The sequence below is a fragment of the Callospermophilus lateralis genome, chromosome 3 (assembly GCF_048772815.1).
Source record: "Callospermophilus lateralis isolate mCalLat2 chromosome 3, mCalLat2.hap1, whole genome shotgun sequence".
NCBI lineage: Eukaryota > Metazoa > Chordata > Mammalia > Rodentia > Sciuridae > Callospermophilus > Callospermophilus lateralis.
The window spans coordinates 36,410,487-36,480,562 of NC_135307.1; the positions used below are offsets into that span (position 1 = coordinate 36,410,487).

The 70,076-nt window shown below is 39.5% G+C and overlaps 2 protein-coding genes across 2 annotated transcripts; both read left to right on the top strand.

The window, feature by feature from the left end:
• The first annotated feature begins 17,799 nt into the window (after positions 1–17,799).
• On the top strand, positions 17,800–18,240 carry LOC143393748 (small ribosomal subunit protein eS26). Its single transcript, XM_077109020.1, has one exon. It carries the CDS (start codon positions 17,818–17,820, stop codon positions 18,163–18,165), a length of 348 nt encoding a protein of 115 aa, XP_076965135.1. The 5' UTR covers positions 17,800–17,817; the 3' UTR covers positions 18,166–18,240.
• Positions 18,241–40,668: 22,428 nt separating this feature from the next.
• Positions 40,669–48,441, top strand: LOC143395135 (dehydrogenase/reductase SDR family member 2, mitochondrial-like). The gene is made up of 7 exons (XM_076850022.1): positions 40,669–40,808; positions 41,504–41,681; positions 42,196–42,297; positions 42,979–43,049; positions 47,223–47,274; positions 47,609–47,765; positions 48,275–48,441. The coding sequence occupies exons 1-7, from the start codon at positions 40,669–40,671 to the stop codon at positions 48,439–48,441; spliced, it is 867 nt and encodes a 288-aa protein (XP_076706137.1).
• The last annotated feature ends 21,635 nt before the right edge of the window (positions 48,442–70,076 follow it).

Genomic DNA, 70,076 nt, shown 5'->3' on the forward strand with positions numbered 1-70,076 from the left:
TTGGTACCCCTGGAGTCAGGTCTCTGGCCTAGCAGTCTGGAGAAAAGACAGTGAGAGATGATCTTGCAATCCCTTCTATTTACCACTATGACAGAAGAGCAAGAGACTCTCTTTTATTTTCTTTGAAACTAAGTCTCTGTATCTTCCTCTAAGACACTATCCTAGAAAAACTAGTACTTCTTTTCTTCTCAGAATGGTAGTGTGTCAGTCAGATGTGTTTTGTAGACCCAAAGTGTTGTTTTAAAATATGAATTAGCCAGGTGTGTAGCACACACCTGGAGTCCCAGCTCAAGAAGCTGAGGCAAGAGGAGGGCTGGAGTCCAGGAGTTCAAAGTTCAGAGCAACACAGTGAGACCCTATCTCTTTAAAAACAATTTTTTTTTTTTTATTTTTTTAAATCCAGGCTGGGCAACAGCAAGACTCTGTCACAAAATAAGAAATCAAAAGGACTGGGGATGTAGCTCATTGGTGGAGAGTCCTTGGGTTCAATGCCCAGTGTTACCTGAATTGTGGATTCTATCATTCACTACTCAATTAAATTTCAGGAGACAGAGATCAGTGAAGGAAAATAGGTTTATTCAAAGCTGGCCCTGGGGAAGATAGAGAATCTCCATCTTGGGTAGGGGAAGGCAATGGGGTGCTAGGGACACAAACAGCTTTTATGAGGGGGAAAAAGAGGGTATAGTGAGACAAAAGGCAGGAAATGCACACACTGGGTGGGAGCCCTCTTCTTCCAGAGCACCTTCATCTCAGAACCTCTGAATCAGTTACTTCCTCATCACATCAAAGGGCACCTCAACCTCCTAGGGCCAGCCCCTGCGTTTTCTTTTGAGCTGAGGAGAGGCATTGCGGAGGGCTTTCTTTAGAATTTAGACTCCAGTGTAAGGGAAATGAGTCGTTAAAGATTGGGGGAAAATATCAGGAAAAAGTTTTCAAAGGAGAGAAGTAAATAACTTAAAAAATAAAATAAAAACTTACCAAGGGAATTGGAAGAAATAACTTTGTTTAAAAAAAAATTTATATATATATATATATATATATATATATATATATATATATATGCTTTTGTTCTGTTACATCAGCACCAAAGGAAAAAAGAAAAAAGGAAGAAACCAAAAAGAAAACCAAATAAAATATGAGTTAGTTGTTGTCTTACTGTATTTTCTATTGCTTTAACATAATATAACGACTGAAACTAGATGATATATAAAGAAATGAGGTTTTACGGTTCTGGAGGTGGGAAAATCAAGATCAGATGTTCCCATCTGACGAGGGTCACATTCTGCTTCACCTCATGGCAGAAAGTGAGAACCCACTATGTGAGAAAGGTATTAATCCACTCCTGAGGTCTCTGTCCCCATGAAGCAAATACCTCCCTCTGGGTCCCACCTCCCTACACTGCTACACCAGGAACCAAACCTCAACCATGAATTTTAGAGGTAATAAACCATATTCAAACCACAATAGTTATCAACATTTTAGAAATCATGTAAATTCATGTAAGATCTAAATTGCCTGTTTTATTCACTTAGATTATTACCTGGAGATATAAGACAGTGAAGGTTGAGATGTCAGCCCTGGAGTTTCCCCAGGGCCAAGTTGACCTCCCCCAGGAGACAAAGACTGCCTTGTTTTTTTTCCACCTAGAAGCATCAAAGACTGTGCCATGCCATGAAAGTCAAGTGTCCACCATCACTCTTCACTCTACAGACAACTGGCAGATAGGGGCTCCCAGACTTTGATCAAAGTTGTGCATTGGTTGGTAGCAACACCAGGAAAGAGTGGATCTTTAGCAATTTTCCAGTGTCGCCATCATATTTTGGAGATGAAGAGGATAGGAAGCATTTCTTACTTTTGCCTCCATCAATTGTATTGATTTGACATCTGCTATCACCTCAAGGATTGCTTTCCTGCTACATTTGGGAATCTATAAGTCTACCTAGAAGTACAATCTTTGCTCCTTGTTGATGAAGTCTAAGCTTCACCTTTAACAAAACAAAAACAGTTTCTGACATTTAAAAAAATTTTTTCATACTTCTAGCCACTGAATTTAAATATATATAAAGAACCAAGAAAAACTTTACAGAGTTTCCTGGGAAGTGAAGATTGTATTTTTAATATTTCAAGGTTGACTTGATTTGTGGGGAATGATGAAAGACTTAAAAAAAGAAAAAGAAAAAGAAAGAATGGTCTCTCTGAAATGGGAAGGAAAGAGAGGCCCATGTGAGGAAAAGCAGACCACCCAATATAAAAGCTTACCATTTTACCTTACTTGTTACTTATTATTTCAAAACTACAACCCTAGCAAAAGGTGACTTAGCCCAAAGGTGATATCTAATTAGTGGCAGGGACAAGTGAATGAATCAGACCTCTTGATTCACCTTTCTTTCTCCCCACAGGCTTTCTGCAGAGGACAAGTGGACAAAAGAGTAACAGACTTCCTCAACAGCAATTTTAATGCTTCCCTAAAAACCCAGTGAAATCTGTTCCACCTTGCAACTGTGGAGCTGGTGGGGACACTCTAGAGAATGGGAACGAATAAGGGGAGGGTAGATGGAGCTGCCATTTCAATACCCGGCACTTCTACAGGATGACTGCCAACAAAGTTTTCGCCCATTAATCTCATAATGGGAAACATTTCTATTTAACTTCTGGTAAATGTTTGGTCATAGGACCAGATTACGAAACTTTATAAAATGATTTTAAAAAGAAATGAGATGCTCCTCAAGGAGCATCAGCAGTACAACCCTTGACAGGAAGTTACTGTGATCATGGGTACCACAGCAGGTGATTGCCATTGCTGGAGATCCACATATGACAATGACCTGGGGCTCAGTTATGATTTAGGTATGAGATTTCCCCTAAGAATTCATGTGTGAGACAGGCAAGAATTTTGAGAGGTGAAATGATTAGATTACAAGAGATGAAACCTAATCAGTGGATTAATCCACTGATACAGATTAAGTGGGCAGTAACTGTAGGCAGGTAGGATGTGGCCAGAGAAAGTAGATCACTAGAAGTGTGTCTTTGGGGTTTATATTTTGTCCCTGGTGAGCTAAGCCCTCTCTTTACCTGTACCCCCACCCACCCCTCCCACTCTGGTTGCCATGTTCTGAGTGTTTTTCTTCACCATGCCCTTCCACCATGGTGTTCAGCCTTACACCAGGCCCAGGGTGAAGGGGTTGGCCAACCATGGACTGAACCTCTGATATTGCAAGCCAAAATAAACTTTCCCGCTAAGTTGTTTGGTTGGGTCTTTTGGTCACTGTAATGCAAAGCTGACTGAAACAGGCTATTTGCTTCATCCCTTGACTTACCCCAGTACTCCTACTCTTCTGACTATCCATATGTGGAGAAAGGGCTTAGATGTTGTGCACTATGGAGAGAATCTAAATGGCAGGGAGTGGGGGAAAGGAAAACAGAAGGGAATGGCCGAGCCCAAGACTGAATTATTATGCCACAGATTCAGATTCACCATCACCTGGTGTCTAGCCCAGGATGGGGCCTATGTAGTAAGCCGCAGCTGGAGGTAGCAGAAAGTTGACCATGTTGTGGCCATGCTGCAGGGCACGGCACTGGGCATCTTGTCAGATGCTGTGTACCTCATGGGGAAGGTTGAGGACCAGGAGGGGTTGGTAGCCATGGGTGGGAGGGGAGATTGAAGGAGGAACAAAGGTTATTTTAAACCCACAACCTGATAGAGTGCACTAGCACATGACTGAATGACTGAGATAAGTGCGTTCCACACTGATCACTCCAGAGGCCATAATTCACCTGAACAAAGTCACCAACCTAGGTAGAGAAATGTTTGACTTTGATCCAAAAGATGGTTCTGCATCTTCACTTGTCTTTCTCCTCCTCTCCTCTGAATTTGACCCGATGTGACCCCAAGGACACCAAACAGAAATCGCTTCCCACTTCACCCTGACCCTGGCCCTCAATGTCCCTGAAACACTGTGGGGGATGGACTTCTGTCCTCTTCGGGGTACTTCTGTCTTTAATAGAGGGTTTCTCTGACCTGACCCAAGACATTTTGGGTATTTCAGCTTTCATGGATGTTTTGTATCATCAGTCATAGGGGTAGTCTCCATTAGTGCACAATAAAATGTTACTTTCATCATATCTTAAATCATATATCTGGGGCTGGGCACATAGCTCAGTTGGTAGAGTGCTTGCCTAGGATTCACAAGGCCCTGGATTCAATCCCCAGCATGAGCAATAAAAAAAATCTTCTATATCTTATCACAGTATCCAGGAATGTTCTGGTATAAAATATCAGTGGTCACCTTTGGATGGTACTCACAGGCTTTCACAATAACATCCAGTTTATATAAATGAATGCTATACTTCCAAAATCATGCATGAGTGTGAATTATAATGGACAGAAAGTTTCAGGAGAGACATTACTTTTTGTAATTCTAACATAACCTGATTTAATTCAGGGCCTCCATTGAAATATGGTGTTCTTTTGGGTAGTTTAATGTATGACACACTCAGTATTCCCAGATGTGAGATATGTATCTTCCAAAACCCAAATAGAACAACAAAATATTGGGCTTTTTTTGTTTAGTTTAAGGGATGGGTTATGAGATCAGTTTATATTTATTCACCTCTGGGATGTCATGAATGGCACCTGCCCTAATTATTCCTAGGACTTTTACTACTTGGACCAGCTCTTGGACATTTTCTGGATTTATCAACCAGTTTTCTGTTGGTCATTTGTGTCACCTCTGCATTTAGGTCAGTTATCACATGGCCTTTGTTGTCAGATATTATCATATCATCAGCATAGTTTGCCTTACACTAAGAATTTGAATCAGTCCAACTTTCTTCTACCAAATTATGACAGTAGCTGATGAATTCAAATGATCATACAGCAATTCAGTAAATGTAAATTGGATTCCTTCCCAGATGAAGGCAAACTGCAATTGACTATTTTCCAAGATCAAAACAGAAAAAGAATAAAGCATTGGCAACATCAATCACTGAGTACAGCTCTCATTTAGCCTGCTGTACTTCATGTACTGTTGAACTGTATCAGGGACTGCTGATGCCATGGGCATTTCTTTATTCGAGCCTCAATTCTCCACTGCTCCTCTCTATGAGCTCTCTCCATTTCTTGCAGGTCATACAGGACTACTGTACAACGAATTCATTACCATCCCTTCAGCTTCTAACATGCCATCAGTTTCTTCTTGTGCACCAGATATCCTGGACTGTTTCAGATTAACAATTGTGTGGGCTTGAGCAGCTAGCTCTAAGAAGGTCTGTTTAGTGTATCCAACAAGACTGGCCTGAGGGCAGACTTAGATGCTTTCTGGTTTACAATATAAGGAGGGGAAGTGTTCCCCAGTTAGACTAGTACCTACCCTAATAATCCATTCAGGTGGAGGAGACAAATAAAGTCCCTTCAGACATTCTAATTCTTGTCCCACTTCCACCTGAATCCCATGAGCCACTGTATGTCCTTATCCTCCCCCATCTCACTGTGGCCCCATTAGGACTTCACCAATAGATCACAGGGCATGGGATCCTTTGTCAAGGACTTCCAGAAAATTCTACATTCCTAGCCACTTCATCCACACATTTGCATAATGCCTTGAGTCTTCATCTGGGACATACACAAGAAGACCCAGGTCTTTACTCAGTCAACATCTAGATTAATCTGGCAGAACATTGCCACAGGTGATTTGAGTTCAGGTTTGTCATCTTCTTTGTCATCCGGGTCCTTCCAAACATGGATAAATAAAGCAGAGTTGTATTAGACCCTTTAATAATGAGGGTTGGCAGCATTTTCCATGGGTTCACCCATCTCCCGATATTGTTTCGTTAAGATTTTTATTTCAATCCTTGAAGGTCTCCTTTATTAATCAACTCCAGTGACTTTATTCATCATATGGCTATTACAGCATGGCCGTCATAGAATACACACAAGCAGCTTTATCTGGGGAGTTAATTCTGTTTGGCATTTGTCTAGTTCATTCGGTTTTGCTATAGCATACCTGAAGCTGGGTATTGTGAAGAGAGAGAGAGAGAGAGAGAGAGAGAGAGAGAGAGAGAGAGAGAGAGAGAAGGAGAGAAGTTTATTCAGTTTATAATCTGGTGACTAGAAAGCATGGCACCTGGTGAGGACCTCCTTGGCTGCAACAAAACATGGAGAAATAGAAAAGGAAAGTGCCACATGCAGAGGGAGCATGTTTGAGAGGAATCCAGAGAGAGTGAGTGCAGAAAGGCAAATTTGTTTTATAACTCTATTCTGGAGGAAACTAATCCGGTCCCAGGAGACCTGACACACTCCCAAGAGGCAGCATTAATACTTTCATAAAGGAAGAGTCTTCATAACCTAATTTCCTCCTACTGAGCCCCACACCTTAAAGCTTCCACCACATCAGCAATGTTTTAGCACATGAAATTTGGGGGATAAACCATACACAAACCAGAGCAGCATTTATGGAGGATACCAAGAGGTTTGAGAATCACAAACCCCCTTCTGGACGTAAACAGACTTCACAGCACTTTTTTCCATGTTCTAAGCTAGCAGTCCCTGGGTAGCAAAGGCTGTGTGCCTGGACCCTCTGCAACAACCTACAGTTGTTCAGTTATGAGCTGTGAATGCTACAGTACCCAAAAGTGTGCATTGATTCTGCAGTTTCAAGACCAAAGATGCTGCTCCATAGTTTCTCAGGCACAATCATTTCATAAGGGTTTTCCAGGAAGCTGATGATCATGATCCACAAAACAAGACAGCTCTCACACTATACCCTTGGTTTCAGTTCTTTCTTGGGTTCATCTTCCCCCAGCATAGACAAACTTCCTGGTGACCACAGGAGTTTGCAGACAGGCTGTTTCTTGTCCCACCATAATTATTCTGTTTATCAGTGGCCCTGATGCTGGCAGCCACAGTCCAGACTGGCTGAAATCAGAGTTGGACCTGGCATCAGGATCCACCTCAACCCTCTCTTTCCCTTCACTTTAGCTATATCACAGATAACAAAAACCAAGGGATCATATATTTGACTTATTATTTTGCTTTTCCTGTACATTCAGTCAGCCAGCTCTGCAGAAGTTGAGTCCCACACTTCTAAATTCCATAGTAAATTTTACCTTTAGTGACCAATCTTCTAAGGAAGCCCATAGGAATTAAAGACCCCAAGTTGTGTGTGTGTGTGTGTGTGTGTGTGTGTGTGTGTTTCCTTTCATGTCCTGGTAACCTGTATCTCCCCATCTTAGCTTCCTCAAACTAATAGTGGAAGCTGAGAAGCTGCCCTGGTCCAATGGTCCAGGTGTGCTAAGAGCCACAGCCAAGTAATATGATACATGGCATTTTTGGTTGAAAGGTGACGCCAACAAGCCATTGAGATGATATGATTATGTTAAGATTTGCATTCATATGGATATTGAACTCCTGCTGTCCACCTCTGCTTGCTACGGGACTCCTGGAGAGTTCCCAATGGTTGGGGAAGTGCGGTAGGAGGGAATTCCAGAGGAGGAACCACCTCTTGGGTTCCGGGAGAACGCGGCGTGGGTGGATCGGAATCTTCCCGGACGCGTAAGGAGCATTGGTGGCAGTTTCAAAAAATAAAGTTTGTTCCTGCTTGAGTGGCTCGTGATTTTGTGCCCAGCCAGACTGCGGCACAGGTGAGTGCCAATGAAAGTAGAATTATAATATATCTCTGGCTAGCACAGTCTGGCTAAATCCACATACGTATACATTCTGGGCTTTGTTCCTATAAATTGTAACATTCCTGTAGAATAGGTGGAGATAGATTATCTATCTACCTTTCCTGTTTCAGTCAAACTACAGTCAAATTCATTTTTCCTTTTTATTAAATATTTATTTTTTAGTTGTAGTTGGACTCGGTACCTTTATTTCATTTATTTATTTTTATGTGGTGCTCAGAATCAAACCCAGGGTCTCGCACATGCAAGGTGAGCGCTCTACCGCTGAGCCACAACCCCAGCCCCATTTTTCCTTTTTTTTTTTAACAAAAACATCTGTCTTTTAATCAAGAAATTGAACTTGAGCATTTTTTCCCAGAGTTCTTGCAATATTTTATCGTTGTCATCAGTCTTTTCTCCAATGACTTAGAACCCAACATACAAACTTAGCAAAGATTCTAACATCCAGCATCTAATCCCATTTTTCCTTTTTATATCATTTTTTTTTCTTATATCTGATGGGAGTGGGCAACCAAATCCAGTCTACTGAAATCCCCGCAGGGCCTCTGGCCTGAGGTGCCAGTGACAATCACAGTGCAAATACAGTCCCATAGTGTAAGTGGCCAGGCAGCCATCCAGGAGTTGAAGGTTCACCAATCCCTGCCCTCTCCTCCTTTCTCTTCCCAAACCACATGCTTCTGTGGGTTAGGGTTGATCAGGTGAATCCCACTCACAATGCCAACTGCATAAGTTATCTAATTGTGAAGTTGGGGGAGCAGTTCATAAAACCACCGTCATCTCTGACACCAACTGCAAGCTCAGAGATCCCCAAATCACCCTCACTTGCCATCATTCACTAGGAAGGACTCCAGGACTCAGTGAAAGCTATTGTCCTCACAGCTATTGTTTTTTACAGTCACAGATTGAGATCAGTCATGGGAAGAGAAACCCAGTGCAGAGCCCAGGAAAAGAACTAAACACAGAGCTTCCCCTTGTCCTCACCCCATGAAGTCAGGACAGCATTATTTTCCTGAAATGGATTCATGACAATAACAGAGTATTTCCACCCAAGGAAGCTCACCCAATCTTTGGTGTCTAGAGTTTACACTGGGACCCCATCACGTGGCATGGTTAAGATCCACAAGGCAGATCTCAGTTTCTAGCTCCTGGGGAGGTTGAGCTGACACCAGGTGAGGCAGAGGCAAAACCCCACCCTAAACCACATTGTTGTTGTGGCTCACACCCACTCTCCCCCACCATAAAGTACAGTGTTACCATCCGGCTGGCACCAGACATAAGGCACACAAAGTCATTCCTATCAGGCAGGACCTCCCAGACTCAGGGCAAAGCTAGGTGTCCTTGGGCACAGGTTAATTTCCTTATTATACAGAAGCTTCCAGTTTTGCTGAAAACCATCAGGAAATCTCAGAACAAAATTTAACAGTATTTTCCTTCCTTTCCACACAGCATATGGCTGGGTGAAGCATCCTACCTCTGAATCTGATGGTTCTACTCATTCCAAAAACTTGACTTTAAAAGAAGAATTTTGTGAGTTGAAGTAAATCACATGAGATTCATCATTCATCATCTGCCTTAGAAAAGTTCTGGATTTCTGTGAAAAAAAGAGCATCCTGCCACTCACAGGAAAACTTGAGCTCTCTGCTCACATTTTCTACTTCTCATATGTGTAAACAAGAATTCTCTTATTTAACAACCATCCAGAACTGGTCAGATAATGTCTCATTTCAGGTGAAAATGAAATTCATTGTGTGTTTATCATAAATTTGACCCAGAATTCAGTATTTGTGTATTAAAATCAGCACTAGTTTTAGATGATAGACATGAATTTCAATCTAAGTTTTTGCTTCAAAAAGAACACTTTGTATGCCTATGTAGGCCAATAAAGTTGATCAAGAAAGTAATAGATATGCACAATAAATTTGTACCTGCTAGTTCTTTACTTGCTGGCCTTTTAAATAAAATGTACAGGAAGCCATTGTTTTGGATTAAGTTCCTAAAATGGGCTATGACAGAGCAGACTAAAAATGTAACTAGAGGCACTTGAACCATAGTTCCACATCACTGAATTGAAATTAAATTGTTGTTCAATCTTCTAATAAATTACAAGGGATAACAGCCAAAATTACCTAACTGGCCAGTTTCGGGGAGATGACAATGAAGTTCCCTCTGTTTTGATTTTACAGAAAAGTAACCTGCTGGGAAAGGTGGCACACGCCTGTTATCCCAGTGGCTTGGGATGCTAAGGCAGGAGGATTTTTGAGTTCAAAGCCAGCCTCAGCAACTTAGTGAGGCCCTAAGCAACTCAGTGAGATTCTATCTTAAAATAAAATATGAAAAAGGGCTGAGATGTGGCTTGGTGGTTAAGTGCCCCTGGGTTCAATCCCTTGTACTAAAAAGAAAAGAAAAATAACTTGCAGTAATGGGTGATGTTATCCAATCAATTATTCTTCTAGTGTCTCCTTGTTCTCACCTTATAAGGAAGTAACTCTGGATGATCAATCTGCCCATTGTTGTTTGCTTTGGCTTTCTTCAGTCCTTTTCTGTCTAAAACAAAACTCTTCTGCTCAACTCATTGAAACTTTTACTGTATTTTATGAAATTAAATATTGTCCAATGCTTAAAGCATAAATAAAACCAAGTAAGATCTTTAAATTGTAATTTTTTTCTTTTTTCTTTTTGTCAGGACTGGGGTTTGGACCCAGGTATGCTTTACCACTGAACTACATCCCCAGCCCTTTTTGGTTTTTGAGATGTGGTTTTGTTAAGTTGCAAAAATTGGCCTTGAATTTGTAATCCTCCTGCAGCAGCCTCACCAAATCACTAGGATTACAGGTGTGTGTCACTCTGTCTGGCTATAATTTTATCTTTTAATAAGCCTGATCATACCACTCAATGAATAATTTTTTTCAAAGTCACTTTAATAAAATAGTATCTTAGATTGTTTATTCATACTGCTTTCACTTGTGATTAATTGCTTTACTTTCAATACTGTCAAAAATTTTCATATAGTAAATGACATTAATTAAAATAAATTTATAACCCTATTTAAATAAATCTACGAAGCTGACCTTTCAAAACTTCAATCCGTTTTTGGCTTAGCCAGGCATTTAAGGGAAATGTGTTATGCTTGACTTAAGAGTTTTTAAAATTTATGAAAAGGAAAGAAAGATTAATTTCAAGAAAGGTTACCTAATCTTTAGCTACCTGATTCTATTCAAGATAGAGTGGCTGGAACAATCCTGGCAGCTCTCAGCAGAAGAAACCGCTCTTGCATGTAGCATGGACCCCGTGCCACGCCTCATTAGCATTTCTTATAGAATGAACGTATGATAAAACTTTTGGGCCTACTTGGATAAGATGCTTTGAGAATCAAGTAGGATATTTTTAAAGGAAAACTGAAATCTCCTCCTCCACACTGCTGACTTGAAGAAGAGGAGATTTCCCTTGTGGGGAGGGGAAGCCACACAAAAAGAGTAGAATAACAAATCAGCCATAGATCCACAGAAATATAGCAATCTCTAGCCCAAAATGTCCCCACGTACTGTCACAAGCTTGAACCATGGCTTTAGGTGTGGTAGTGTTTGTGTGGGGATTCCTTGAGAACTACACATTTACTTCAGGTCTTCCTTCAAGATAGAGAGATTGCCAATGGCCTCCCTAGAACCTACTGCCACTGTGTCGGTGTGCCGTGGCTGTCTGTGCCCTCTTGTCTGCTCACTTTCTAATCCCTGAGGACTCTGAAGGGCAAAGTTCCACTGACCACCAATTCCAGGCCACTCAAATGACAGAACCCATTATGAAATCATTTTGTACAACCTGAGCACCACAGTCTCCCTGGGCATCAGCTTGACTGCAGGGTTAAAGGATTTTGTGAATTTTCCTATGTCTCCTGAGGACCTTTAGTCAAAATAGTATAGAATTGCTATAAGTGAGGTGAATGTACCATATGCTCTTACAGAAAGTTCTGAGACACAACTTGAAAGAAGTTATTATACCTGTATGGAAACATACTAAGCTATATAGTTGTATGACGTCCTAGCTGATTGTCAGAGAGAAATGAAGATAAGGTTGTGGTGTTGTGATATTGTGATATAACAAGAACATTTGGTCTTCCCAGGTTCTGGACAGAGCTCCTAAAATTTTTGTGATTTCCTAAGCAATGAAGTTACAAGAAACATTTTTTTTTTCTAATGAGGCCAGTTTTGTTGGGATTCTTGATGGAGCTACTCACCAGGAAGACCCACCCACACTTGTCAGGGAGGAGAAGGTGCCAGAGATTGAGTTGATGATTGATGACCTACATAATTGAAGCCTCCATTAAAATCCCTAAAAGCATGGTTCGCAGTTGGTAAACACATCCATGTGCTACAAATATGCCCAATTCCATGGAGTCAGAGCTCCTGCACTCAGGATCCTCCTGGATCTCACTATATATAACCTCTCTATCCTGCTGTTTATCCGTGTCCTTGGTCTATCCTCACCAGTAACATGGTAAAAGTGTCTCTCTAAGTTCTTCATGCCATGACAGCAAAATTGTCAATCATGAGGAAGGATTCATGGAATCTCTCCATCTTTAGCCAATGCAAACAGAAGCATTGGTAACTTTGGTACTAACTACTGGCAACTGGCATCTAGAGTTGGATGTAGTCTGTGAGATTGAACTTTTAATCTTCAGGGTCTACACTGAATCCAAGTAGTTAGTGTCTGAGTTCAAGTATGAAATATCCAGCTATTGTCCAGAGAGCAGGAAAATTTATTGATGTGGGGAAAATCCCCACACACAGGAATTTTGGAAGCATTGTGTGTAGTAGAGAAAAACCATTTGTTTTTCTCTTAAGGTAATTAAGGGGCAGGGAGAGAATAGAAAGAAAAAAAAATGTCTCATTAAAAGCCATTGAAAGGGAAGGAATTTTAAAAAAAACTTAAGCTGCTAAATATAGCAACTGATATGAAAGCAGCTATATATAAAATGACAAAATTAAAAAAGTAATATACCCAGCATCTCTATAGCAATTTAAAGTTATCAAAACATTTTCAAATATATGCATATGTATATGTGTGTATGTATAGATGATGAAGATGGATATGTGTTTGTAAGTTTTCTGCAGATAAAAGAAGTTGGTTCTTTTCTAGGGCAAGACAAATGAGTTTTACCTTTAAGAACTGAGTCACAGTACTATTTGTTCTGAACATAATAATCAAAAAGACAAATACTTGCACTACTAGGTTCTAGTGCCAGGTACTTTGGCAGGGATGCAAACCACTCTTCCAAAGGCTAAAGATGAAACACTAAGTTCCATCTGTGGACTTATAGCTGTGAATGTTAGATAAGAGTAGGCACACTTTGGAAAGGAACTGACTAGTATAGAAAAATCAATTGTTTTCATACATTGAAGTCTGACTCCAAAATGGGCAAAGAAACCTGGATCTTGCTAACAAGTCTTGGAAATGTAATATTTGAAAAGGAGTCAATTTATCCTTGTGCTGATGGATAATGATCTTATCGGTGGGGCAGGTTATCTAACTTCTCTGAGACTCAGTTTCCTTGTGTGTAAAATAGGGATAGAACCACCATCTACATGGGTTTTAATAATGGTGGAAATACCCAGTTGGCCTGATTTTGGTATGTAATAAGCATTTAAAAATAGCAATGATAGAAACAACTGCTCTAGAATACTCTCTAAGAAGAAAGAGGCTTTAAAAAAAAAAAAAAAAAACAGAGAACAAACAGCTGTGCATCATCCTCCATCGCTCCAGCCAAATCTCGGCTTGGACTCCCTGGTTCTCACTCCTGGGTCACAATGCTCATGAACCCAGAAGATGCTCAAGGCATCGAAGGAGGACAGATATTAAGATAGACATGTGATTTTGAAAGAGAGAACCAAGAAACTCTAAAGAAATGACTGTCGACGTGTGTAAACTTGACTGTGGAAAAGTACAAAATATTAGCTCTGTGTTTAAGCTCCTCTCAGCCCAGCTGGGAGTGGGAAGAGGGCAAGGGAGAGACTTAGACAGGTAAACCAAGTAGGTACATCTAATGAGACTTCCTGGAGAAGTAATTATTTTCAGAGGAGGTGATGCCTTCCCTGAGTCTTTAGGGAAGAGAAGAAACAATCCAGAGAATGAGGAGATGCAACATGAAATGCAAGACTATTCTTGTGTTTATGGTAAAAGAAGTCTGTGAGGACAGAGGGAGATAAGGCGAGAGATGGCCAGGGACAAATCACTGAAATCCTTGGTGTGAAGTACCAAGGAATCAATACTTCATCATAAAAGCCAATGAGGTGGACTTGATCAGCGTTTCACCTTGCAAAGAGCACTGTAGATGGCTCAGTTCAGAAGGAAGAGCAGAAAAGAAGCTACAGTTACACTGCAAGCAAGACACATGCCCACTCAACAAACACAGCAACAGTCAGATGAGGGGTAAGATCAATGAAAAGACAGCAGATACACTGTTGGCAGGAATCGTGATGACTGGCTATGGAACAAGTGAGACAGATCATGGCTGACTGAGGTTTCTGGTTTGAAGAGATAGCAGTCCCATGTGTGAACATAAAAAATACAAGAAAGGGAACAGGAGTCCTGGAAACTGATCAGCACAGTGTGTTGGAAAAAGCCACTTCACACACCCAGTCTTTCCACTCCCGCTTGGCCACGTAAGAATGGGTCCTGGATTGAAACAAACACTCTCTTACCTAGAGATACAAAGCCCCCTTTAGCATGTGAATAACATGGCACCAGACCAACCCTCACTGCCATATTTTCCCTCTCCCTCCATGAGGAGGTAACAAGGTCCATCTACTGCAGCAGGAGAGGGGTGCAGTAGTCAGTTGCCTTGCGCTAGCTGCCAAGTGGACCAACTGCTTATGGGGGACCCATGCACACTATTGAAGCTGATCTTGCTCTGTCTCTTCTCTATGTAAGCAAAGTCTTGTTCTATCTATTCACAGGATTGTTTTCCCTAGCTACTATGGTGAAAGGGGTAGAAGAATTTGGAGTTCTCCCCAAGAATTGGTAACAGGTGCCCATATTCGACTTCCCTGGGAGTAACAACATGGGGTTCTCATCAACCGTCCTACTTCACATGGTCTATAGAAATTCAGAGAAGTCACTGTGCACTGTGGAAATAAGCACAGTAAGATAATAAGGTGTTTTTAAAAAGATGTAAAAAAAGGTCCTGTGTAATGGATAGAATGTGTTTTGGATTTTAGAGGTTTTCTTTCAGTTTTGGCACATAAGAGTTGTACAAACTTATGGGGAACAGTATGATGTTTCAATACATGAATACATCGTATAATAATCAAATTAGGGTAATCATATATCCATCACCTTAAACATTTATCATTTCCTTCTATTAGGCACATTCAAAATCCTCTCTTCTAGTTATTTAGAAATATATGATACTTTATTGTTAACTATTGTCTTCCTACTGTGCAATAAAACCCCAGAACTTCATTCTTCCTAACTGTAATATTATACCCACTGACAAATCTCTCCTCTCCCCCTACTTCCCTCCCCAGGTTCTGATAATCACTACTCTGCTCTCAGCTTCTATGATATAAACATTTTTAGATTTTATATGTGAGTGAGATCCTGCAGGATTTGCGTGCCTGGCTTATTTCACTTAGCATAATATCATTTTGGTTCATTCATTCTTTTTGTCACAAATGACAAAATTTCATCCTTTTCATGGTTGAATATTATTCCTCTGTGTGTGTGTGTGTGTATGTGCGCGCGCACAAGCGCACGGGTGCGTGCATGCATACATGCAGGCATGTTTGATTAAATACTTTCTTTATCCATTCATCTGTTGATGGACACCTAGGTTGACTCCATTCTTTGGTTATTGTGAATAGTTCTGCAATAAACATGGGAGTGCTGATGTTATCTTCAACATACCGATTTCATTTCCTTTTGATATATAACCAGTAATACCCAGTTGTGGGTTTGTTGAATCACATGGTGGTTCTATTTTGAATTCTTTGAGGAACCTTTATACTGTTTTCCATAATAGCTATACTAATTTGCATTCCCACCAACAGTGCACAAAAAAGCACTCCCTCTTCTCTACATCCTCACCAGCACTTGTTATGCTTTTATATATATATTAGCCATTCTAATTGGAATGAGGTGGTATCTCATGCAGAAGAAATTTGACCCCTATCTACTATCATATATCAAATATCAATGTATTGAAGACTTAAATGGAAGCCTGAAACTATGCAACTACTAGAGGAAAACTAGGGGAATAGCTTCATGACTTTACTATCTAGGAAAACATTTTTTTTAAGATAAGACCTCAAAAGCACAAGCAACAAAAGCAAAAAAGTAGACAAAAAAGGTTACATCAAATCGAAGACTTCTTCATAGCAAAGGAAACAATCAACATGGCAAAAAGCCAACCTCCAGAATGAAAGAAGATATTTGTAAAGAATATCTGGTAAGGTGTTAATATACCTTTTAATTTTATGTATATATTCTCATAATGTAAGATTTGCCCTTTCTATAATAGCTTGACCCTGACTATTATATGGTATACCAAATGTATGTGTAATGTCATATTTCTGTGAAAATGAAAGTAATTTTTGTGACATATATGCAGGTGCATTGTCAATTTTAAGTTCTTTAGGAATTCCCATGATAGCAAAACAAGATAATAAATGAGAAATGACTGCATAGGCTTTTTCTGAAGAAAATGTTGTGGCCCATTGAAAATGAGTATGAGTATCAATGGTATGATGTACATATCTTAGTCGTCCAAATGACTGAATTATAACAACATCCATTTGCCAAAGGGCATTAGGATAGAGTCCCCTTGGATTAACACCAGGAGGACAGTAAGGGATATTAAAAGGAGTACATGATGAACAGTTATCTACAATGTCACATGCTTGTTTTGGGGTTATTTTGTATTTTTGTAAAGTCCTTTAGTGTTTGTATGATGTAAAGCATGTTCTTGATGTGCCTTTTGTAAAGGGAACAATAGTTGATCAATATTTTGATTTCCTTTAGTTAATGGTCCTGGCAGTGTAGAATGTGCCCTAATATGAGTAAAATATACTGAAATAGTTCTCTGTAATAATAATCTTTGTGTAAATGCAAATAGTTTCTTAATTACAGTTTTTGGATTGATAGGAAGACTAACTGAAGGTAGATGTGTGCACATCAAACCTGCATACTGAGAGTTGGAAACAATACTAAGAGGAACATTGGAAAAATCTAATAAAGCTAAAGTAATAGCCCATAATTCAGCAGGTTGAACAGAGGAAAACTCATGAGGATACATTTTAGAAGCTATGGGAGTCCAATATCCTGCTGAAGTTCTGTTTGTGTCAGTAAAAACAGTAATACCGGAAAAAGGAATCGAAGAAATCGGGTTTACTAATATCATAGAATATTTTCTAAAATTCAAAGATTTTAGATTTAGGATATTGAGTAGATAAAGCTCCAGAATAACTGGCTAAAGCAATTTGCTAATTTTCATCTAATTGTAGATTATAAGAAATTTGTTGATGAGTTATTTGAGTAATAATTTGATTTGGCTCTCTACCACTCAATTGTAACAGTTTAGATCTACCTTTAATTATTAAAAAGGCTAGTTTATCTATATATGTAGTTAATCATTTATTATACTTATTAGGTTAAAAAAAGTCCATTCTATTATATGATCATTTTGAGTTAGCACTCCAGACAGGGAATGAGGAGTATGAAAGAGAATTAGTTGTATGGATTTTTCTAAATCTATATAAGATAAACATCCTTCATTTAAACATTGTTCAACTAAGGTAAATTCTTGTAATGCTTGTTTAGTTAAAGTTCTAGAACTATGTAATTCAGTATCACCTTCTAGAATAGCAAATAAATGTTGTAACTGATAAGTAGAGATCCCTATAGATGAACGAATCCAATTGATATCCCCTAGCGATTTTTGAAAATCATTGAGTTTTTAAATTATCCTCTCTTATTTGAACCTTTTGAGGCTTAATTTTTTGTTTATCTAATATAAATCCTAAATATGAATAAGGAAAATTAATTTGTACCTTTTCTGGAGCTATTTGTAATCCAAAATTTGATGAAGCCTTTAGAACTGCTTCATAAAAACAATCACGCTTGCTCTCTCTGGTCCTCGCTTCCAAGATGACCAAAAAAAGAAGGAATAATGGTCGTGCGAAAAAGGGCCGAGGGCATGTGCAACCTATTCGTTGCACGAACTGTGCCAGGTGCGTGCCCAAGGACAAGGCCATTAAGAAGTTCGTCATTCGAAACATCGTGGAGGCCGCAGCCGTCAGGGACATTTCCAAAGCAAGTGTTTTCGACGCTTATGTGCTTCCCAAGCTGTATGTGAAGCTGCATTACTGTGTGAGTTGTGCCATTCACAGCAAGGTAGTCAGGAATCGATCTCGTGAAGCCCGGAAGGACCGGACACCCCCACCTCGTTTTAGACCTGCTGGTGCTGCCCCACGACCTCCACCAAAGCCCATGTAAGGAACTGCATCCTTAATGAGTGAAGAAAATCTATCTTCTGGAAAAAAAATAAAATGGAAATTATAATTCAAAAAACAACAACAACAACAACAAAAAACCAATCACGCTCATTGTTTATAGGGGCTGCTAATAAAAGATCATCCATATAATGATATAAAAGGTAATGGGGGAATTGTTGTTGAACTGGTTCTAAGGCTGGGGCAACAAATTCCTGACATAATGTAGGACTATTTATCATACCTTGAGGCAACACAGGCACTGATAACGTTTAACAGGTTGATGATGATTAAATTCAGGTACTGTAAAAGCAAATTTTTCCTTATCCTGAGATTGGAGAGGGATAGTAAAAAACCAATCTTTTAAATCAATAGCATAAATTGACAATTTATTTGGAATCATTGCAGGAGAGGGAAGTCTTAATTGTAATCCCCCCATAGGTTTAATACATTTATTAATTTTCCTTAAATCTGCCAATAGTCACCATTTTCCAGACTTTTTTTTTTAACAACAAATACAGGGGAGTTTTAAGGTGATGTGGAATATTTAATATGTCTAGCCTATAAATGTTTAGTAACTAATTGTTCTAATGCCTTAAGCTTTTTTTAATTTAAAGGCCATTGTTTAATCCATTTATGAGTACTGGTTAACCATGTTAATGGCATTGCTAGAGGGGACTGAACAGTGGCTACAAGTTTTTTGAAGGAATGTGAATATGTGTTCCAAGTTGAGACAAAATATCTCAACCCCAAACATTAATTGGAACATTAATTATGTAAAAAAATTGTTAGAAACCTAATATTTTTTAAGGTATGACATGATAGAGGGCCAGAACTGACCCACACATCTGTCATTGCCCTTAATCCATTTAATGTTATTTGGAATTTTTGTTCAGGCCATTTTTGTGGCCTTTGTTTTATGGAAATAACTGAGACATCAGCCCCAGTGTCTAATAATCCTTCAAAATATTTTCCTTGAATATTTAGAGTTAACGAGGGTCTCTGATCAATAATTAAAGTTTCCCAAAATATATACTTTCCTGTGCTACCAAATCCTCCTGTTCTTGATTGATTTTTACAGGGAAAATGAAAAAAAAATGGTAACAAAATCTGGGTGATTAGTTCTCCACTAATCAATGTAAGGGTTTGGGTAGAATATGCCATGATTAAAATTTCACCTTTAAAATCAGGATCAACAATTCCAGGAATTAGATGGATGCCTCGTAAGGCAGAGCTATTATGTCCCACAATTAATCCAAAACTCCTAGAGGGAGGAGGTCCATAAACACCAGTCTTTATTTTGTAAATATCACCTCCAGGAGACATTAAAACATTTTCACTAATAGGTAAGTCAGCAGCAGCACTTTGTTGGGTAGCTGCATAAAGATTATCAATAGTTAACTTAGTATTATCCTGGGATTGTTTGGTGGGTGACCTGAGTCTGAGGTCACTGTTTCGGGAAACAAATGAGAGGTGGTCCCCGTATTGTTTATGGGCCCCAGGAATGACGGCCCATTGAGTAGTTTCCCAACTGAGGTTAAGGGTTTCAATCTTTATCTGTCTTTGAATGACATTCATTTGTCCAATGTTTGCCTCGTTTACATCGTCAGCAAACTTCAGTAGGTATCCTTTTTGTCTTGAAAGATATATTATTATTACTATTGTAATACCTTTTTTGAGACAATCTTAAAAAATGACCTGCTTTTCCACAGTTAAAACAAGCTCCTGATTTATTGGGTTTAAGGGCTCCAGCCATTGCTGCAGCAAATATGGAAGCTTGATGTTCAATTCCTCCCACTCCAGCATAAGCTCTCACATATTCACCCAATGAGGTGTTTTTGTCCTTTTAATGACCCCAAAATACGTTTACATTTAGGGTCTGTATTTTTAAATGTTAATGTTTCCAATAAGACCTTTGTTATTTGATCTTGACTTACCGCCCTCATTTCAGCAGTACACAGTCTCGGAAGAAAATCAGTATAAGGTTCAGTAGCCCCTTGTATGGTTTTAGTAAAGGAAGGTTGTGCTTGACCATGGGGTATAACGCATCTCCAAGCTCTCAAGAAAACCTGTGGAACTTGTTGAATATCTTAACCTGTATATTGAGACTGTTCTCTTAAGGCACGGCAATTACCTTCCCCCATTATCTTATCCTCCATAGGTCCAGGGGGATTTTGAGTCTCATTCTCTTGAGTTTGTTTCCGTGCCTTATCTTCCCACCAACTTCTCAATTGCAACCATTGAGATCCTTCCAAAACTGTTTTTGCTAATGCCTCCCAGTCCAAGAGAATAAGTAATTTAGAAGTTCCTAAATTTTCTAACATACCTAGTATAAAGGGAGACTGAGGGCCATACTGAGAGACCACAGCTTGTAAATCCTTTATAAACTTGTATTCCACTGCAGTATACTGAACATCAATCATTTGGGGATTATGAGGGTTTTGTTGTCTAGTAATAGGAAACAAATGTGGTGGATTAATAAAACCCCAGGGGGGAGCTGGAAGATCATCATCATCATCATCATATATCATAGTAAGAGGAAATGAAAAGCGCTGTAGTTCTCTACCCACATCAACTTTAGATTTTGTAATTGGAAAAAGGAAGCATAAGAAGGAGCAGTAGGTTTAAAGAGGGCCTTCACTTTTTTAATTTCATTTGTTCCACAAAGGCCTCTATTATTTCTTTTATATTAGAGTCGCTATCTAAGCTTTCTAAATCCCTTTCATCATCCAAATCTGATTTAGGAGAATCACCTACAGTATCACAGATATCTTTCTTGGGCTCCGTTTCATTAATTTTAGTATCAGATTTTGATGTATCAACTTTGCCTTCATGATGAGAACACTCTTCATTATTATTCTCTAATAATTGTAATGCTTGAGTAATAGCGCTACACAGTGTCCAAATCTTTTCTGCCTGATGCTGATTATGGAGCTCTTTTTGAATGAGTTTCTGTGGGAGGTCATCCTCACAAGTGATTTGAGTTATTTCCCTGGCTGGGCGAGAGGCACTTAGGCACATCTGTGTCCAGAGCTTTCCCCACCCTTCTCAGGTCCAAGGGCTTGTCTGTGTGGAGGCGTGTCTGGCCACTACCCCGAAGACCCAATCATCGCCCCTGACCTTGGGACGCTGCCCCCCCTTAATCTTCATTGGATGGGATTTTCCCCAGAATTTTTGTTCCCCAATAAAAGTCCACTCCCTGGCGTGTTGTCTCTCTCACTAGGCTCTTCAGGAAACCTTGCTACCATAATAGGTGGCTGGAGGCTGGACCTAGGAGAGGCTGGAGCTAGGAGAAGCCTCCTGGAGCTGGTTCAAAGGTAATTAGGGTCTGTCTCTTTAATTCAAAACTCCCTAGAGATTTCTCACATTCTGGACCTTCATTTATGAAGCCTGTGCTGGCCGCAGGCTAAATTTGGCGCCCTGAAGTGAGGCATGTGAGTTTAAATTGTCTAGGTCAATAGAGAAGTGCGCTATAGAAATTTAGACATTGTGACAATTTTTAGGGTCACGGAGATACCAGGCAGTTTTTGTAGCTAAGGAACGTTAAAAAAATTAATGATGGGAAATTCAACTTCTACCAATAATGACATGTATTTGACCATTTTAGAGACAATAATTAATCAGAAGGGAAGCAGGTCAAAAGGACCCAGCTATTACAATTTTTAAGGACTGTTGGTGAATTTTATCCTTGATTTTGTGACCAAGATTCACTGAATTTACATACATGGGACAAATTAGGAAGGAAATCACATAAAGTTTGTCTTTCTAATGAATTACCTGGCAGTACTGAAAATATTCAAAAGGTTTGGACTGCATTAAAGATTTGCCTTTTTGATTACATGGACCAAAGTCCTTGGCCCCCTGAAGATCTATTAAAAGATATTCAGAGAGCCATTAAGTCTATTCAAATGGAAAAATTGCCTGAGGCTAAAGGAATCTCTCTTCCTTTAACCAGGCTAAAAACAAAATCAAATTCTATTCAGGCGGAAAACCTTGGCGCAAAGCCAAAGACAAAACACTTAGATTTACCTGAACCAAACCAGAGTAGTCCGGAGACAAACCATAGAGAGGAAACCTCCAGAGGGATAGAAAATCCCTCTGGGGAGAGGAAAACCAAGAGGAAATTCATAGAGAGACAGAAAGTCCTCCTCGAGGCTTTGAAGGTCAGAATCAAGATGGTGATGAAGAAGGGTTCACGGAGGGGTCTCAGTCTGAGGGAGAGGAGTAGGACAATGAAGTCGAGGAATTTCCATGGAATTTTAACAGATTATGCCTAATGAGGCCTGCTCCGGCCATTCAAATTCGGCTGCTTCCTGTTAGAAGGACAAATGTTAACAGGTATTCTGAACTGGCGATGACCTTACTTTCCCCCTTCTAGCAGGGAGTTAGAAAGGCTCAGGAAGCTGGGGAAGACATTAGTAGGTTTCAACTTTTCCCAGTTTTTGAACAGGTTAACGATCAAGACTAGCGTGTTCACATCCATGCGGTAATTCCATTTAAAACTAATAAGGAATTAAAAAATGCTTGTGATATTTACAGTCCTAATTCGCCATTTGTACAGAGCTTGCTGGAAACAATTTGCAGTCAGCCATTCCCGCGGAGTGATTGGGTCTCTATCGCTAGAACTTGCTTGAATGGTGGAGATTTTTTGCTTTGGCGATCGTACAGGACTGATTTTTGCTCAGAACAGGCAGAAAGAAATCGAAGGCAGGACATTCAAACACCCATGGACATGTTTTTAGGAATGGGTGAATTTATCGATTTGGAAAGGCAGCTAAATTATGAATTTGCAGTATACAGTCAGATTACCGTGTGCGCTAAAAGTACCTGGCGCCAAATTGCCTCCGGAGACCAATCTAGCTTAGTTCTGACTAAAGTTAAGCACGGTGCTAATGAACTCTATTCTGACTTTGTCGCGGGGCTTTATCAGACGGCGAACCAATCAACTGGAGACCCAGGTGCTTGTGAATTTATTGTTAAACAGCTAGCATTTGAAAATGCAAACCAATTTTATCAAGATATTCTCAGACCCCATAGAAAGAAGGGAACAGTTTCAGAGTTTATTAGCCTGTGTTCTGATATCGACCCAGCTCATTTACAAACTTTTACTCTCACGGCAGCTTTAAAACAAACTTTCCAGCCACAAAAAATCTGTACACTGGTCCCACAGGCGATGTTTCAATTATGGAAGAAATGGCCACTTTGCATGAAATTGTAATATCCTCCATTACAAACCCAGAGCTCCTCCTGTTGCAAGTAATAGATATTACAGAGTTAGAGACCATGTGGCAGGGGAAGAAAGCAACCAAGATGGCGTCAACCCGCTTGCATTTTGGCCTTCACTTCCACCTAGTAGGGAGTCAAAAAACTTTTGGTCGGCCCATCCCCGGGCTGGAAAAACAAGGGAACCGGAAGAGAAGTCACACAGCCTAACGTCATCACAACCGACCATGGAGCGTGAGCCTCACAAGCAGGTCCTTTACAATCATCAATGGTAGCTGAATTGATTCCTGAGACAGGACCACAGCAAATCCCTACTGGGGTTTTTGGACAACTCCCTAGAAAAAATATAGGGTTAATTTTGGGACGTAACAATTTAAAAGAGGTCATCGAGGTGATACCTGGAGTGGTGGATTCTTGTTTTAAGGGAGAATTAAATGTTACTATAAAATCAAATTATGCCATCCGGCTTACTCCTAAAAATACCATAGCTCAATTAATCCTTTTACTCTGTAAATCCGATGGTTGCCCAAAAGTAAATTTAGCTTCCAAACTGCTGGACAGAGTGTACTGGTCTCAATTAATGTGGCAGGAGCACCCCCTACTGGAACTTAAATTTAATCATAAAAAGTTCAAAGGCGTGATGGACACAGGAGCAGACAAATCAGTTCTGTCTAGTCACTTCCAGCCTGAGAATTGGCCCTTACATATAGGACCATCTAACTTAGAAGGAATAGGGCAAATCTTACAGCCTGCTCAGAGTGCTCAGTATCGCCATTGGGAAGATCAAGATGGAAATAGTGGAGTTTTTAAACCTTATATGTTAGAATCTTTACCAGTAAGTCTATGGAGAAGAGATATATTAAGCAAAATAGGATTATTATTAATAACTCCAAATTCTATGAGATCATTTGAGGAAATTAATCAAGGGTTTCTTCCTGGAGATAATGAAAGAAATTATCAGGACAAGTATCTGCTTACAAACCAGTCTCCTCAACAGAGATTGGTAAATGCTCCAGACCAAAATTTTTACTAGAGGCCCTGAGTGTCTCCCCGATTCAAAAGACAGCAGAAAAAAATCATCTGGCTCACAGAAGAGCCTATATGGATTTCTCAGTGGCCCATCTCAGGGGAAAAACTTAAAATAATTAATATGTTAGTTGAGGAACAACTTCAGGCTGGTCATATAGAATCAAAGCTTAGTCCTTGGAACACCCCCATTTTTGTTATTAAGAAAACAAAATTAATTAATTATTAATTGGAGGTTACTACGAGATTTAAGGGCAATAAACCATGCAATTCAGCCTATGGGATCATTGCAGCCTGGACTTCCTTCTCCTACAGCAATTCCTTTAAATTATAGCTTAATGGTGATAGATCTAAAATATTGTTTTTTTCTCAATAAAGTTGCATCCTGAGGATTGTAAAATATTTGCTTGTTAAGAGATATTGCTGGAAGGTTTTGCCTCAAGGAATGAGTAATAATCCAATTTTATGTCAAACATTTGTGGGTCAAGCGATAACTCCTATAAGAAATAACTTTCCTGATGCATATATTATTCATTTCATGGATGATATGTTATTGGCTCATGCTAATCCAAAAGTACTTTCAGAAATTTTTACTCAGAGACTTCACTTACAGCAATGGGTTTGTGCATTGCTCCTCAAAATATACAAAAAATGCCTCCCTTTCAATATTTAGGTCAGATAATTCAAGGACATACAATCTGTCCTCAAAATCTACAGATAAAAGTTAAGGAGTTATGTACCCTTAATTATTTTCAAAAACTATAAGGAGATATCAATTGGCTGAAGCCATCCTTAAAACTAACTACTTCTGATTTAAGTCCTTTATTCCAGATATTACAAGGAGATCCTTCTCCATCTTCTCCTCATCAACTGACAATAGAGGCTAGAGCAACTTTTAAAAAGGTTGAAATTGCCATTAAAAATGCACAACTTACTAGAATTAATCCTCAAGAGCTGGTATATTTATTAATATTTCCAACTGCTCATGTCCCCACAGGAGCTATATGGCAAAGATTGGGAGTTATTGAGTGGATTCATTTAGCCCACTCTCCCCAAAAGACATTAATTCCTTTTTGAGATTCTATTGCTTAATTAGTAATAAAAGGTAGAACGAGTGTTTTACAGCTAAAGATCTGAACCTAATATTATAATTATTCCATTTTCTGTTCAACAAAATAATTGGGTTTTTCAAGCTTCTAGTTTATTGCAAAAAGCTTTTGCTGATTTTCCTGGTCAGATAGAAAGTTCTTACCCTTGGGATAAAGTTATTCAATTTGCATCAATAACACTGTTTATTTTTCCAAAGATTATATGTGCCCAGCCCATAGATGGTGCCCTAATGGTGTTCACTGATGGCTCAAGCTCAGGTAAAGCAGGTTTTTATAGCCATTTTCACACAGAGGTAATACAAACCTCATATACTTCTGCCCAAAGAGTGAGCTACAAGCTCTCATTTGTGCCTTAAATTACTTTACAAATGAGCCTATTAATATTTATTCTGACAGCTTATATGCAGTCAAAGTTACCAAAAATATTGAAACTTCAGTTATTGGATATACATCATCACAAGAGCTATTTATACTATTTCATAATCTACAAAAGGCGGTGCAAATGCGAAAATACCCATGTTTCATAGGACACATATGAGTTCATATTAATCTTCCAGGACCTTTAACTTCAGGTAATGACAAAATTGATAAATTGGTAGCTGTTTGTCAACAGATGTCTCCATATGATTGTGTACAAGCTTCATATTCTTTACATCGTAAAAATGCTTCTAGTTTATGTAAAAAATTTAATATTACCAGAGAACAAGCTTGTCAAATTATAAGTCACTGCCCTAAGTGTGTTATTCACACTCCATCTCTGCTATCAGGGGTAAATCCAAATCAAATATGGCAAATGAATGTAACTCATATTCCTCAATTTGGTACACAATGTTATGTACATGTAATAGTTGATACACATTCCAGATTCATTTTTGCCACAGCACGTACAAAGGAAAATACTCAACATGTAATTTCTCATTGCCTAGCAGCCTTTGCTGTGTTAGGTTGCCCTTTACAGATTAAAACAGATAAGTCACCAGCTTATGTAAGCTCTTCTTTTCAACAATTTTGCCAAGAGTTTCAAATTGACCATAAAACAGGAATTCCTTATAACCCCCAAGGTCAAGCCATTGTAGAACGAGCTCATTTATCTATTAAGCTGCAATTACAAAAATTAAAAGGGGGGGATAAGTTTATGACTCCCAAAAATAGCCTCAATCATGCCTAGTTTGTTTTAAATTTTTAAATTGTGACGCAGAAGTTCACACTGCAGCTGAGAGACATATGTATTCCTCAGCAACAGGCCCTTTAGGCCGAGTTTTGTGGAAAGACTTACAGACTGTTCAATGGAAAAGCCCAGATCCAGTGATTATGTGGGGCAGAGGTCATGCTTGTATTTTTCCAGAAGGTGCTTTCCATCCTATCTGGGTGCCTAAACATGCAATCAAACATGGAGGAGATAGAGCCGAGATTCAAGCGACTGGAAATCGACCCGGAGAAACCTTCACTCAAAAGGAAGAGATATCAAAGAAGAATGAAGATGATCCAACAAGACTCATGGGAAGACATGAAAAAGCTGACAACACACGCTTCACGAATAATTCGACTCCTAGGAAGAAATAAGACCCCATTGATGATGGTAGCAACAGTGAATGCCTTGCTGGGCTGTCAGGTAAAAGGGAGTCGAGCAGACACTTACTGGACATATTTCCCAGACCACCCCTGGTACACCCATCTGTGTGGACTGGAGAATCTATTCCAGTGTTTACTAATGACTCATTTATGGTGGGAGAATTTACAGACACTCATATTACTCCCAATCATGTGACTAGATTTAATTATTCTGGCTACAGTGCCCAATTACCTTTGTGTTAGTTCCACAATAAATATGCTGGCTGTCTCAGAGTATCATTTGAGGAAAAGACAGTGATTGGGAGACCTAGACTGATTAATCATTCTATTTATGGAGACTTAAAACCTTAGATCAGTGATCAAAATGGGACTTTCCCATAACAAACCAGTCATTTCTGCAAAACCTCCACGAATACCTCATTGTCCTAATATAATACTTCTACAATTGAAATTTGCACCTTTCCTAGATGGATAGATTGTGTAAATACCTTTCCATTGCAACATAAGTTGTCTAAAGATAGTGGGTATATTTTAGACTGGTCTCCAAAAATTGATAAAAGACAATTATGAAAAAGTTCTGCTATGACACCTGCAGGATTTGTTAGTAATATTTTTACCTACAGTAAAGATGGTATTCAAAAGGATGTTTGGCACTTAATTGCTGCCTCAGAATTCTTACATTTTACAGACAAGCCTTTACCAGAATTTGTTGGCAAGAGCTGTAAGGAAGGTTCTTGCTATGGCTTACGAGCCTGTGTCCAATCTCCTTACATTTTAATCATTGAGAATGTAAAAGTTAAATGGATAGATGACAGATATGTTGTAACATGTAACAAATGTAACCTAACCAATATAATAGAGGAAAAGGAGTGCTGGTACTTCATCAGCCCTCTTTTGTTTTATTGCCTGCTAATATTTCAAAGCCATGGTACACTGATGCTGGTTTTCAAGTCTTACAACAAATCCATACCCAGGTAGTAAGACCTAGACATGCCATTTGAATTATAATTGTGGGAGTTATAGCCTTGGTTTCTTTCATTGCATCCACAGTCACAGCTTCGGTAACCTTATCTCAAAGTATTCAACATGCAAAGTTTCTTAATAATTTAGCTCAAAATATTTCCAAGGCTCTGCATAATCAAATAAATATTGATGAAAAGATTGAGACTAAGTTAAATGCCTTAGAGGCAACTATTATAAATATAGATAATGAACTTTTGGCTTTAAAGTTTAAAGAAAGGCTTAAATGCCACGCAAGTTATAAATATGTGTGTGTTACAGCTGCCAAGTACAATGCTTCTCTCTGGGATTGGTAGAAGGTTAAAAACCATTTTGGGGGTATTTGGCAAAATAATAATAATAGCTTGGATCTTTTGGAACTCCATCATCATATCCAAGGTATTCAAAATAATAGAGCTGATTTTTTGGATCCTTCTTCTTTAGCTAATCAAATATTAAAGAAATTAAATGGGTTTAACCCTGGAAACATTCTTAAACACTTGGCCTGGTACATAATTTCATTGTTCTCTTTGCTGTTAATTCTCTTTTATGTTGTAATTATAGGATGGCAAGTCTTCAGAGCAAGAGTTCAGAGACTCGAGAGAGTAAATCATCGCCTGCTTTTTAAAAGAAAAAAGGGGGAATATGTGGGAGGTCATCCTCGCATGTGATTTGAGTTAAATCCCTGGCTGGGCAAGAGATGCTTAGGCACATCTTGTGTCCAGAGCTTTCCCCACCCTTCTCAGGTCCAAGGGCTTGTTCATGTGGAGGCGTGTCTGGCCACTACCCTGAAGACCCAATCGTTGCCCCTGACCTTGGAACGCTGCCCCCCTTAATCTTCATTGGATGGGATTTTCCCCAGAATTTTTTGTTCCCCAATAAAAGTCTACTTCCTGGCGTATTCTCTCTCTCTCTCTCTCTCTCTCTCTCTCTCACTAGCCTCTTCAGTAACCTTTCTACCATAATAGGTGGCTGGAGGCTGGAGCTAGAAGAAGCCATCCTGGAGCTGGTTTAAAGGTAATTAGAGTCTCTCTCTTTAATTCAAAACTTCCTAGAGATTTCTCACATTCTGGACCTTCATTTATGAAGCCTGTTCTGGCCACAGGCTAAAAGTTTCCATTCCTCTAAATTTAACTGGACCTTGGTTTGATACTGGAACCAGTAACAATGACATTATATAATTTTAAATAACTCCTTAAGTCTCTTGTGAGATGTTTTTACTCCTATGGAATGTAATAATCCTTGTAGTAACTCTACATTATTGTTCCTTTAAGGATTGGGAGTTTCCCATGTTAATCCCGAAAGTCCTCCTTTCATTTTCTCAACCCAGGGTGCTTACCCTTTTGGTGCTAGATCCTGCTGACTATGCCAATTGTTGCAAAGAACTCAAATGCAGGTCAGCGTGAGCAAGGAAGAAGGAGAAGGAGAAGGAGGAGGAGGAGGAGGAGGAGAACAAGAAGAAGAAGAAGAAGAGGAAGAAGAAGAAGAAGAAGAAGAAGAAGAAGAAGAAGAAGAAGAAGAAGAAGAAGAAGAAACTCTCTCTATTGAATATAGCAGTCTTTATAAAATATTATGAACAAAGAAGGCAGCATTCCAACAGCAATGACTCAGGTCTATAAACTTTCAAAACATTATGTGCAGAAGTAACTTACTAATCAGAAGTAACTTGCTGATCATGTCTTAATCTACTCTTGGGCTAGAGCATTCTGAGCTCTGTTCCTTAAGAACACATAAGCATTCTTGTTTGCAAGTAATGTCCTTTTCTCAGAGTTCTTCTAGCCCACTTGGCAGAACATCCTATTTGCAGGCAAGCTCCACCAAAGACTGCAAAGCATCTTGTTGGCAAGCACCCAAGCAGTCACGTCTGATTCTCTACAGAATAAGACATTTGTGAAGTATATCTGGTGAAGTGTTAATATACAAAATAGATAAGGAACACCAACAACCCAATAGAAAAATAAATAAATACATAACTTGATTAAAAAGTGGGCAAAAGATCTGAAGAGACAGTTCTCAAAAGAAGACACAGACTGGCTGGTTGATTGGCGTCCCACCGCCCACCCGTCGCCAATTCGCCTAAAACTCGCCACAACTTAGCGCTACAGAGACCCTCGGGCGGATAGGAGAAACAAATCTTCGGATCTTTTGTGGATCTTCTGAGGTGGTGCCAGCCAAGCCTCCATGGGCCAGTGGACCAAGGACTGAGGTGGGACTTGGGAGAGATGGACGGACACAAGCTTCCCAACGGACACCCCAGCAGGGAGACCGGCGTCCACTGTGGCAGAGAGCTAACGTCACCAGAGCTCCACAGATGGGATGGCTCCACAGCGAGATGGGAGATTGCAGGTGTGTGACCCTCAGGCCTCCTTCTTCATGCAGCTGGAAATCTCAAGGGTCCCTGCCCAGCTCTCCGTGAGGGTGATTGTCAGACCCAAGGGAGTTGGGAGGGGCACCTGACCTCCGGCTACCCCTCCCACCCGCGCTGATGACCGAGGCCTTTTTTGCCAGCTCCCGGGGGCATGGCTACCGGAGTGAATCAGGCAAAATAAGCTGATGGACCCCAGCCCTGCACTCTACAACCTTGGGGTCTGGGTGAATGGCAAACAGAGAGAGTACCCAGTCATTCAAGAGGGCAGGGCACCCAGGGGGCTGCAGGCCTGGCATGTAGCTAGTTCTGTGGTGAAAGCCACCAGTGAGTGGGGCCTGGCTGGCAGGAGAAGCGGGGGGGGGGGGGGGGGGGTGCCTGGAGACCAGGAAAGGCCCTGGGCGACCAGGATTGGAGAGCCGCCCAGTGGGGGAGGGAGAGCCATCTTACAGGGATTGTTTCCTACGTATTGAGGGAAGGGGCTTGGCCCAGAGGGCACAGCTCCACCTACTGGAAGAGAAGTTAATCAAACTCTAAGACTGCATTTATCTTTTTTTTTCTTTTCTTTTCAATTTTTTCCCCTTTTCTTTTATTCTACCTATTTTTCTTTCTCTCATTCTCCTTAGTGACTTTTTCCATCCCCTTCTCCTACCTTTCCTCCCAAGCATTATGACTACTTTTATGTATAATTTACTAAATGCATATAGGTGAACGTTCCGAAGCGGTCTATAGTGCTCCCAAGTCCCTAGCTACCCCCCAAATACTCCGGCCCATTCTCCTGTTAATATCCCCCTTCAGTAGAGCAATCTTCCAAGGTTGCCAAGATATACCAACCCCCATACCATCACATCACCCGACCTAAACATAAAGTCCCAAGATCAAATCGCAGATCACTATACGCATCAGAATCCGTATGCCTTTTATGAAATGAATGAATTTGCTTTAAAGTACAATAAAACTCAACATCTCTAGACATAGTCTCCCATCACAAAGGAGAGATCCCGGAGACATACAAAACCAAAACAAATTTATAGGAGTAAACAGTAACACAGCAGTCAAACAGAGCCAGAAAGTAACACGAGCATCATGAAAAAAAAAAACAAGAAAAAAACAGGAGTACAAACAATGCAGGGCAGCCTAAATCTACAGGAGAACCTAGAGGCATCAGAAAAATGGTCAGATAAAGAATTCAAGGCATACCTGATTCAGATGGAATGGAATATTAAAGAGGTTATTAGGCAGCAAATGCAAACAATGAAAGAACACTTTGAAAACGAATTACATAAACAGATTCAAGAAGCAAAAAATCAACTCTACCAGGAGATAGAGATTTTTTTTAAAAATCAAACAATAATCCTAGAAATGAAGGAAACTATAAACCAAATTAAAAACTCAAACTAGAGTATTACTAGTAGAGTAGATCATGTAGAAGTCAGAACATCAGACAATGAAGACAAAATATATCATCTCAAAAAGAGTCTAGTCAACTCAGAAAGGCTGGTAGGAAACCATGAGCAAAACATCCAAGAGATATGGGATATCACAAAAAAACAAACTTAAGAGTCATTGGGATAGAGGAAGGTATAGAGGTCCAAACCAAAGGAATGAACAATGTGTCGAATGAAATAATTTTAGAATACTTTCCAGACATGAAAAATGAAATGGATGTCCAAATCCTAGAAGCCTACAGGATGCCAAACATACAAATCCATAGTCGACCAAGTCCAAGACACATTATTATGAAGATATCCAATATACAGAACAAGGAGAGAATATTAAAAGCTACAAGAGAAAGGAGGCAGATTACATTCAGCGGTAAACCAATTAGATTAACGGCTGATTTTTCATCACAAATGCTGAAAGCAAGAAGATCCTGGAAGAACATATTTCAAATGCTGAAAGATAATGGGTGCCAACCAAGAATATTGTACCCAGCAAAATTAAGCTTGAGTGACAACGAAATAAACATCTTTCATGAAAAACAAAAGTTAAAAGAATTCGCAGCCAGAAAACCAGCACTGCAAAGCATCTTGGGCAAAACACTACACGAAGAGGAAATGAAAAACAACAACCAAAACCAACAGTGGGGAGTACCTCAGTAAAGTGAGGGGGGGAAAACTAATCAAAGAGGAAAAAACAAACCAAAATAAAAATAAATAAAAAAATAAACAAACATGACTGGAAGTACGAACCATATATCAATAGCAACCCTAAACGTTACTGGCTTAAACTCAGCAATAAAGCAACATAGGCTGGTAACCTGGATTAAAAAAACAGATCCAACAACATGCTGCCTTCAGGAGACTCATCTGATTGGAAAAGACATACACAGGCTGAAGGTGAAAGGTTGGGAAAAATCATACCATTCACATGGTCCTCAGAAGCAATCAGGGGTGGCCATCCTCATATTGAATAAAATCGACTTCAAACCTAAGTTAATCAAAAGGGATAAAGAAGGACATTATATACTGTTAAAGGGAACCATTCACCAACAAGACATAATAATTATCAATATTTAAGCACCAAACAATGGTGCTGCTGTGTTCATAAAACAAACTCTCCTCAAGTTCAAGAGTCAAATAGACCACAACACAATAATTATGGGTGACTTCAACATACCTCTCTCACCATTGAACAGATCTTCCAATCAAAAGCTGAATAAAGAAACTATAGATCTCAATAACACAATTAATAACCTAGACTTAACCGACATATATAGAATATATCAACTATCTTCAAGCGGATATATTTTTTCTCAGCAGCACATGGATCCTTCTCAAAAATAGACCATATATTATGCCACAGGGCAACTCTTAGAAATTACAAAAGTGTGGAGATAATACCATGCATCTTATCTGATCATAATGGAATGAAACTAGAAATCAACGATAAAAGAAGGAAGAAAAAATCCTACATCTCTTGGAAAATGAACAATATGTTACTGAATGATCAATGGGTTACAGAAGACATAAAGGAGGAAATAAAAAAATTCTTAGAGATAAATGAAAACACAGACACAACATATCAGAATCTATGGGACACAATGAAAGCAGTTCTAAGAGGGAAATTCATTGCCTGGAGTTCATTCCTCAAAAAAAGAAAAAACCAACAAATAAATGATCGCACACTTCATCTCAAAATCCTAGAAAAAGAAGAGCAAAGCAATAGCAAATGTAGCAGAAGACAAGAAATAATTAAAATCAGAACTGAAATCAATGAAATTGAAACAAAAGAAACAATTGAAAAACTTGACAAAACTAAAAGTTGGTTCTTCGAAAAAATAAATAAGATCGACAGACCCTTAGCCATACTAACAAAGAGAAGAGGAAAGAGAACTCAAATTACTAGCATACGGGATGAAAAAGGCAATATCACAACAGACACTACAGAAATACAGAAAATTAGAAATTATTTTGAAACCTTATATTCCAATAAAATAGAAGATAGTGAAGACATCAATAAATTTCTTAAGTCATATGATTTGCCCAGATTGAGTCAGGACGATACACACAACTTAAACAGACCAATATCAAAGGAGGAAATAGAAGAAGCCATTAAAAGACTACCAACCAAGAAAACCCCAGGTCCAGATGGGTATACAGCAGAGTTTTACAAAACCTTTAAAGAAGAACCAATACCAATACTTTTCAAGTTATTTCAGGAAATAGAAAAATATGGAGCTCTTCCAAATTCATTCTACAAGGCCAACATCACCCTGATTTCGAAACCAGACAAAGACACTTCAAAGAAAGAAAACTACAGTCCAATATCTCTAATGAACTTAGATGCAAAAATCCTCAATAAAATTCTGGCAAATCGGATACAAAAACATATCAAAAAAATTGTGCACCATGATCAAGTAGGATTCATCCCTGGATTGCAAGTCTGGTTCAATATACGGAAATCAATAAATGTTATTCACCACGTCAATAGACTTAAAGATAAGAACCATATGATCATCTCGATAGATGCAGAAAAAGCATTTGACAAAGTACAGCATCCCTTTATGTTCAAAATACTAGAAAAACTAGGGATAACAGGAACTTACCTCAACATTGTAAAAGCTATCTATGCTAAGCCTCAGGCTAGCATCATTCTAAATGGAGAAAAATTGAAGGCATTCCCTCTAAAATCTGGAACAAGATAGGGATGCCCTCTCTCACCACTTCTATTCAACATAGTTCTCAAAACACTGGCCAGAGCAATTAGACAGATGAAAGAAATTAAAGGCATAAAGATAGGAAAAGAAGAACTTAAATTAGCACTATTTGCAGATGACATGATTCTATACCTAGAAGAAACCAAAAGGTTCTACCAAGAAACTTCTAGAGCTAGTAAATTAATTCAGCAAAGTGGCAGGATATAAAATCAACATGCATAAATCAAAGACATTCCTGTATATCTGCAACAAATCCTCTGAAATGGAAATGAGGACAACCACCCCATTCACAATATCCTCAAAAAAAATAAAATACTTGGGAATCAACCTAACAAAATAGGTGAAAAACTAATACAATGAAAACTACAGAACCCTAAAGAGGGAAATAGAAGACGACCTTAGAAGATAAAAAGATATACCCTGTTCATAGATAGGCAGAACTAACATCATTAAAATGGCGATATTACCAAAAGTACTCTATAGGTTTAATGCAATGCCAATCAAAATCCCAACGGCATTTCTCTTAGAAATAGATAAAGCAATCATGAAATTCATCTGGAAAAATAAAAGACCCAGAATAGCAAAAGCAATTCTAAGCAGGAAGAGTGAAACAGGCAGTATAGCGAGACCAGACTTTAAACTATACCACAGAGCAATACTAACAAAAACAGCATGGTATTGGTACCAAAACAGGTGGGTAGACCAATGGTACAGAATAGAGGACACAGAGACCAATCCACAAAATTACAACTACCTTATATTATACAAAGGTTCTAAAAGCATGAAATAGAGAAAGGATAGCATCTTCAACAAATGGTGCTGGGAAAACTGGAAATCCATATGCAACAAAATGAAGCTGAATCCCTTTCTCTCACCATGCAGAAAAATTAACTCAAAATGGATCAAGGAGCTAGGGATCAAACCAGAAACTCTGCGTCTGATAGAAGAAAAAGTTGGCTCTAATCTCCATCTCGAGGGGTCGGGCTCCAAATTCCTTAATAGGACACCTATAGCACAAGAGCTAAAATCAATAATCAACAAATGGGACATACTCAAACTAAAAAGTTTTTTCTCAGCAAGAGAAACAATAAGAGAGGTAAATAGGGAGCCTACATCCTGGGAACAAATTTTTACTCCTCACACTTCAGATAGAGCCCTAATATCCAGAGTATACGAAGAACTCAAAAAATTAAACAATAAGAAAACAAATAACCCAATCAACAAATGGGCCAAGGACCTGAACAGACACTTCTCAGAGAAGGATATACAAATTAATCAACAAATACTCAAAAAAATGCTCACCATCTCTAGCAATCAGAGAAATGCAAATTAAAACCACCCTAAGATACCATCTCACTCCGTAAGAATGGCAGCCATTATGAAGTCAAACAACAACAAGTGCTGGCGAGGATGTGGGGAAAAGGGTACACTTGTACATTGCTGGCGGGATTGCAAATTGGTGTGGCCAATTTGGAAAGCAGTATGGAGATTCCTTGGAAAGCTGGGAATGGAACCACCATTCGACCCAGCTATTCCCCTTCTCAGACTATTCCCCAAAGACCTAATAAGACCATACTATAGGGATACAGCTACATCAATGTTCATAACAGCACAATTCACAATAGCTAGAATGTGGAACCAACCTAGATGCCCGTCAATAGATGAATGGATAAAAAAAAATGTGGCATTTGTACACAATGGAATATTACTCAGCACTAAAAAATAACAAAATCATGGCATTTGCAGGGAAATGGATGGCATTAGAGCAGATTGTGCTAAGTGAAACTAGCCAATCCCTAAAAAACAAATGCCTGAATATCTTCTTTGATATAAGGAGGGCAACTCAAAACAGAGCAGGGAGGAAGAGCATGAGAAGAAGATTAACATTAAGCAGGGATGAGAGGTGGGAGGGAATGGGATAGAGAAGGGGAATTGCATGGAAGATGGAAAGAGACCCTCATTGTTTTACAAAATTACATATAAGAGGATGTGAGGGGGAAGGGAAAAAAGAGAGAGAAATGAATTACAGTAGATGGGGTAGAGCCAGATGATGGGAGGGGAGGGGAGGGGAGGGGGGATAGGAAGGGGATAGGAAAGGCAGCAGAATACAACAGACACTAGTATGTCAGTATGTATAAACATGGATGTGTAACCAATGTGACCCTGCAATCTGAACACGTGGTAAAAATAAGAATTCATAACCCCCTTGAATCAAATGTATGAAATATAATATGCCAAGATCATTGTAATGTTTTGAGCAACGAATAAATAAATTTTAAAAAAAGATACACAAATAGCCAACAGGTATATATAAACCGATCAGTGTTACTAGTTATCAGGTAAATGCAAATCAAAATCACAGAATATTATTTCTTATCTTACAATAGGAACTTCAGTCCTTGATGACTCAACAATATGAAGCTGGAAAGAGGACAGGGAGATCTCATGGGTGTGTCCTGGAGGGAGGAGTAAGGAATGAATTCCTGATTTAAGGAGCAGAGCAGAGGGGCAGCTGCCCAGGCACTCAAGGACCGGACTAATCTTGAGAGCTGATCTTATCACTGAGATTCCTTCTTGACATCAGACAAGTGACTGGGGCCCTCCACCAAGGTAAGAATGGTACACATATCTTCTTCCCTTAACCTCATATGCCTGAGATAGGTATCCCACATGTTGGGCAAGAGAATGCTATATATTTGCACGTATATTTGCACAAAGCCTTTCTAAGAGACAGGTAGGCATATAGATTTTTAAGAAATCAATTTCCTCAAATGTATGAAAGGTCAGAAAAGCCAAATTTATGAAAGCCAAATTTTTTGTAGAGACAGAAAGTAAATCGAAGTTCCTTGAGCAGCAGGTAGGAACAGAGATTAACCCTCACAGGCATGAGGGATCTTACTAAAGCAATAAAAATGTCCTAAGGCTAACTTAATGTGCTGGCTGCAGTATTTGGTGAAGCTACTAAAAAAATCATTGAAATCTACACTTACATTTTATGACATGTAAAACAGATTTAGATAAAGTTTTCTCTTTAAAAAAACATCAACTTTCCAGATCTTCAATGTCCATTTGTGGTTTTTTCCTAAAGATGGTCTGCTTGAAAAAGCACCTAATGTTTACAGTTGTATAAAATGCCCTGTCCCACTCCCCTTTTTGTCAGGAAAGTTCAAAAAGCAAGAAGGTCACCGTCTTTTCCTGCCCTTATTTTTGCAGTGGTGTGTTGGCTCAGTGAAGAAAGCCAGGGGCAACAAAAAGATTTTTCTAAGTACCAGTGTGGGATGCCTTCTTTATTGATGGATGCCTTAGAGATTCTTGTCTTCCTCAAACTGTCACTTAATTTGGTTAAGAGGGGAACCTGGTATTAGAAATTAAGTGTTTTAACCTGTGTTGAGATGTCCTGAGTTCTGATATATTGTGAGAGAAGCAGGGACGTGTTGATAGTTTTCATTAGGCACCCCACCTTTCCACACCTCAGCTCTTATCAAGGAACACACACGAGGGTGCGTGCTACAAGAGCCCAGCAACAGCAGCACATACAAAACATTCAGTGCTGAAACTAGCCTTCCCAGGTGAAAAAAAAAAAAAAAAAAGAAGAAGAAGAAGAAAAAAAGAGAAAGAGAGAGATGTATGTGATTCTTTCTGGCTCTTTCCAACACTCATCCATAGGTTGTGTTTTTAGCCAGGGAAAAAGTCATCTTTGAAAAGATGAAGCTGATCTGTTCAGTGACACTGCCTGACTTATCTAGATACATTGGATAAAAGCCACAAACAAAACTTTCACTTGACGTTGTCAGATTGAATACAAGTTCTTCAGGAAAGTGGTGAAAGCATATTTTATGAAGTCACATCGTGAGATACATAATCAGGTCCATGATCACCACTGAAGACACCAGTGTGACACTGTCCATTTCACAGTCAAGTCCATTTTGAAGTCTTTTGTACATTTTCCCTAAACTTTCTGATAATATTTTCCAAATATTCAAAAATATTTTACAATAAACATGTATCCTTTTTTTAAAAGCACAATAATAGAAACTCTTTTTCCTGGGTCAACATAGGCATCACATTCCCTGGGATATTTTATCTACCTACCCCCACCCCAAGGTTAAGTTAGGTATCCTTCCCTTCCCTATGCTCTCAAAAACCTGTGTTAATGATATTTTGCTCCTACCACATGTACTATAATCATTTATTTTTTTCTGCAGGCATAGCTCAGACTGAGTTCCTGGAAAACCAAATTTAGGATAGAATTTTCTTTGTATTCTGAGCACCCAGTTCAGAGTAGGTTCTCAATAAATGTCCATCGAATCAATGAAAATATGAGTGTATTCCTAGGCTCTATGTCTTTTTCCAAAATAAAAGGAGACCAATTGAAGAAAAAAAAAAAAGAAGAAGAAGAGAAAGAGAGAGACACAGACAGACAGACACTGAGCTTTTTCTTCTTTCAAGCAAATTTTTTCCTTGCCCAAAAGATAGAGAACAGGCTTTGGGAAAGGAGACAATGATTCTGTCCTTGGACAAATTGAAGCCCCAGAGACTTAAGAATAAACTTCCTGCCAGGCACACGCCTGTAATCCCAGCAGCTGGGGGTGGAGGTGGGGGTGGTAAGAGGATCATGAGTTCAAAACCAGCCTCAGCAATGGTGAGGCACCAAGTAGCTCAGTGAAATCCTGTCTCTAAATAAAATACAAAATAAGACTGGAGATGTGGCTCAGTGGTCAAGTGCCCCTGAGTTCAATCCCCAGTAACAATAAATAAATAAATAAACTTCTTGGAGTGACACTGACAAAAAGTTAAGTAGAGGGAGAAGGAAACCTGTACTCTTTTGAATCTTTAGTTATAAGGAATGTAAGGAACCATAATGAATGAGTAGAATTGTAGGAGTTGAATTTCTGAGAAAAAAAGATTATGAATTTGTCTTTAAGGTTTGCTTCAAAAGCACTTCAGAAACACTTATCTGCTCTGATATTTGCTTAAGATTTACTTAAGTCGAAGTGCTTAAATAAGAGAGTTGGTTTTATGTAAATATGGTACATTCACATGCATAGATCTGCGGAGATTTGAGCAGAAGGTCAGTAACTTAAATATCAGGAAAACACAAGTTTCCCCTGCACACAAAGCCTGATAGCCAGCGCCTGAGCACTTAAATCAGAAATGGCTACTTTACAATAAATGTTTTGAGACCAAACCTGGATTGACACAACCAACAGCCTGGGAGAGCTATCTGACCTGCCCTAAGGAATTTTAACAATGGTCCAGTGGGTTCCCTAAGAAACTATTGTGTCACTGCAGCCAGATCTTCTTTCGCTCATTTATTCATTCATTCAACAAATGCCAATAAGCAGTTACTAGACACTGGGCATCCTGCTGGAAGTGATAAACACAACACAGTCATTTAGGGTTAGTGAGATAAAATTTAGAAGAGAAGTAAGCACAGGGATTAAGAGGTCACCTTGAGAATATAAAAAATCAGTATGGGGAGGTGGTTTGAAAGGACTCCCCTCATGTGCTGAAAACATAGGATGAAAAGCAGCCAGAGCAGAAAACCGCAGGCAGGGACTGAGGTGTATCCCATGTCTTGAGGTGAGAGACCTACAGGGGATAAAAAGGGGTAAAGCTCATCACTGGAAGCAGCTGTGAGCTACCTGGATGTTAGTACCCTACAGTTTACAGATCCCTTTCACATCTGAAACTTAATTTACTTGGTCCTTCCATAGCCAACCTGTGAACTAACTGTTCTAGGGAGTCTCAATGAATAAATATTTATTGAACCTCTGTGTGTATGTTAGGATTTGATTCCAGACAACAGAAACCATCCAGTTAAAGAGGAGAGAGTAAATATGGAGAATTCTGTGGGCATAAAACCACTGGAAGGACTAGAGATGCAGGCTCTAGGCTGGACTTCTAGTGGTGACCCTGGACCAGCCCAGCTCTTGCCCAGTAAGCAGGCTGATACTTCACTCTTCTGAATCCACTTATTGGAACTGTCATTGCCTTTCTAGAGGGCTTCCTCCCTGGACCAAGCTCACCAGAGGAAAGACAACAGAAATAGCCATGTTCAGGCCCCTGACCTGGGGTTGGAAGAGCTTCCTGCCCAGTGCAACTCTGCTCTCCATGAGAAGCACCAGCAATGTGGCCAATAGCAGTCTCAAACTGGTCAACAAAGTCGCAGTGGTCACAGGATCCACAAATGGGTGAGAGCAATTCTGGGAACTGAGGCGGTATGGGTGTCTCTGGAGTTCATCCCCACAAAGCAAAACCTACCGGGTTTATGTGCTTATAGAGGAGTATGGAGGGAATCCTAAAGAGATCCTAAGAGAAACAATGACAAAAGAAAAAATCCAGGAAGGAGACAAAGTCAGTGCAGGCTGTGTTACCAAGATGGTCTGCTACAGGTCAGAGTGATGGGTCCACAGGCTCAGAGAAAACATGAAACCGTTCTCAGAGGCACCCATCAGGGAAAGGCAGAGGGCATCCAGCCTTTGCTTCTGACCTCCATCAGTCAAGAGTTGTACTACATGGGTTATTAACCCCATCCCTCCAAGCTGCATGCCTGTGAGCCCTGGGTCTGAGGTAAGGAGCTCTAGGTCGTAGCTGCAAAGCAAACCAAAACCTTAAAGAACTAGGAATGGATTGTCAAAATACTAGTTCCAGTAAAGGAAGGCCAAAGTCTGATGTGGTACATAGGAGGTCCAGTCACACAGGACAGATGCAACCCCTCTTTATTACTTTGGGTCCTCTTACTATCCACAAGGAAGGTATGAGGTGAGCTTTTCTGAGTTGGGGGGGGGGGGTTGTTCATTTAGAACCTGAGGATAAGAAATACAGCAAGAAAGAAAGGGCTCAGCCCAAGGGTGAATTGTCATATCCTTCCCATCTTTGCCTATAGGATTGGCTTCAGTATCGCCAGGCGTCTGGCCCAGGATGGGGCCCACGTAATCATCAGCAGCCGGAAGCAGCAAAATGTGGACCAGGCTGTGGACACACTACAGAGGGAAGGACTGAGCGTGGCGGGCACTGTATGTCATGTGGGGAAAGCTGAAGACCGGGAGCGACTGGTAGCCACGGTGAGGGGCCTAGAAACACAGTCAGGGACGCAGGGATTCTGCTTCTCTGATCCATACTAGGAGACCAGCTACTTGTTGAGTATCAGCCAGGTCCTCCTAAGAATCTGAGAGGAATAAAGAAGTTATAGATAAGGAAGCCCTGGTTTTAAGTCAGAGCTAGCATGATCAGGAAAACAGAGGGATGACAGAGACATTTCAGGAAATGGTGTGAATGAGACACGTGTTGGGAAATCAACAGCCCCACGTGCCTGGGAGTAGAACATAAAAAGGCATAGGATAAGTGGGTAGGGCAAATCCCTGCCCCCCCCGCCCTTTTTTTTTTTTTTTTTTTGGTCCAGAAGCTCAATACCTGGTTCCTAAAAGAAAGGAAATAGTCCTTCATCCTCAGGGTTTTTCCCTTCCTGGATTTGAACCAGACACAACTCCAGGGACATTAAACAGAAATAAAGTCCCATTGTAGCAAAAGTCTTTCACCCTCTGACCCTGGTCCTCAATGTCCCCTTCCCACCCACAGGCCCTGAAACACTGTGGGGGTGTGGACTTCCTGGTGTGCACAGCAGGGGTCAACCCTTTTGTGGGAAGTACCTTGGGGAGCAGTGAACAGGTCTGGGACAAGGTGAGGTCTGGAGCAACCAGGGAGGGGTGGGTGGGACTTTATCCTCACCTTCTGAGTGCCCTCCCTCCATATCAGCTCACACACCCAGAGCTGGTTCTCAGTTCCCACACATCCACCCTCCAAGCTCATTGGCACAGAGGAAGGCCAGGTACCCAGAATCCATGAGCCTCCATTTTTTCAGCTGTGACATGGTGGAAATGTGTCTAAGTTGCAGGTGCCTGTTCAGGAGCTCCCAATCTGCAGGGAGTATCCAACATAAAACCAAATCGTCACCAAAAAAATGTAGAGCACAGAGAAGAGAGTGACTCTCTTCCTTGCCTGGAGATGCTTAGTCCTTAACACTGGCACTTCTGGGTGGTAACCCTGAAATCCAGCCTTCTCTGGATTCACCTGCTGGTGTCTCTGCTCCTGATGAAAACTGTGTCCTTGGAGACAGGAGAGACTTGAAGACTTCAGGTCTTCAACCACCCCACCCCCACCAAAGTCCTCAGCCTGATCTCTTTATTCCTGTACCTTCAGGAAGCCCCCACCTCCATGCATGTCAGGAAGCCCAGCACCCATCCTGCTTCCCCTTGTCAGAGGTATCATGCCCACATACTAACATGATATATTTCCAGGTGTGGTGACATTGGTGGACTGACTGTGTCTCCCCTCCCCCACCCCTATTTGCTCTGATTTCAGATCCTGAGTGTGAATGTGAAGGCCCCAGCCCTGCTGCTGAGCCAGTTGCTGCCCCACATGGAGAACAGGGGGTGAGGGTGGGGAAGGAGAATAGGGAGGGAATTACTTGGCATCAAACAGGGATAGGGAAGCAAGAGTGAGAGGGGCCAGATTTGACTTGGACCTTCTGCTTGGAAACAGGATTGGCTGAACCAGTAACACAGAGACAGCGAGAGATTATCTTTCAGACTTCTGGGTTTGAAAGAAAGAAAAGCATTCTATCCATTAGTGTACCCAGGGAATTTATCTTGAGTGGTCAGAGAGCCTGGCAAGGGTCCTTCTAAAAGGAAGCCAAGGGATCCACAGACAGAAGGGTCAGAGCCCCTCAACAGTCCTGAAGTCAGAGAAGTAGAGGTGGCCTTTCTTGGGCTGTAGAAGCTTAGACCACAAGTGTCCAGATTGATGACCCTGAAGCTCCCCAGGGCCTTCCTGAAATCAGAGCAGCCATGTTTCTCAGTTCCATTCAACTCTTTCCTCCCAGAATTCTTAACTCTTGGACCAGCCACGTCCTTTCTCTCTCCCTGGAGCCCCGTAATTTCCAAACTAGAAAGTCTTCTTCCCTGCTTCTCCCCAAAACCAAGGGCAGATGCCTGCCTGACCAGCTCCATCTTCACCAGTGAGGTGGGCCTGGGGCTGTCTCCAGCTGCTCTGGTTTTTCACTGATCTCAGTGATATGGGATGTTTCCAGATATTTTTTTCAGGAGCTCAGCATTTTTCCTGAGGCAGGAACAAGCTGACTGCTCAAGGAGCTAGGGGAGCTACTTTTTACCTACTGCATTGCAGACCCAGCCGTTCAAGCCCTCATTGTCTGCCTCACCTTACATCCCAGCTTCTCCTGAAGGTGCTATAGCCATTCCCGTTCTAATCTTCCAGCTTGGGCCAGTCTTGTTCCTGTAATGAAATAGGTCCCTCAGGCCTCTGCTCCTACTTAGCCTTGAATCTTCTGAAAGTCAAGTCACCAGCATGGTCCTCACTCCCTCCTTAAAATATCAGAGGAGGTTTTCTCAATCTGGATTAACTGCTCTGCAGATGTAGATTTGTTACCACTGTTTACCCGTGACCAGTCCTTTCTTCCCAAATGCTGAAGTACAACACCAAAGAAGCACGCCGAGGCAAGTTTAGAGTGGAAAGTAGAGGCTTTATTAAAGGACAGCAGAAAAGACTTCTCCCGGAGGAAGAAGGGGACCCAAAAGGTGGAATCCATGAAAGGGAGAGGTCTTCCCTCTTTTATAGCTAAGGTCTTCTTTCAGCTTGGCATTCCTGTCCTTTGTTCTCCGTTATCTTGCAATGATGGAATGTAGGTGGGAAAGCCCAAAGGGTGGGGGACAGGTGGGCTGAAGGAGTAATCTGGGCAGGAAGAGCTGGGGCTTTTGGATTAGCATCTCCAAATTTGCTGAGAGCTGATTCATTAACATTTCCATGGGATGGTCTCTGGGCCTTGGGACATTAACATTTCATTTCAATTGCTCTGGTTTCCTGGATCCATTCCCAATAATGGCCTCCATTTTATTCATCTTACTTGATATTAGACGCCATTTACCTAACTACACTAACTACCTATCTGTAAATCTGGCTTCAGATTTAACACCCCTCTTCCAACTAGACTGCTTCCCTTCAGTTCCTCCCCTACTGAAATCTTGGAGCAGCCACTGAATTCAGCAAGCACATATTGAGCTCCTAGTATGACCTGGGCTGCTTCTCTGTGAAATTCAGCCAGGACTTCTAATAATGACTACTAAGGCCCCTTCCAGTTCCAACACAAGCATGGTGTGCTATTAGACTGAGCCATATTTTTAATAACACCACTTTTGTAGATTACAAATGGCTAAATATCAGTAATTAGTGTGGTTCTACTCAATGCAATGGTTTTCAGGCTGTTTTTAACAGCACAACAATATTCTGTATAAAACAGACAAAAGCAGATACAGATGTGCAGGTTTAAAGGTGGATTTGGATCCTGGAGCTTACCCATTTTTTCCTCCACTTAATCCCCTGTTACTTGTCCTGGGTATGTCTGCAGAATCTAACTTTCCGAAAGTGGTTGTAAACCACTAGTGTGATGAAGATAGATAGCATGGATTTTAGAATCACAGAAATCTACCTTTAGATATATGTCCTGTCAGTAGCTACACATTCTTGGCATTTAATCTCTGTGGGCCTTCATTTCCTTACCTATTAAGTAAGAATAAGGATGCTTAGAAGATCTGTTTTGAACATTCATTGACATGATAAATACATAAATTACTAAGCAAAGTGCACATAAAGAGTATATTTATGAATATTTACTATAATAAAGACATTATTTTAAATAAATATATATAGTATAAATTATTATATACATAGTATGATTAATTTTTAAATAGTTATAATAAACATTATTTATACTGCTACTATTATTTTATTAATTATGGCATCCGAGCAATTAAAAGATTGTCTTATTTAACATTTTGGACAAAGTAGTTCATGAAGGAAACTCCATCTATTTCATTCAGTTTCCATTCATTCTTAATCTACTTGCTAAAATCCTCATTATCCTCCCTCATGACCCAATTTAAATAGAGCTTCCCATATGCTGGGGGGGAAAAAAAAAGAATTATCAACCTAGAATTGATAGTTGCTATACCTACCAAATGCATCTTTCAAAAATTAGGGCAAAGTTATATAATATTTTCAGACAACCAAAACCATTAACTAAAGGATGTTCTAGATAATATTCTTTAGGCAGAAGGAACTAAATGATCCCATATGGAAAGTCTGAGATAAAAGTAAGAAAGGCACAGAAAAAACAGTAACATAAGAACAAACTTAACCACCTATTATAAAAAGCAATAATGATGTTTTGTAGAGTTGAAATAATTAAAACATGCAAAAAATAATATTCAAGTCAGAAAGGCAGAAATAGAGATAAGCTGTTATAAGATTTTTATGTTGTTTGAGACAGGATAAGAATATTAATTTCAAACTTTGATTAGCTAAACACGCTGATTTTATTTTCTAAGGTAACATCTACAAGAATTGTAATTGAATATTAAATATTTTTTAAACTGATAGAGAGAGAAGAAATAAATAGAAAAAAATAGTCCAAAAGAGAGAATGGACAAAAAAATAAAACAGAGAACTAGGGGAATTAAAAAAAAAAAATCACAAAATTGAATGCTAGGTATTAATCCTGGCTATCAGCAATTACAGTTAAAAGAAAAAGATTGTTAAGCTAGAAATTTTAATCAAATCAAAATTTTAAAATTGAATTAGACAACAATGGTAGGTTTTCCAAGTTTCTCATTTCTGTTAACTGAGTTTATAGTGCTAGGAAGGAATAGTTCTAGGAGAATTACTGTTCTGGGAAAACTAGGAATCAAGAAGGGGGCTGTGGCTCAGGGGCCGAGTGCTTGCCTAGCATGTGAGACACTGGGTTCAAGTCTCAGCACCATATAAAATAAAATAAATAAAGATTAAAAAATCAAAATTGGATAGATAAACCACAGCACTTTATACAAAGTTTCTCAACTCAACTGCTGCATTTAAAGTACACCTTTAAAATCCTGCTTTACAAACAAAGAAGTGAAAGTATCTATTTCTGGATTATAAAGAACAGTGGTTAGCAGAGTATTATATTGTCTATGTTAAATAAAAAAAAAACTAAACTAAATGTGCAGGGGGAAGAAGCAAATGCAGAGAAAGCAAAAAGGAAATAATATGGAGCAGAAATCAATGGAAAAGACAAAATATAATATATGAACCAAGGAAACAAAAAATATTTAAAAACAAATGCCTTTGACAAATCTCTGTGGAAGCTGATCAAGAAAAAAGGAAGGCAAATAACCAACATCAGAAACAATATCAGGAATAAAGACTTAAAGCACCGTTAGAGATCTTGAGGCAGTAAAAAGGAACTAAGAGAATGAAGTTTAATAAAATTGACAATTTTTAAAAAATTATATGTCTTAACTAACTCAAAAGAGAAAATTTGGCCAGTCCTATTACTATTCAATAACTGTAATCTATAATCATAAATATTCCTTCAAAAACAAAATCCAAACATAGATGGCTTCCCTGGTGATGTAGTTTGAGGAACATAATCAAAGACCTGCAGGAAATGGAGGTCAATCCCTCTTCCTGGCCCAGGCTATTCTCACCCTCTTCCTTCTTGGTCACACACAAGATAACTGTCTTCAGCTCACATTCTACCCTCTCTGTCCTCCCAGACAAGGTTCTGTGGTCCTGGTCTCCTCAGTTGCAGCTTATGTTCCACATGCTGTAAGTATGACCATCTATGGATCCCAATTGGGTAAGAAGAAACTCTTCTCCTTGACATCTGGAAAATCATGTACATGGAAGTAGCCAATGTTTGACAACTGCTCCCTCAGGACTACTCACATGTAAACATGATGACTCTATATCACTGATCTTGCCTTCTATATAAAACACCCTTCTTGGGAACATCTTGCCATCTCCTCCAGGCACTGTCTCCCAGACTTGGCGATCAGGAGATGTAACTGGAGTGAATTCCCAGGGCAGAACTCAGGAAATCCAAGGGATAATCCTTATCCTCAGTTCTAGCCTATTAATCTGTTTCCCTTTCTGACTACAGAAGCTGGGGGCCTACAATGTCAGTAAAACAGCCCTGCTGGGCCTCACCAAGACTCTGGCAGTGGAGCTTGCACCGAAAAACATTCGGGTAAACTGCCTAGTACCAGGATTTATCAAAACAGACTTCAGTAAAGTGGTAAGTACAGAGAAGAGCTTCTGTTCCTATACCACTGGGCACTAGGGTGCGTTTCACTTGCAAGCCATACCCCACAGAGACCTGGACTCTCAGACTTGGAAAGGTCTCTTGCTCTGCTGCTCTGGTCCACAGCTTTTGGGTTCTGCAGCAGTCAGAATCAGTCCTATGTAGAGAGCAAACCAAGAGTGCTCCAGAAGTCCTTCCACAACCCTATGACTCTATCTGTATGAGCAGCACTAACCTTTAACTTTCCTTTAGCTCACTGAAATCCCAGACTTTGAGGAATATTGGAAGAAAATATTTGGAATGCAGAGGTAGGTGTTGTGAGGCAATGTCCCTTGTAGATCTGAATTAGCATCACCTCAGAACCTTCTCAAAAGTTAACAGATCACAAACCATCCCTCTACAGGTTAGACCCATTCCACTTTGGGGGATCTGAAAATTTCCCCAGACCTGTGATGACCTCACAGTTCCCTACACAGCACCCACATATCTTCCTGGGTAGTTCTTGATTTCAGTGTTGCCTGTGAGTCAAGTACTCCTGGGAAAGTGTCACCAGCTTCACTCATCTCCTCTCTCCATGCAGAGTGGGGAAACCTGAGGAATGTGCAGGACTTGTGTCCTTTCTGTGCTCCCCAGATGCCAGCTACATCACCGGCGAGAACATTGTGATAGCCGGTTTTTCCCCCCACCTCTGAGCTCAGAGCTGGAGTTCATCTCTTCAGGCCGAAGCCTCATGTGGCCCTGGAGTCAGATGCAGCAATACTTTATTAAGAGTAACCCTGGGCTGGCGTTGTGACTCAGTGGTAGAGCGCTCACCTCGCAAGTGCAAGGCCCTAGGTTTGATCCTCAGCACCACATAAAAATAAATAAATAAAGTAAAAATCAAGTGGCAGATATTTAAAAATAATAATAATAATAAGCCTGTGCTCCAAATGTGAAAATTTTGGTTCAAAACCTTCACAAACAGAAATAATAAAGGACATCAGTAGGAGGGCTTGTAGTATGAAACCATCATCAAAACCAGCTGGGTTCTGCAGCACATGCCTAAAATCCCAGCGGCTCAGGAGACTGAGACAAGAGGATTGCAAGTTCAAAGCTGGCCTCAACAAAAGCAAGGTGAGACCCTGTCTCAAAATACAAAATAGGGCTGGGAATGTGGCTCAGTGGTCCAATGCCTCTGATTTCAATCCCAGGTACAAAAAAAAAAAAAAAACCACCAGCTAAATCATTGTTAGCTTTGCCAGAAAACAAAATGTGTGCTTGTGAGTTTTGGCTAAAATGAGTAAGCTAAAGTCATGCAGAGAGAGAGCTGGAAGCAGGAAAAGGCTGTTTCAGCACTAAATGCTCTCACTCCCATTTCCCCCTAACCATTCCTGTGAACCTGATATTTTAGTCCCTGATTCTACATTTGAGGAAGCCAAGGAAGGGTCAATTTAAGGACAATGCTCTGAGTACACACATATAATCCATGAGCAGAAACTGAACTCCAGTCTGTCTGCACAACAGAGAGGAATCAGTGCGGAACCCGAGTCTGAGGATACAGACCAGCCCTCAGGGTCCTCTTCTCTCTGCAGCTCCTGATCCTACTAGGCTAGTTCTGGTCCACCTGCACTCATACAACTCAGCCTTCCACAGATGTGTGCCAAAGCAGAAAGGACTATCTCTCATACAATGAAATTTGACCCTTTAAGTCTGAAATTCAGGGACAGTGGCAAATCCTGCAAGTGTCCTGCCTGAATTCCCTTGACTCACATTGCGGTCACAAGCATCTTCAGTGGACAATTGAAGGCTTCCTCCCTCAAACCCCTAGGGGCCTTCTCTTTGCAGAATGGTCTGTGCATGGGGGGTGGGGGAGTTAGTGCCTGCAGAGCACACATGACCAATGACGGGTGGGAGATGGGAGAGTCAACACTGCAGTGCTGGCTCCTTGATGGGACAGTGCTGGGATGTGGTCTATACAACTTCTCAGAGTGCCCAGCAGTGGGCACGTACCCTCAGCAGAAATCTGCTTCTACACCCTTAGTTGACTTTCCTCCCTTCCCTGTCTCCCTCATTGTTCTCTCTTGGTTCATCTCCCTAGGAAACATTTGCACCTGAATTTTGGTCTCAGGTCTGCTTTGGGATGATCTACACTAAGATAGCAAATAAAACTTTTGCTATCTTTTGCTATAAAAGACTAAAAGCACAAAGTCTCATTGAAGCGACACAATGATTAATTAATACTCATTCAGTTGAGAGAATAATCTCTCAATTATTTGTAATAAACACATACAGCTAGAATCAGGCCCAAAGAGTGAGAAGTCAGAGTGGTTGTTGCTTAAAGTTGAAGTAAGTGAATGTTGTATTTGAAAAGGAATGAAGGATAATGAAAATGTAGATAAATAATCACCATCTAACCCTATCCAAGGTTATTTTGATTCTTAAGCAAAAAGGTACCAAATACTTAGAAGCCAAGGAAGAGGTAACCCTAGAGAGGTATACATACCAGTAGCCTATGGATGTGCACCATTCAGTACAACTGAGAAAGTCAGTTCTCTCTTCTTGATGACAAGCCTTGAAACCTTCAGACAGGTCATGTTTATCTCCACCTATCCCTGGTTGGCCTGGCCTTTTCTCTGCTGAACATTCTCGGTTCCTTCTCAGTCAGTTTTGGTCATCAGATCAGTAACATTTCCCAGAGTCACTGTATTTATTTTCTCAATTTTACATAAAGTGCCTTACAAATTGGGTGTCATGCCCCTCCACCACTACCCACCCACACCAAAGTGCAGCTTCCCACACACTCCTGAATACTAAGGACAGATTATCCAGACTTTTCCTAGATTTCTCATACAATTATTACAGATAAATTTATTTAATGCGTAATATGTGCCAGACACAGTATGGCACTGAATCTTCATTTTTAACAGACGAGGAAAACTTGAACCTTCCCAAAGTCACTCACATATCAAGCACCTGGGAGATTTGAACCCAGTTCCCCATGTTTGAAGCCTATGTTCTTTTAGGTATACATAACAATAGAATATATTTTGACGTATCATACATACATGGAGTGTAACTTCACATTCTTGTGGTTGTCCATGATGTGGAGTTACATTGGTTGTGTATTCATATATGAACATAGGAAAGTTATGTCCAATTCATTCTATTGTCTTTCCCATTCCCAAAACTCCTCCCTTCCCCCCATCCCCCTGTTCAATCCAGTGCACCTCCATTTCCCACCCCATTGTGAGTCAGCATCTGCATATCAGAGACAACACTCAGCCTTTGGTTTTTAGGGATTGGCTTATTTCACTTAGCATGATAATCTCTAGTCCCATTCTCAAAGCCCATGTTCTTAATGAGTAAGCTATACTACAAATTAAGATATGACTCCTGTTTTTTTTTTTTTTTTCCTGTTTCTCATATAAATTTTGTTCATTTCAAGTATTTGGAATGCTATAGTTTTGATATTAAGTGTCACCCAAAGTTCCGTGTGGCAAAGGCTTAGTCCTCTGTGAAGTACTTTTGGGAGGTGGTGGACACTATAAGAGGTGGGCCAGTGGGAGGTCTTTTGGTCATTGCCGTCATGCTCTTGTCCTTACAAGAATCCCAGGCCCTTCTACTCCCTCTTTTCAGCTTTGTGGCAGTTTGAGCAGTTTTGCTCCACCACATTCTCCACCATAATGGTGGTACTCCCTCACCACCAATCATGGACTAGAACCTCCTAAACCGTGAGCCAAAGTAAACCTTTTCTCTTTATAAGTTTATTACCTCAGGTATTTGTTACAGTGATGGAAAGCTGTCTAACACAGAGAATGACAGAGTCAATGCTTTCTTTGTCAAAAACCAATTTGAGAATTCACCAAACTCCAACCACTCTCACATGATTGACCTGTAAACCATCATTGTCCCCTAAACTCAGGAGGGGGTCAGGAGGCATCATGCTGTGAATGGAACGCAATATGCAACTCACTACCTTTCCAGTGAGGTTGGCTCTAACATGTAAGCAATAAGAGAATATAAAAGTAAATGGGTGAGGACTGAGGTTATGGCTCAGTAGTAGAGCACTTGTCTAGCATGTATGAGGCACAGGGTTCAATCCTCAGCACCACATATAAAAAAGTGAAAAATAAAGGTTCATCAACAATTAAAAAATAGTAAAAAAAAAAGTAAATCTCACCAAGGGAGATATGGAGAAAGAAGGGAGAATCATGGTTAGGGACAAGAGCATGTGGAGATCACACCTGAAAGAAGAAGCACAAATTGCATAGTCAGACTACATCTCTGAGAATAGCTACCCTAATGCTGAACCACTGAGTGGGCATGCTGGAATGAGCTCATCCCATAGAATGCATAATGACTGTGATTCCACGGAGGGCTGAAGAAAAGGAACAAGAAATCTACTGACATCATTGTGAAGCTCAAGGGATTTTGTAAGCAAAGAATGACCACTAGGGAGGAGTCTAATGGAACTGGTGTCCCTCTTATCAGTATAATAAGAATCTAAAACTGCAAAGGCCAGGCCACTGTAATTACTCTAACAAGCAACAATGCTTCAGTGGTTGCTAGAGATCTCTGAGTCACAGAGATCTGTGGCAAGGGCTAGTAGTATATAATGGTGTTAAGAGTAAAGTAACTTCCAGATATAGTGGCACATGCCTGTAATTCCAACAACTTGGCAGTCTGAGGCAGGAAGATCACAAGTTCAAGACCAGCCTGGGACAATTTAGCAAGAGCCTGTCTCAAGATAAAACATATTAAGGACTGAAGATGATGTAGCTTAGTGGCAGAGGACCTCTGGGTCAGTCCCCAGTACTGCAAAAAAAAAAAAAAAAAAAAAAGAAAAAAAGAAAAGAAAAGAGAGAGAGAGAGAGTAATAGAACAGTTGAGCAGAAAACCATGATAATAAAAAATTAAAATTCACATCCCAGACCTAGAATCAGACACATCTCCAAGAAACCTTGGAGTCTTTTAGGGGTGAGGCAGGGGTGGGGGAATGGTAATCTAAGATCATAATTTTATATGGGATTTGACTTTGATCTTTTTCTGTACACTTTTGGAGGTAAATCTGGATGTTAGGGATGCAACTCATTCAATTTGGTTGTTGATTCTAAGTTTTTTTCAATGGACAGAGCTAATAAACTCTATGTGTGTGTGTGTGTGTGTGTGTGTGTGTGTGTGTGTGTATAATGGGTTCAATGGTACCTCCAAGTCAAATTTAGAACCATGCAAAGGCCAAGGAATTCAATATCATTCTACCACAAATGTTTTTAAAACAGCTTAAATTTTTTTTTCAAATGCCATCTCCAACCTTTTTATACTTGGACAATATCTACATTATCAGATCCTATAACCACTGCATACATACTCCATCTTCTCAGTTTAGTTTTTATGAGTAACTATAATTGCAGGGGTTTTTACAATTGTGCCATACCTGCACCATCAGAGCAGAAACCATATTGACTTCCTGATGACCTCCTTTAGTTTTAGCTCTACAAGGAGCCATATTTAATGTTCACCATTAATGTCCTTCTGGTTATTTTGATTGTCCAAAGCGTGTTCTCTAGGGGATTTTTCAGGAAGGGTTTATCAGAGTGACAGTCCCAAATTCCTCCAGGGTATGTCAGTTTTTACATCTTTGTGCTTTAGAGTCAATACCAGCAGATACAAAATCCTTGGCTTACATTTTCTTTGTGTATATTAAGTGTCAGTACATTTTTTTCCTGACAAGTAGGGGTGTTATTCTTCTGCACATATGTTTTTGGATAATAATTTCAGATGGGATTTGACTTTGATCTTTTTTCTCCACTCTTTTGGATGCAAATTTTGTTTTCCTGAATTTTCAGAAGAAAACATACAGATCATAATATACTTTGTAAGTTCAGAATGCTCCCTATTCCATAGCTTTATGTGTTGCTCAAAAGTGGCAGTACTTTACCGAAATCTCCTGGTTCCATCTATATTGCCCCACTCCTACCTGGGCCTCCCTTCCTTCATCCCTGTTACTCTTGCCTGTTCCACTCCAAGCAGTTTCTCTCAATCCTTGCCTGAGAAAGGGGCCCTGGCAGATCCTCTTCAAGAGCTCACAGGGACTGAACCACTCCAGCCCCTTCAGACCCTACTTGGGACCCCTGGCATCTCCCAAAATTGGAGCAGATGAGATCCCTCCCACTTTCAGCCGCTTTCCCAAAGTGGCCCACTGTGCTTGCCAGTGAATTCTTGTCAACTCTCTGGAGATTCCTGTTTTCTCAGATCCTTCAGATTCTGTCCTGCTGCTTCCATCTTCTTCCTCCCACACAGTTGTTGATACCTGCCGTAGCCCGGCTGGCTGGGCAAACTAACTGGGGTGTGACGAGCAACTTGTATAGATTGATACAGCAGGAGTAGGAGCCATTTATTGTAGGACAGGAGGGGTATATATACATTCCACACAGCTTATCTTAATTAACATAAACTAGATACAGCAGTCAACCAATAAGGAATCTCCACACTTAATGGCTCGCTGGCGTTACTTCACAAACCACTCCCTCTGGCAAAATGCCAGGCGCCATCCTGACTTGTTTACAGACCCTAACAGATACCATGCAGATCTTGTAGCTGTTGGTAATTTGTTACCACTCTTATTTTGGGGTTTGTGGAAATACCTTGTCATGGAGATTTGCAAATGCTTTCCATAGGGCTAAGGTTTTGCTATCTAGTTCCTCTGTTTTAAAGACAGAATTTGGGGAGTTCAAAAACTATGCTGCTGGTATTATACCATCTTCCCACCCCTGAACATTTGGGGAAAAGAATGTTCCAGCAAAAGGAAATGTCCAGACATGCTATGCTGAGGATGTAGGGACACATTAGTGTAGATGATACTGTTTAGAGCAAGAGTTTGTAAAACTGTCATGACATGCAAGTGCTCCTCGTCAAAATAAAAATGAACCTAAGGCTCCCGTGCTTTCTTTGTAAGCCCTGGGCACCCCCACAGAGCTACTGAGAATGAAGCCCATGCCCCCAACATGGCAGAAATTATTACAATAGCTTCTTGGGTTTTTAAAATTATTTTATTTTTGTAGTTGTAGATGGACATCATGCCTTTATTTTGTTTATTTTTTTAATGCAGTGTTAAGGATCAAACCCAGTGCCTCATATGTGCTAGGCAAGCACTCTGCCACTGAGTTACAACCCCAGCCTCTACAATAGCTTCTTTGCAAACAACTTCATGATCCCTTTGAGTCAAAATTCCTAATTCAGCACTCACCTGGAAAAACTGGAAAATTCCACTACTTGGAATTGATATTAGTGAGTTACTTGTATGCCTACTGATGTAGACATGTCTCTAAGTTTTATTGAAACATTACAGAAAACCAATAGAAAAGTGATACAAAGAATAAGTATAAGGCCCCACAAAATATTAAATATGAATATCTATTCATAAATTCACATAGGAGTATAAGTGTATAAATAAACAAAAATGTAAGAGAAGATACACTCCAAACTGAAAAGCGTGTATTCAAAGGAGACTAGTATTAATTAGTTAGAGGTGGGAGGAGTACAAAGGAAGCTCTGAGACTTCTGAATTTTTCACACTTTTCATAATAAGAATGAATATTTGCATTATGTATAAGATGAAAATAATTAATGATATTGAAAATGTGGCAACCAACAAACCTATTCGAGAGAAGCCAAGATTAGTCTAAAGTGCTAAGGGACTTCCATCAATTCTGCTCTCTCATCACTTTCTCCCCTATTCCCTTGATTTCTCCTGACTGTCCTCACTCTACCAAATGATGCCAACTGGAAGTTAATACCTTCCTAGGTGAGTCATTGTGTCCCTAGCACATAAGCAAACTGTCAATGGATGGCATACTATCAGTGAGTGAAAGGTTCAGGAAAGAATTATTGAAATTGTTAGCAAATCACATGTTCTTTCCACCTTCACCTTAACCTGTGTCTCTGTGGTTGTGCCCGTAGCTAACTCTGGGGTGTTGTGCTAACAGGCCTTACGCCAATAACAAAGAATATCCTACAGACCCCAGTGTTCCTTTCTGGTACAATCTCACATCTCTTCCTCACAGCTCCTGAAGCTCTGCCCCTCTAACCTGCAGTCACCTGTGGGAGCAGCCATGGTCTATGCCCACAACTCCACGCACTCGTGCACATGGTCCTTTCTGCTTCCTCTCCCCTCCAGTCACCTCACTTGCAGTTCTGTCCACTCTCCTCTCATCACCTTCTCACTTTTTTTGGAAAAGCCTTATCTTTAGGCTAAGGAAATGCATTCAAGCTGGAGAAGTGTTGAAGTTAACAGCACTTGAGTGGTTGAAGTTAAACATGAATCTATACACCAGAGATTCAATGAACTCCCAGGAAAAACTCTTCTCAGGGTTATTCCTGCCTCCAGTCTAGTTTAAGAATACCTCACGGAAGAGGTTATAAGGGAAACTCTGTCACCAAGACACAGCCAAATTTTGTGTAATCCTAAAAACTCATCCACAAACTTGAGGAACTTCAGTGTGCAAGGAAGTTCTTTTGAAATGGATGTGGTTGAAGTTGCAAAAAAAAAAAAAATGCAAACAGAAGCACATCCTCTGAAGTCTAGAAATAGGAAGATTAAAGCACAGGATATGTCACTTTATGTCAAGCAAACTACAGAGAAAGAGAACAGAAAAGCTTGATCCCATTTTAAATATTCCTCAGTGAGATGGGTGACAAATAGCCAAGATATTAAATCAACCAAGGTGTTCATCACAAATGAATGGATAAAGAAAATTTGACATGGTGTGTGTTGTGTGTGTGTGTGTGTGTGTGTGTGTGTGTGTGTAATGTTATTTGACCATAAAAAGCAGTGAAATCCTGTAATTTGCAGCAACATAATGAAATGGGAAAACATCATATTAAGTGAAATAAGCCAAGAACACAAAGACAAATACTGGATATTCTCATTCACATGTGGAAGCTAAAAACAGCAATCTCATAGAAAAATAAAGCAGAATAATGTTTACTAGAAGCTGAAAAGAGTAGGGGAGGGATGATAGAGAAGTTAAATAATAGATGCCAATATACTGTTAAACAGTAGGAATTTCTTCCAGTGTTCTCTAACACAATAGGGTAATTATAGTCTACAACAATGTATTATATATTTCAAAATAACTAGAAAAGTCTAAAGTCCACCAACACATAGAAATGATAAATGTCTGAGGAGATGGAAGTACTAATTACCCCAATTTGATCATTACAGATAGTCTACATGTATGGAATTATCAAACTAAACCCCATAAATATGTATAAATATTATGTCTATTAAAATTTTAAATTATTTTAAAGTGAATTTGAAGAAAATGTTAACATCCATCTAATATTATTATCTAACCACAGTCCAACAACTTCATGGTTGTTGAAAGAATGGTTGAAGAAAATGTTAACATCCATCTAATATTATTATCTAACCACAGTCCATATTCAAATCCTATTTGAATGTTTCAAATATTAAAAATATTCATTTCAATAATATTGAAATAATAATGTTTTATTAGTAGCCCATGATCCAAATTTAAATGTAGATGCTCTAGATACCTTAAATTAAAAGTTAAAAAGTGTTAGATTGTATTTTTTAAAAAGTAATACCCAGCTATGCGCTATCTATAGTAAATGGATTTTAAGTATAAAATGACAAATACACTAAATGTAAAAAGATGGAAAAAATGCACCATGTTATCTAATTGAAAGAGCCTGGGACTATATTAATATCAGACAAGGAAGGTTTCATAATAAAGGATATGACAGGAATAAAGAAGGTAGGTCATTTCATAACGATAAGGTGATCAGTTCATTAAAAGCACATAGCAATCTAAATGTTCATGCATGTAATAACAGTGCTTCCAAATAGATGAAATAAAAACTGATAGAAGTACAAAGAAAAATATAGACAGATCCACAAATTCACTCAGTGATTTAAATATCTCCATAAAAGATGCAAAAGATCTTATATACTGAATACTACATAACTTTGTTGAAGAAAATTAAAGATTGAGAGATACACCTTGTTCATGAGTCATAAAACCCAGTTTCCCTCAAATTGATTTATAAATTCAATTCATTCCCAACCAAATCCCAAATGGCTTTTCTAGAATTGACAAACTGACTCTAGAATGCATATGGAAATACAGATGGTCTAGAATTGCCAAAAACAACTAAAGAATAAGAACAAGAGGTACCTCATTTTAAAACCTGTTACAAAACAAAAAGAATCAAGACACTATAATATTGATCAACAGTCTTAGAAAGTTAAATATATACTTAGGATATGATCCAGCCATTCATCCTGTAGACATTTACCCAGGATATTCCGGAGGTCATATGTGGGAAGCTAGCTCAGAGCTGGAGTCTCTCAAAATCACCACATGTGCTGTGGACTACAGTATTATACCTTCTCTGATTCTCAAATATTCTAAATCTGTTATTCTTCATTTGGACTCAAAGACATGGAAAATAGCTAGGGATATCTCTGATCTGTACAACTCCACACACTTGTAGGAATGTTTATCCTCTTAAGCTTTTTTTTAAATTTTTTTTTTCATTACAGATGGACATAATAGCTTTATTTTATTTATTTATTTTTATGTGGTGCTGAGGATCAAACCCAGTGCCTCACACATGCTAGGCAAGTGCTCTACCAAAGAGCTACAACCCCAGCCCTCTAAGAACAGTTTGTTCCCAGAAGACTCATTTAGTGAGTTATCATTACACCTAAATTCAACTAAAAAGAAAACTATTTGTTTTCATCAAAGCATACTGCAATAAATAAGCTGGTTAGAAAAATGGATGGAACTTGTAGATTATTATGTTAAGTAAAATAAGCCAGACTTGGAAAGACAAGTATCACATGTTTTCTCTCATGTGTGGAAGCTAGAGGAAAAAAAAGGGGGGGAGAAAAAGAGATCTCATGAAAGTAGAGGGAACACCAACCAGAAGGGTATGGCAAAAGGATTGGAGGGAGGAAGAAGGTATTGAAGATTGAAATGGATCAAATTATGTTATGGGCATGTATGAATATGCCACAATGAAATCCACTCTTCTGTTTGATTATTATGCACCAATTATAAAAGGGAGGAGACAAAGAAGAGAAAGAGGATAAGGCAAAGGGTTGAGGGGAAGGTAAGGGAGAAAAATAGGGGATGGATATGGTCAACAGATGTCATATGCATGTAGGGATATGCAACAATGAAATGCATAACTCTGTGTAACTAATATGCAGTGAAAATTTTTAGGAAAAATGGTTAGGGATGTAGGAGTTCATGTTCTTCTAATATGACTTGGCTTAGAAGCAATGATTATTCTCAACTCATCATCCAATATGATCCTGGAGAGTTCTCTTGGTTTTTCTGCAAGTTTGCCTTTATTTTCATCAAAGACTAGAATTATCATATTTCAGGGTTGGGAATGTCATCTTCTTCAATTGTCATTTGGTATTTTAATTCCCTCCAAGACCCTACAGAGGTGACTTTCCATCCTATCTAAATAGCTCTAATGTTGAGAAAGTCATTATTACTTCTGGCAGTATATTTTGTCTATGGATATCTCCAGGTAGTTGAAATTTTCTTCTTAAATTCAGCTGAAAAAAATGTCTCCTTACACTTGACCCTATTGGTTTTATCGAAGGAACACTATCGAGTAAGTCAATGCTTTCTTCCTATTACAGTCTTTCAAACGATAACAGCCCTTTCATCCCCACCCATCCCATTTTGGTATCCTCTTTTCCTTGCTAAACATTCCCAGCTCTCTTTCTAAGCATCTTTGATCATCAGCTAAATAACATTTACTAGCATCCCTCCTCTCACCAGGAAGATATTGATTATACTGTAGCTAGAAGCACAAGAACATGAAACACATGAGCATTATCAAAATCTTCATTCAGTCCACACATTTTTTTTCTAAGCTCTTAGTTCATGCTTTATTTGTAGGATAAAACTGTTTCCAGATCTACGTAAATCTCCATTTGTTCTGAAAAGCATTCAAGCATCAACAGCAAGCCTCAACTAACACAAACTGAAACTCAAAAGAGTGAAAAGATCCACGGGTCTCAGATTTTCTTGGCATTGGCATTCCTGAATATATTTGCATTTGGATGTACTTTGGAGCTGTGTTCCAGAAAAAAAGAACCCTTGGATCCTGAGGATTAAGAATAAGAGGAGGGGGAGGAGGAGATATGCCTCCCCTGCAAGCAGACATCATAATCATGCCACCCCCTTCTTTTCACCGGAAGCTGCCCTCCAAATACTAATGTCAAACCTCCAAAAGGGTTAGGCCAAAGGTATCTTCTGTAGGCTAGTGATTGAGATGGCACTCTTGGCTGGTTTCCTTCCCTTCCTAGACTTACTTTCTATTAACCCTTTTATACCCTCCCATGGGAGCCCTTCCTAATAAATCATTTTCACACTAATCCTTGTCTCAAATGTGAATTGGGGAATCTAATTCACTCACCATTTCACCCATCAATGAGGTTCTTGATAACTATCAGTGGTGTAGAATCCCATTCTGAAGCTCTGGATTGCTAGGGCTATTCCTGATACTATTTGTCCAGTTTGATTCTCTTGGAAGCAGATCCTGAGATGAAGACCTGCGTGCAAGAATATGTAGCTTAGTGGTAGAGTGCTTGCCTAGTGTGCTCAAGACCCTGGATTTGATCCCCAGCACAAAAATGAAAAATAAAAAATATCTGGCTGCAGATAGTTTATTTGATATGTGATCCCAGAAAGTAGAAATGAAGGGATGGGAAAGGTAACATATCATTAATGGAATACTTGCAGTGTCCTTGGTAGAGGATTCAGCTGACTCAAAAATCAAGTTCACCAAAGATATGAGGGTGGGAAATAAAAATTCTTTAAGTCAGTCACTGGGAATTATAGTAAGGCCACTCCAACTTTCACCCACTGGTTCCCAGTTCTGTGTGCTATACCTATCAAGGTTACAATATTATATGATGGCCTCGTTTCATTGATTATCTTGAAGGACAGCATCTCAACCATGAATAGTGTCATTATTCCAATGATTTATTAGGTTGGAAAACTTTGGGGTGATGAGATTTATGATAAGATCAGTGAAGCTCATGATCATATGCTCTTGTCACACTCTTTTACGGTGAAGTGCAATGCTTAACCCAAAGAAATGTTATGTGGATCCCTTGACAGTACATCTGACACTCTTGAATGTCTAGTCAAGCACTATAGGCCAGGAAGACAAACCCATACCCAAAATATGTCTTCATCTTAGGAAGGATGAATTGCTACCCCCTTTTAAGTTCAAAGAGTTTTAGTACAATAACTTGCCATTACCCAGTTAGTATCATTTCAAAGGCTCATATCAGTCTTTACTACTGAAAAATCAATATACCAATAGCTATATCAGCCTTGTTGTGAGAATGAACACCAGACTATTGACCACAAAGGGACTATGGGACCAGAGCTGCCCATCATAAACTGAGTACAATCAGACTCATTAAATCATGTGGATCTGCTGTGATCTGAGAATGGTTTATCCTCTCTGAAACCTATTTTGAAATTCATCTGCTATTGTGGTGGTCCTGCATGATGGGGAATTGAGAGGTGACTGGGTCATTAAGGGGGGATTAATGTCCTTCTCATGAGAGTAAGTTTCTTCTTTGAGAGCTTGTTTAGTCAGCTCTGCACCTTTGTGACCAATATACCACAACCTAGAGGAGGAAAAGTTTATTTTAGCTCACAAGTTTCAGAGCTTCAGTCCATAGTCAGCCAACTCCATCTCTCTGGGCCCAAGGTGAGGCAGAACATCATGGCAGAAGACTGTAGGAGATGAAAGCAGGCAGGACATTCATCCAGGAGCAGAGAGAAAGTTCCATTTTCCAGGGACAAAATACAAATCACAGGGGCACACCTCCACTTACCTACTTCCTCTGACCACACCCTACCTGCCTACAGTCACTACCCAGCATAATAATCCTTTCAGATTATTAATCCATCAAGTAGATTAATCCATTGATTAGGTACAGTTCAACTAACATATAATAGAACTGTTGCCATACAGTCAGTTTACCTATTATGTTATGACCATTCCACACATACCCCCTTACATTTCTGCCTTCTATCACAAGTCAAAGCAACAGGAGGCCCTAGTTTACACCATGCTCTTGGACTTCTCACCTCCCAGATCCATGAGCTAAAATAAACTTTATCCCTTTAAAAATTACCCACTATCAGGTATGTTGTTATAGCAACAGAAAATAGACTAAAACAAGTTTCTTTTCACCAAGGGGTCCCTAGTGTGGGATATATTAACTTCAAACCCTAAAAGCCTTACCAACTGGGTTTTTTTTTCTCTTTCTTGGTGGTAGGAAATTGAAGATGCAGTAAGTTGTCTTTCCCTTTGAAGGAATATCTGAGTATACCTCAGACCACTGTATACTTTAAAACTCCCCTAATTTTTTTATTATTAGTGTAGTTTATTGTCCACACTCTGACAAGCTTGTAAATATCATGCTTAACATTTTCTGATCCACCAAGTCTAAATAAGTTAATGTCAATACAGCAGAAAAGTGTGATTTTTCTATGAAATGCCACAACAATTAAGTTTGTTTTGGACCGTATTGTGACAGACAGCAGGAGAGTTACCTTAGAGCAGACTTTATTCCTGTAAACAAAACTTTGCCTCTTGCAAACTTAGAATAGACAGATACTTCTGAGTCAGGTTTTGGCTATCAGTCTTGTTGTACTTTGCCTTATAGTAATTTTGCCTACCTTTGCCTCTCATAGTAAAATGTTACCAACTGTATTCTCTTATTCTGGAATCCTATCATCCATATTGATATCAAGAAACCAAGTTCCAGAGCATTCTCCCCTCCATCAATTCTGGCTTACAAATTTTGTATATTGTACATATCAAGGTTATAGCACCATATAATGGCCATTGGTTCAAAGCGTTATCTTTATTGTCAAGGTCAGAAGCACAGACAGCCTCTCAGGGATGCCAGTACCCCAGTCACTAACATGTTTCTCATTGTCTTTGTACAGTAAGTATCTTCTAGGTTCTCCCGGGAAATTGCAGAATGCCCATTTCTCTGATTATTTTGATGATATCTTCAATACTCTGCCAAGACATTTATAGAATCTCTGCTTTATTTATCAGCCATGATTGTTTCCAAGATTCAAGAAGCCGTCTATGTAATATATTAGGACTCTCTCCCAGCGTCCATGCCTGGATATTGAATCCTTAGTCCCTATATTAATAAACAATCATTTTTTCAGCCTTATATCCCAACAGTTCAACACCTTCAATATCCACTCCCAGCATGTTCCAGTTCCTGCCATTATTGTTTATTAAGTAAGTACTATAATCTCTATTGTGGATAATTTTTTTTATTCAGTTGGCTAGCATTTCCCCCAATTGGATCACGCTGAGACGTGGCCTAGTTACAGGCTGGAAGTCATGAGGTGTTAGGCAAACTTTGAGGAAAGCAAGTATCATCGTTCAAGGCATACACCTTTGTGAGGCTCTGCGTGATCTCCAGTCAGGCGGAAGCTGCTGTCTGCTACCAAAGTAGGAGAATGGCATAGGAGATGTGAGCCATGTTCTCAGACCCACAGAGTTCAGAGGAATCTTTGGGATTCAAAATTCTGGAGCACATTTACCCAGCTTTCCCCATGCCTGGTTTTAGAATCATACTCCTTCCCTGTCGGGATACAATTTCAATGTGAGAGATTTGCTAAGATTGCAAATTTGTTCTTCTCAAAAGATCTATTACTTTACAGTTAACTCCTATTTCTAGTTTCCACCATTATCTGCCCTCCAACTACAAGAGTTGAGGCTCTCTTTAAACATTGTCAAGGAGAACTTTTTTTGTCGTGCCTTAAATTGGTATTTGGCTGACCTGAGCCTGTCATTTTCTTTCTTTCTTCAATACATTAGTAGCAACCATCAATAGTCAACTAATTCCATGGTAATTATAATTTATATTTTCCCCATAACTCTCAAATACTGAAAAAGTCTTCCTTCCTTCCTTCCTTCCTTCCTTCCTTCCTTCCTTCCTTCCTTCCTTCTCTTTAGTCTTCCATAGTATTTGTTTATCAGTATTTACAGTTCTAGGCCTAGGCCACTGTGTGGTAATTAATAGGCACTTGTAAATATTTGTTAAATCGGGTAAATAGTAGAGGACGAAGGTGTTCGAAGTAAACATGCCCCCTTAGGTACCTTTCAATTCTATATAAGCAAAAGCTCATCAAAGGCTAGCTGAGCCAAAGTCAAGAGGAGATCATTTTAGCCCATATCTTGGTTCGACATGTCTCCTGGGCCTGAACTCACATGATTCTGTCTGTGTTCCACTCAGCTCCTTGTGCGAGGCAGAGAGAAGACTTCAGGTAACATGAACACACTGTGATCAGTTGAACAGCCTTGGCTCTAGCAACTCAGAGAATATTCTCTTGAACCAAGTAATTCATTACAGCAAGAAGGTACAACTATGGGCTCATGACCACAGAGTTTGTAGATAATGCCATATTCTCCATCACCCAAAAGCACCCAGCCTGATAGAATGAGAAAATAATCTGTTGAAGAATCAAATAAAGAACCAGTTGGTAGACAGCACTCTTTGAGATTGGATGTTGGACTCCAGGTTGTAGTATACACACCAAACCAGCAGCTGTATAGTATCTCATGCTATACTCCTACCAGCTATATTATACAGGTCTGAGAATCAAAGGGTAAAAATAAGAATGGCTCCTACTCTCTCCTTCCATCTAGTAACCTATTTAAGAAACATATTGTTCCCATCCTTATGGCTCAGATAGATTAGTGGTCCTGTTTTCTGGAAAGGGGAAGAAATACTTCCTCCAGGGGATATGAGTTCCACTGAACGAGCAGTTGAAACTGCCACCTAGTTGCTTCAAGCTACTCATGCTAGTGAATCATTGGACAAGAAAGGGATTGCTGTTCTGCCTTAGATAATAGACCCTGATTAATGAGGAGGGGTCTTCACAGAGAAGGAGCTATAGAAAACTACATATTATATTTACATTGAAATGAAGACCTAGAAAAGAACAGTTTCTAGGGGACTGTGATCTAAACAGAGGTTCTAGAGCTCACATCATACTGAAAAATATGGGCATTTTAGACATCAGGGTAAAGAAAAACCTCAGGAATACATTTAAGACCCCCCCACACCAAAAGCCATGCCTTCATTGTATGGTTACTCTAGACCTGCCCCAAAGAAGTTTAACTCAAAACCTTAACAAGCTATTCTGCCACTAAATTATTTTCCAGAATAAAACTAAAGGAAGACAACAAAATGCAGATGTTCATAACATAATACATATTATGTCCAACATACAATAAAAAAATTACTACTCATAGTTCCCAACATAACCATCAAAACTTACCAGAAGTGGGAAAATGTGATGGGTACCAAAAAGAAAAAAGAAAAAGTGCCACATATTACATGGATTTTGGAATTAACATAGAAGAACCTGAAAATTGATTGAAAGGAAATATATTTCCTTAAGGTATAGAAAGGAAATGATGAACATAATTAATGAACACAGGAGAAATAGAATGAAACAGAGAAATGAAAACAATTTAAAAGAAATAAGTGGAAACTTACAGTTGAAAAATACAATGTTGGCCTGGGGATATAGCTCAGTTGGTAGAGTGTTTGCCTTGCACGCACATAGGCCATGGGTTCAATCCCCAGAAACATAAAAAAAAAAAAAATACAATGTCTGAAATAAAAATTTCACAAGATGTACATTTCCTACATCAAAAAAATGAACATAAGAATATGTAAATAAAAATTATGCAAATTAAATAATAAAAATACAAGTGTCTTATGTCAGTAAGGTTCTCTAAAAGAACAGAACCACAAATCATATACACACTCATACACATATATATATACACACACACATATATGTTAATCATATATATATATATATATATATATATATATATATATATATATAATTATAAAAAGAGAATTTATTAGATTGCCTTATACAATCAAATGCTGCATATTCCCACAGTGGCCATATGCAGGCTGGAGAGTTTGAGGAAAAAGTAGCTGCTCAGTCCAAGAAGCCAGAGTCTCAGAACAAGAGGGATCAATGATGCAGCCCCCAACCCAGATCAAAGGCCTGGAAACTCCCTAGGAAGTCACCAGTCCGAGTTCATTTGGAAGAGTGAAGGAGCTGGAGTCTGATGTCCTCTGGTGATCACAGCAGCAAATGAAGCACCTGCTCAAGGAGAATCAAGCTTGGTTCTGCTTCCTCATTCTTCCACCATTTTTGTTCTATCCAGGGCCTCCACTGCCAGCACTTAGAATGGTCTCCCCTCAGTTTGCTGTCCCACATGCCAATGGTTCCTAGAAACACCCTCATTAACACATCCAGAAGCCTCTTGATCTTAGGCGTCTATTAATCCAATCAAATTAACAATTCAGATTAATCATTACATGTCTGAAACAAAATAAACATAGTCCCAGTGACTTATGGATCAAATCCATAAGTCCAGTGACTTATGGATCACCTATCTAGGTGAGCACAATTACATACGCCTGTAATTCCAGTGACTTGGGAAACTAAAGCAGGAGGATCACAAGTTCAAGGCCAGCCTCAGCAACTGTCTCAAAATAAAATAAAATATATTTTTAAAAATGGCTGGGGATATAGCTCAGTGTTAGAGTACCCTTGGGTTCAATATCTAGAAATGAAAGGAAAAAAATCAAGTGATCTCACCTATGTACACTTGAAGTCTTCAAGGAAAGAAGAGAGAGATAGAGGCAGAAAAAATACTTGAAGAAATAACAACTAAAACCTTTTTCACATTTAATAAAAAATATTAACTCATATGTCCAATAATCTCAACAAGGCTAAAGTAGGATAGGTATAAACACACCTGGATACCCTATAGTTCAACTGATGAAAATCAAATATAAATAGAAAATCCTAAAAAAGCATTAAGAGGAAAAAGACATATGAAGGGCAGCAATTATTGCTAATTTATCACAAAAAAGTACAACTCAAATTTATGTTTCTGTTTAGGAGATACAACACTGAGGGGAAAATCACTTTTCTGGAGACCATCAGAGAGTTAGTTTCAGGCAGCCATGAAACCTGAACCAGGCTTCCCAATAAGAGATGGAACATTATCCTGGATCACCCAGCTGTTGCCCAGGATGGTGGCATGGCTACCATTCAAACAGGTAGGTAGAAATCAGCTAAAATTTAATAAGTGGCTAAAGGTCCAGTTGGGCTACCATGTCAGTCTTCAATGCCCAGAGACCTTAGACTCAAGGCCTCTTTTTCATGAGCTTTGGATGGGAATCACAAGAAAAACTGGGAAAGGGTTAGAAAACAAGAGTGATTCCCTGTGGTGGCTAGGCTTGTGGGAGATGCTCAACAGTGGCTGGGAGAAAGGCCCCCAAACCCCTCTGACTCTTTGAAACTGTTCTCTTCTATGAAGCAGAAGCCTTATGCTGCTGGCAGAGAGGGAGAAAAATCTATTTCTTCCAAGACACAAGCAAAAACCTGTCACCATTAAGAAGAGCAATATAAGAAAATTTCTCCAGTCCTGGAAGAGGGGCAAAAAACATTCTGGGTCAGGACTCTGTACCAATACCAAGCCCCCTCCCCCCCCAAAAAAAACTGTTATCATCTCAATGGTGAAGGCAGGCAGTGGGAGAAACTCAAATCCAGTTCCAACCTCAGATCTGAGTTTGGTTGCCACAGGGAAGAAGGACAGCAATGTAGAGCAACCCCAACCCCTAGACCCAGGTACTCAGGCCCAAGCCAGAAGGTAGACCAGAAACCAGTCTCCACACCCCCACCACAAGCCAAGAACAAAATAACAAACTATAATAGTCTGATAGGAAGGGGAAAGAGCATTGAAAGAAAACTCTCATTTGCATAAGCAAATAGGAATGGCTAAATGCTGAAGGTGAGATGAGAAAACTGAGGGAAATCATCTGTCCCATCCCTGACCTTAAGCAGAAGGTAATAGTAACACAGTATTAAAGGAACTTAACTTAAATAGAGAACAGAAATAAAGAAAACAGCAATAAAACTCAACTACCTCAATTTCTGACTATAATGATACAACCTTCCTCATCAATTGCCTGAAAAAAAGCATGCCCCTTTACATACATGAATACTACTTACCTCAATATGTACAGTTACACCCATGTTCACTATTTAATCAAAATCATTAGACATACAAATATCAATTAAAACAACTTCTGCAAGGAAATAAAGCAATCAACAGAACAAGACTCAGAGATGACCTAGAAGTTGGAACTACAGGGTGAGGAATAACCCAAATTTCTGCCAATAATAGAATGGATAAATTGTTGTAAAGACATACAATGAAATAAATATGTATTCGTTTTCAGCTGAATACAATAATTATCCCAAAAATGTAGTAACTTAAAAATAAGTTATTTAGCTCACAATTCTGTGGATCCGAAATTCAAGCTGAGCTCAGCTGAGACGTTCCGGTCTCCACGGAGCTGCCTTGCCCATTTGATCAGCTGTGAGTGAGCCTCGCTAGTCTTGGCTAGACTCGTTCACATCCCTGAGTCCCAGGCTGGCTCCATATCTGAACTATTGAGATTTGCTCTACTATAAACATGAGTGTACACGTATATTACAGTGTACTGACTTAATTCTTTCAGATAAATACTGAGAAGTGGTACAGCTGGGTCACATGGTGACTCCATTCCTAGTGCCTGACTTACTTCACTCAGCATTATTATGAGAGTCCGTGTTGGTGCATATGGTAGCAAGTTATGGGTTTCCAGTTCTAGAATAGTTTTCAGTGGTAGATTAAAGAAATGCCTAAAATGCCTTGCTTAATGGAACATTAGTTCTCCTTCCACCAAGAGATACAGTGTAGCTCCTTTTCTAGAGTCTGGACTGGCATTGTGGCTTTCATTGATCAATAGAATGTAACAAAAGCGACCAGGTGCCAGTTCTAAGTTTAGGCTTCGGGGCCTGTGTGCCCCTGACTTTGCCATGTGAACAAGCCTGGACTGGACTGCTGGAAAACCATACATGTGGACCAGAGCTGATAAGCTTTGTTGTCTGAGCCGAGGACTCTGTTGCCAACAGGTGAATGGATAAAGACAATATGGTATATATACAATGGAGTTTTATGCAGCATAAAGAAAAAATGAAACTATGCAATTTGCAGGAAAATGGAACTAGAGAAGATCATGCTAAGTGAAATAATCCAGATTCAGAAAATCAAGGATCAAATATTTTCTCTTGTATGTGGAGGCTAGAGAGAAAAAAAAAGCATTTAAAAAGGAAGGGAGACCTGTTAAGGAGCAGGTGGAGGGGGAGAGAAGGGAAAGGGAGGCAGTAAGCAATGAAACCCACCAAATTATACGTGCATGTAGGAATATATCACAATGAATCCCACTATTTTGTGTAATTATAGTGCAAAAAAAATTTGAAAATAAGTCAGGCAAAAAAGAATGCATACTATAAAATTCTTTTTATATAAAGTTCAAAATCAGGCAGAACTAAAATGTAAGATTTATAGGTACATGCTTAATAAAGTCCTCTTAAGTAGGGAATTAGTTATCTTAAATGTCAAGATGTAGTGGTTTGGGGAGGATGGTTACTTTAAGGATAATGGAAAGGCATTTTGATTGGGAAGCCGCACATGGGCTTCTGAGCCATCAGCTGTGTTTCGTAACCTGAGTGGTGTGATGAGGTGATTTTAATTTTAAATCATTAAGTGGTAGTTTTACATTTTATGCATTTTTCTTTGTGTTATATCTTATGATAAAATTAAATATTGTATGATATTGGCACAAGAACAAAAAAAATGGACAAATGGAATAGAACTAAGATACAGTTTATATCCATACATGAGACTTTGATATACAGTAAATGTTGCGTCATAATTCAATGACAAAAGAACACATGATTTAGAAAATGTGCTGGAAAACTGTCTCATTAGAGGTTAAAAAAAATTAAACTGGATCCCTACTACCAGAGTATACAAGGAGAACTCCAGAAAGATTAAAAAACTCAAGATAAAAGGTTATAAGTTAACACCATTTGACTCAGCTATCCCACTCCTTAGTATGTAGCCAAAGGATTTTAAATCAGCATACTACAGTGATGTAGCCACATCAGTGTTTATAGCTAATCTGTGGAACCAACCTAGGTTCTCACCAACAGATTAATGGATAAAGAAAATGTCACACACACACACACACACACACACACAAACACACATACAATATAGTATTACTTAGCCATTAAGAATAATGATTTTATAACATTTGCCAGTAAATGGATGAACCTATAGACTATCATGCTAAGTAAAATAAGTCAAT

Coding starts and splice junctions, on each gene's coding strand:
- LOC143395135 (XM_076850022.1), top strand. CDS start 40,669: ATGTTCAGGCCCCTGACCTGGGGTTGGAAGAGCTTCCTGCCCAGTGCA. Junction 42,298..42,978: donor GTGAACAGGTCTGGGACAAG/GTGAGGTCTGGA, acceptor CTCTGATTTCAG/ATCCTGAGTGTGAATGTGAA. Junction 47,275..47,608: donor CAGCTTATGTTCCACATGCT/GTAAGTATGACC, acceptor TTCTGACTACAG/AAGCTGGGGGCCTACAATGT.
- LOC143393748 (XM_077109020.1), top strand. CDS start 17,818: ATGACCAAAAAAAGAAGGAATAATGGTCGTGCGAAAAAGGGCCGAGGG.